This window comes from Apium graveolens, chromosome 2 (genome assembly GCF_009905375.1).
Source record: "Apium graveolens cultivar Ventura chromosome 2, ASM990537v1, whole genome shotgun sequence".
Lineage (NCBI taxonomy): Eukaryota > Viridiplantae > Streptophyta > Magnoliopsida > Apiales > Apiaceae > Apium > Apium graveolens.
In genome coordinates, this window is record NC_133648.1 from 149884103 (window position 1) to 149956191 (window position 72089).

The following is a 72089-nucleotide window of genomic DNA, read 5'->3' on the forward strand; positions in this document are numbered from 1 at the left end:
AATTTACAGAAATTGCAAGCAATCACTCGAAGGAAGCAAAGACTACACACACGGCTTAAAACTGAGCCCAACTCACATACATACACCCGCATGAAAGTATAAATACACACATGCAAATAATTTAAAGTATATATCTAGGATGAGCATGAAGTTTCATGAATGATTCTATAGAAATCAATGAGAGAAGGGGGTTATACCGAGAGAAAATAAGAGAGAGAGAGCTTCGAGAGTTTGAGAGAGAAAAGAGAGAGATGAGAGAAAGTGAGAGATGAGATAGAGTGAGACCGGGTGAGGAAAAAGAAAAAGGGGAGAGGAGGGAGGAGGGAGGAGGGAGGAGGGAGGAAAAAGAAGTATTAAATCTCATAATTTATAATTACACCACAAAAAAATCATACTTCATTCACTTAATTATGTCACGAAATTCCCAGTCCTTACAATTTACCCCCCTTAAAAGGATTCTGTCCCCAGAATCTAGTCTTAAGCAAATAGATGGGGATACTTTTCTTGCATTTCACTTTCTAATTCCCAAGTTGACTCTTCCACTAATGGATTTCTCTACAACACTCTAACTAGAGGTACAACTTTATTTCTAAGTGTCCTCTCTTTTCGATCTAAGATTCGAACTGGTTGTTCCACATAAGACAAATCTGATTGAATTTCCACTAGTTCCAATTCGATCACATGGCTTGCATTAGCATTATACTTATTTAGAAGAAATACGTGGAATACATTGTGAAGGTGTTGCATTTGTGGAGGTAGCGCCAATTCATAAGCCACATTTCCAACTTGTCGCAGTACTTCGAATGGTCCAATATACCAGGGACGTCGCACGGAAAACTATAACCGAAATCTATTTTATCCGGCATTAATTTGGAACCACGTGCATCTAAAGCACCCTTTACTAAGATCAATGTAGTTGTATGTAAACCTAGAGCAATAGCATGATGAACTAAAAAGTCTCCGGGGCCGATTGTTAAAAATAGTGAATTACTAGTCTCATTAACAGCATTTAACCAACCGGGCAACCATATGCTTCGACCCGCATTGAATGCCGGGCCATTTGTTGAAGATAAAAGTACATCAAAACTCAACTTCCCTTTCTTTCCAAATCTGGTTAAATGTTTCCAAGGAGATATTTTTAACAAGACTTTGTCTCCAGGCTCGAATTGCACATCTTTTCATTCCCGATTCGCGTACTTCGTTTGTCGATCTTGAGGAGCAATTAATCTTTTTCAAATTATTTCCACCTTTTCTTTCATCTGTTGAACTAGTTTTGGGCCAATTAAATTGCGCTCACCAACTTCATCCCAATATGTAGGGGATCTACATTTTCTTCCATACAATGCTTCATAAGGCGGCATGCCAATGCTCGCGTGATAACTGTTGTTGTAGGAAAACTCAATCAATGGAAAATGTTCGTCCCAATTTCCTTTGAAATCCATTACACAGGTTCGCAACATATCCTCGATCGTCTAAATTGTCCTTTCACTTTGTCCGTCAGTTTGCGGATGATATGTCGTACTCATTTTCAGGTTAGTTCCCAAATGATCATGAAATTATCGCCAAAATCTCGAGTTAAACCTCGAGTCTCTATCAGATACGATAGATGTTGGAACTCTGTGACGCGTCACAATCTCGTCCAAATATAATTTGATCAACTTTTCTAACGAAGATCTTTCGTTTATCGGCAAGAAATGTGCTGATTTCATCAATCGATCGATTACTACCCAAATCGCATCATGATTAGACTTGGTCTATCCTACCACAAAATCCATCGCGATATGTTCCCATTTCCATTCTAGTATATCCAGTGGTTGAAGCAATCCATTTGGTCTCTGATGTTCCGCTTTTACTCTTTAAAACGTATAACACTTACTTATCCATTCCGTGATTTCCTTTTTCATGTTTGGCCACCAATAACTCTCTTTTAAATCCTCGTACATTTTCGTACTTCCAGGGTGAATTGAAAATCTCGAGTTATGCGCTTCATACAAATCTCATGCTTTAGCTCCACAACGTTAGGTATCCAAATATGTGAGTTAACACGATATATTCCTCTTTCATCCTTTTGAGCTTTGATTTCCTCTCCTGACAACTTGTCTTTCTCGCGGTTAATCACCTGCTCTTAACAACATCAAATCTTTTCCAAAAATTTAGGTTAAAATGACATTGCATACATTGCTTCACCTCCAAATTCTGGAGTTTGCACCTCTATTTCCATCTTTTCAAAATCCTTGATCAATTCCTCTGACGAAGTTAACATATTCAATCTTTTTTTACGACTTAAAGCATCTGCTACCACATTCGCCTTTCCAGGATGATAATTTATTGTACAGCCATAATCTTTGATCAATTCTAACCATCTTCTTTGCCTCATATTCAATTCCTCTTAAGTGAAAATATACTTTAAACTCTTATAATCTATATAGATCTCGCACTTTTCCCCGTACAAATAATGCCTTCAAATTTTAAGGGCAAACACAATTGCTGCCAATTCCAAATCATGCGTGGGATACTTCTGTTCATGCGACTTTAGTTGCCTTGACGCATACGCTATTACCTTCCCGTGTTGCATTAATACACAACCAAGTCCTTTATATGAAGCATCGCTGAAGATCACAAATTCTCCTTTCTCATCTGGTAACACCAACACTGGGGCGGTTACCAACCTCTTCTTCAATTCTTGAAAACTTTCTTTACATTTATCCGTCCACACAAACTTCTCATTCTCTTGTCAACTTAGTCAATGGAACAACAATCTTAGAGAAATCTTGCATAAACCTTCTATAGTATCCGACTAATCCCGGAAAACTTCTGACTTTCGTAGGAGTCTTGGGTCTTTCCCAATTCGTCACAACTTCTATCTTGGCTGGATCTACTTTGATTCCTTCTTTATTGACTACATGTCCAAAAAATTGTACTTCCTTTAGCTAAAACTCACACTTTGAAAACTTGGCATATAACCTTTTTTTTCTCCATATTTCCAAGAAAATCCTCAAATGCTCCTTATGATCTTCTTCCGTCTTGGAATATATCAATATATCATCGATAAACACTATAACGAACTTATCCAAATATTGCTTGAACACTCTGTTCATAAGATCCATAAATGCAGCTGGCGCATTCGTCAAACCAAATGCCATTACCAAAAACTCGTAGTGTCCATATCTCGTTCAAAACGCCGTCTTGGGTATATCCTCCGCTTTAATCTTTAGCTGATGATACCCAGATCTTAAATCAATCTTAGAGAAACACGTAGCTCCTTTTAACTGATCAAACAAGTCATCGATTCACGGTAGAGGGTACTAATTCTTAATCGTTAACTTATTCAATTTACGATAATTAATGCACAACCTCATGCTTCCATCTTTCTTCTTTACAAATAACACTGGTGCACCCCACGGGGATACACTTGGGCGTATCACTCCTTTATCCAATAATTCTTGCAACTGTGCTCCTAATTCTTTCATCTCTACTGGCGCCATACGATAGGGAGCCTTCGATACTGGTTCTGTTCCAGGAGCCAAATCAATTGTAAACTCAATCTCTCTATCTGGAGGTAGTCCAAGTAATTCATCTGGAAACACATCGAGAAAATCTCTTACTACCGGAATATCTTCAATCCTTACAGATTCTCTCTCTATATCCTTGACATGAGCCAAATAAGCTTCGCATCCTTGACGTAACAAACTCCTCGTCTGAATAGCCGTTAAAAATTTCTTCTCTTGTCTTTTTCCCTTGAATACCACTTCGATACCATCATTGATCTTTAACTTCACCTTCTTGCTTTTACACTCTATTTGCACCTCATGGTTTGACAACCAATCCATTCCTAATATAACATCGAATTCTCCTAACTTAAAAGGGATTAAGTCAGCAGAAAAGTGACGACCTTCTATAACCACATCACAATCGGGACAGACCTTATTAACATTAACTTTCTCCTGATTTGCTACCTCTATAATCAAGTTGGGTTTAAGAAGGTACATAACACAATTTAGTTTATCAAGAATACTTTCAGAAGTAAAAGATCTAGTTGCTCCAGAATCCATTAATACTTTTACTTCTACTGAGTTAACAATGAGCATACCTGCCACCACATCCACATCTTGCACAACATCTTTCATTTACATATTGAAGGTTCTAGCTCTGGATTGAGCTGTTGGTGCTGGGAGAGGCGGTTGTCCAGCAAATATAAGAACATTGGCCTTTTGAACATGCTCCTTGCAGTTTCTGGCCATATAGCCCATCTTTCCACATTTGAAACAGGTTAAATCAGGCTTCTTTTCTCCATTTGGGCACTCTGATAAGTAATGCCCTTTCTGGTTACACTTAAAAAAGGTTACATCCAATTTGGTACACCTTCCTGGGTGCCTCTTCCCACAAACTTTGCACTCTCGAATCTGGGGTCTACTATCCTTTCCTGGTTGTCCTGCCTTCTGGAAACGTTTCTTCTGAGCTCCGTTACCGGGTTTAAACTTCTGAAACTTTTAAGTTTGACCTCCTCCGTCCACTATCATTGCCTTTTGCACTAGGGCGGCATAGTTCTTGATTTCCAACAACGCCACTTGACTTCAAATCCATGGCCTAAGTCCCTGCTGGAACCTTTTGGCCTTATTTGCCTCCGTATTCACATACTCCGGTACAAATCTAGACAACTCTAAAAATTTAACTTCATATTCTGCTACCGACATATCTTTTTGTCTAAGGTCCAAAAACTTCATCTCCAACTGATCTTGCATATAACTTGACAAATACTTCTCCAGAAACATTTTAGTATATTTCTCCCATGATAAATCATTTCCTTCAAGCAAAGCCTTCGAAAGGCCATAACCATCCACCATGCTCATACAACACATAAAAGCATGTTAAAACACATAATCTGATCTTAACATATCATATTATTCATGATCTAATCATAAAAAGAAAATATGACAAAAATCAGAAAAATCAGTATCAAATTAGAAAAACAAGAATCACTGTTTACGGGCAGTAAACGACGTCAAACGCCTTACAGATGAGTCGTTGATAGCATTTGCTATCAGTTTTATTCAGACGCTCGTTTACCTATGGAATAGGGTATTCATTTGCGTAAATCGGACACCAGACCCAGATTTCAGCAAATCTGCAGCAGCCAATTCAGAATCCGTATCTAATATGATTCTCATAATTAGAACAAACATAAATCATGTATATATCAATATATATACAGATTACATAATCATCTTATGATTATACAACTCACATGAATATCATATATTCAAAACCATACATATATAAGCATATTATATTAACATCAAATCATGGCGAATCACGTACATGCTCATATATCCAAAACAGTTAAACACATAAACGAATTAAAAACTTTTCGCAAGTAGCTCTGATGTCATTGAAGGGTTTTTAGCACATAAACGTAACGAAAACGTAAATTTAAATCTTAAAAAAAAAACGAAACCCTCCGCAGGATCCATGCGAAAAATAATATTTAATTCGTAGTTCAGTATGTTTACCTTAAGAAGCTTTACGTTAGGGGAAAGATGGAGGTCTTTAATAGCGATCCAAGAACGATGAACGGAAATCTCTAACAGCTGCTCCTCAAGTGTGAAGCACTCCACCGGTATCCACCAAGAGTACAATGTGATGGAGGAGGAAGAGGTTGAGAGAATTAGTTGTCTCCCTCTTGTTCTACTTTAGAATTAGGGTTAATTATTTTGGGTTGAGACAAATAGGGTTTATAATAGTATATTTATAGGCAAAATTTTCAGCTGAAAATTTTCCATAAAATATTATTACTATTAACCCTTTAATTGATTATTCTTATTAACCAATTAACTAATAATTAAAATACCTTTTAATCATTAATCCCTTTTCTAAACACTTCAGAAAAATAATTCTCTCACTTGATTTAATTTCCAAAATTAAATTCTTAATTAATAATATTAAGAATTAATTAAATCTCATTTAATCAATTATTAAATCTGCTATTTAATTATTTATTTCACAAATAAATAATTACCTAGCCATTATTAATTAATTCCTCCACCATTAAATCATTCTTTTTTATGGTGTGACCCTGTAGGTTCAATATTAAGCCGGTAGTAGAAATAAATAATAATAAAACTATTTTATCATTATTTATATAAATTCTCTAATTCATTAAATATGATTAATTAATAAATTAATCATATTTATTCTACATCGTGAGGGATACTTCTCAGCATATCGCGACTATCCGGATAATACGAATTCACTACTTAGAATACCAAGAACCTATTCAGTGAGTAGTTACCGTACAATCAATTCCTTCTACCCTGCAATGTCATGATTAAATACAAGGCATGGAACTTGTGTCAAGCCTATCTTATTTAATCACTTGCTTTCCCATTCACTATGCTTAGTTCTATTTAATGTAAATTAGAAACTCCTTTCTAATTTCATTCACTCTGGCCAGAGATTCCTGAACTAACATAAGTGGATCGGCATTGAACATTCTCTTCCTACACTGGAAGGGGTAGATCCATTATTGATCATACACTATCTTCGTGTACAAATTCCTATACCCAGTAGAGCCCTTATAATTGTCCCTTGAGACTAAGAACTAAACCAAAGCATAGTTCAGTGTACACAAGATGACTATGATGACCTCAAGTCTAAGGATACTTGTACAACTATCACTATGTGAACAACTGCTGACACGTGAGTGAACTCCATCAGTTGTTCAGCTGTATGAGTCATGTTCAGTGAACTTATTCTATAATAAGCACCTACATACTAGCTATAGTGTCACCACACAAATGTCTATGAGAACAGACATCCTTCATAATGAAGCAAGCATAGTATGTACCGATCTTTGCGGATTATTAATTACCAGTTAGTAATCCTACGACCATGAACTATTTAAGTTTAGAGTTATCATCTTTTAGGTCTCATTATTATGATCTCATCATAATCCATAAAAAGCTTTACTCTAAACTGTGGTATATCTTATTTAAACATTTAAATAGATAGAGCCCGCAATAAAAACAAAACAAGTCTTTTATTAATATCAATGAAATCAAAATAGATTACATAAAAGCTATTCCTAAATCCTCATACATGATTGGACTTAGGACATATCTCTTTCAATCTCCCACTTGTACTAAAGCCAATCACTCTGGTATCTAATACCCATCTTGTCTTTATGACGATCAAAGTGACTCTGAGAAAGTGGCTTTGTGAGTGGGTCTGCTACGTTGTTATGTGTGTCAATTCTCTCGACGTTGACATCTCCTCTATTTTCAACTCAGATTCACCACCAAAAACAAGAAAAATGTCCCGAGTCCTTCGCAAGTACTTAAGGATGTTTTTCACTGCTTTCTAGTGGTCTTCACCTGGATTGGACTGATATCTGCTCGTCACACTAATTGAATAAGCAACATCAGGCCTTGTACATAACATCGCGTACATGATAGATCATATTGCTGAAGCATAAGGAATCTTACTCATACGCTCTCTTTCCTCAGGTGTCTTAGGAGACATTTTTTCGGAAAGGGACACTCCATGGCTCATCGGTATGAGACCTCTTTTGGATTTTTCCATGCTAAACCTTTTAAGCACTTTCTGGATGTATGTACCCTGGGTAAGACCTATCATTCTTCTAGATCTATCTCTATAGATCTTCATACCGAGAATGTAGGATGCTTCTCCCAAGTCCTTCATGGTAAAGTTCTTTGATAGCCATACTTTGACTGATTATAGCATCGGTATATCATTTCCTATAAGAAGTATATAATCCACATATAATACAAGAAATGTTACCGTGCTCCCACTAACCTTCTTGTAGACACATGGTTCATCTATATTTTTGATGAAACCAAACTCTTTGATTGTCTCATCAAAACGGATGTTCCATCTAGGAGAAGCTTGCCTTAAACCATATATGGTTCGCAGTAGCTTATACACTAGGTGTTCATTTCCCTTGGAAAGAAAACCCTCTGGCTGTGTCATATACACTTCCTCCTCAAGTTCCCCATTGAGGAAGGCCGTTTTCATGTCCATTTGCCAGATCTCATAGTCGTAGTAAGCAGCAATCACAAGCAAAATCTGAATTAATTTTAACAGGGCTATAAGCGAAAAAGTTTCATCAAAGTCAATCCCTTGCCTCTGTCTAAATCCTTTGCCACGAGCCTGGCCTTATAGGTCTCCACCTGCCCATCTGCTCCAATCTTTCTTTTGTCTACCCACTTGCACCCAATAGGCTTAACACCTTCAGGCGCCTCAACCAGAGTCCATACTTGGTTGGTATACATAGATTCCATTTCGGATTTTATGGCACTATGCCATTTCTCTGAGTCAACACTACTCATAGCCTCATTATAGGTCACAGGGTTGTCGTCATCAATGATTGACAACTCATTGTCATTCTCAATGACAAGGACATAATACCTCTCAGGTTGGCGAGACACTCTCCCTGACCTACGAATGGGCTGTTCCACAGAAGGTTGTTCAGTCTGAACAGGTGTTTCCACTTGAGTTGTAGTAGTTTGTGCTTCTTGAACTTCATCAAGTTCAATTTTGCTCCCACAGTTTCTTTCAAGGATAAACTGCTTTTCCAAGAAGGTAGCATGTCTGGAGACAAACACCCGATGATCGGTGTAAAAGTAATACCCCAAAGTCTCTTTAGGATATCCCACAAAATTACATTTTACGGATCGAGATTCCTGCTTATGTGGGTCACCTTTCTTGACATAAGCTGGACATCCCCAAATCTTTAACGTGTTTAAGACTCGGTTTCCTTTCTTTCCATATCTCATATGGTGTTTGAGGAACAGATATGGAAGGCACTTTATTCAGTAAATATGCTGAGGTTTCCAATGCATAACCCCATAGGAACACTGGAAGATTCACATAGCTCATCATGGACCGAACCATGTCTAACAAAATTCGATTTCTCCTTTCAGATACCCCATTTAACTGTGGAGTATATGGAGGAGTCCACTGGGAGACTATACCATTTTCTTTCAGATAATCTAGAAACTCTCCATTCAAGTATTCACCACCTCGATCTGATCGAAGAGTTATAATACTATATTTGGTTTGTTTCTCCACTTCATACTTATATTCTTTGAACTTTTCAAAGGCTTCAGACTTGTGCTTCATCAAATACACATATCTGAATCTAGATCGATCATCTATGAAAGTAATGAAGTATGAAAATCCACCCATGGCTTGCGTAGACATTGGTCCACATACATCTGTAGGATATGATTCAAAATAGACAAGACTCACATGTAGGATATGATTCAAAATCAAAGGGTCAAGTAACCCTTCCTTATGCAATGTCCGCAGTCTATTTTCACTAATATGACCAAGTCTGCAGTGCCACAAGAAAGGGTGATTTTCATTATCCCTTTTTCTTTTATTAGTTTGTTCAATCTGAAGTAAATTATGCTCTACGTCACATACATACAGACCATTATTTAAAGTACCACGTCCATAAAGAACATTATCTCTAAGAATAGAACATTCATTATTCTTAATAATAAATGAAAAACCATCCAAATCCAACATAGGAATAGAAACAATATTCCTCACAATAGAGGGAACATAATAACAATTATTCAAAATAATAGTCTTGCCTGTAGGCATATATAAACTAAATGATCCTACAGATATGGCGGCAACCCTTGCTCCATTACCCATACGTAGAATCACCTGATCTTCTTCAAGAGTCCTACTTCCCTTTAGTCCCTGCAACGAATTGCAAATATGAGAACCACAGGCGGTATCTAATATGTTAGGTCACACTTTCACTGTAGAGGGGGTGAATACAGTGTTTATTACAATCAAATCAAACTTCAAGAACTTATGTAACAGAAAACAAACTTTATTTAAACAATAAACTCTGTTACAATCTGGAACTGTTATCTCTCAGTGATGAACAAAATATCACGAGAGCTGCTAGGGTTATAATAAATAATATTCTCGATAATGATAACACTTATAGTGTAAACCCTATGTCTGTGTTTATATACTACACAGTTACAAGATAATCGCTAATTGATATGGAATATAATTCTGCTTCCTAAAATATATCAATCAGATATCTTCTATTCCAAGTATTCCATTCTTCACGGAATTCCTTCTTCATGCATATCTCATCTTATGTTTATCTTGATCTTCTTAACTTTAATCAGCTACTGTCCTTATCTGATCGTCCTTCAGCACTTAAGTTCTGATATCTATCTCCTGATAACATAAGTACTGATATCCCTTAAGTTCTGACTTCCAGTATAAGTACTGATCAGTTAAGTACTGATTTGTTCTGTTCAAATAAGATCTGAAATCTAAACATAAAACATATTAGCCATGACATTATCAAATATATCTAACAATCTCCCCCAACTTGTAAATTAACAAAATATACAAGTTTAACAGATATTTGATGATGTCAAAAACATTAAGTACAAATGCATGAGAAATAGACAAGATAACTACAACTTACAGTCCTTAAAGTTTTTACCAATTCAACTTCTGATAACAACTTCAATCTGTATAAATATCAGAATTTAAGCAGTTGTAGATCTTCGACTTGGCTTCATCATTTTCTGATCTCTCTGATGTCAGGAGTTGTTCTGAGATAATTCTTCAACAAACATTTCTCAGCATATCTGAGTTCATCAATCATTCTCCGTTTGACATCTTTAAGCTCTACAGTATCTTCATCAGTTTGAAATATTGCAGCTCTGAGATCATTAATCTTTGCTTTTCTCAACTCCCGATCTAGTCTTATGACATAAGCTTTGTTAGACTCTAGATTGAATTCAAGCCCCTTAATACCAAGATATGTTCTGATCTGTGCAGTATCAGGCTTCATATCAACAATATCACCATTGTGATTTCTGTACTTTGGAACATATCTGCTGTCAGACTTAACAGAATAAAGTCTTTTCTGTCTCTGAATCTGTTCCTTTAAGTAGTTTGCAGCAGTCTCTGTTATTCTGTCATCCACTTGAAGTAAGAATAATACATGCTCCAATTCTTCAAAATACTTCAATGGAATGGCATTTTGTCTTATATGATAAACCCTACCATCTGTCATGAAATACAACATGATGTATTCTTTCAAGAAGGTATGGTAAACCATCTGTACAGATTCTAGTTGATTCAATCTCTCAGGAGTTGCTCCAATACCTGGTTCACTCAAGGAAGTTGGATCATCGGTAGTGTTGTGTACTCTTCTTTCATCAGCACTTCCCAATCCAGTTTTATCTCTAGCTTCCTTTCCAGTAACTACTCTTGCTTCAAAACCACTTGAAGTAGTCTTCAAAGATTGAGTCTGTTTTGCTTTAGTGAATCCTGGTAGGAGTGTTTTAGATTTATTTTCTGATATCAAGTTAACTTGAGCACTGTCAGAGGTTACTTGCTTCTTCTGAATATCAGAACTTACAATTTCTTGACTCTGAACAACTTGAGCCATGTCAGAGGTTGTTTTAAGAACTTTTCTTGAAGTCAGAGCAAGATTATCTTTTCCATCAGTAATTTCTTCTTCATCAGGAGGTACATAAGGCTTGATAGGTTCACCAACCTTTTCTTTACCCTTGGATCTTGGATCTATCTGTGGTTGTGATCTAGCCAAAGTTTCTTCAGTATGTATCCTTTCTTTGATCACAATGCCTTTAGGTTTTGGAAGTAACTTTTTACCAGAAGCTTCAGAATTAGATGTGACTTTCTCTGATTTAAGTCTGGCTTCTTCTTCCTTTAAACTTTCCAAGTCCATCCCTGGATTTTCTTGAAGAAATAACTGTCTTGACATTTCCTCATCAAGATCTAGAAGTTCATCAGAACTTATCCTTTTACCAGCAGCAGAACTTATTCTTTTCCCAGTATCAGAACTTGTTCTGTGACTAGCTTGTCTTGATGTAAACCTTCTACCTTGACTATGACCACCACCCATTCCAGAGTTTCCTTGGTCATCTTTTCCATCATCCTTTCCTTGCAGTGACTTGTTGGTTTTGCATTTGGACTTAATTACCTTCTCCCCCTTTTTGGCATCAGCAGGTAATAAAAGAGAGATAAGTAGTTCCACTGAGGTCTGGATTTCAGTAAGTTGCGATTGCTGAGAAGCTTGATTTGTCAGAATTTGATCAATCTGAGCTTGTTGCTTCTCTTGAGTTTTCTCAATATAAGCAACCCTGTCAATGGTAGGTTGGAAGAACTTTTTCTTATCAAGTTTCCAAACTTGTTCCTGTTTAATAAAGTTCTCCTGAATCTTGTGTAGCTCTGCATGAGTGTTGGAATGAAGACCTTGTAGATGTTTAGTACTCAATGCAGTGACTCTAAGCTGGATTTTAAAATCATCAGAATGTAACATTTCATCAGCTTTAGTCAAGTGCTCAGCAAGATGTAAAGCATTTGGAACACATGAAACTGAGTTCCATTCCTTAGTCCACTCCTGACCTGCAGGAGTTTCACTCCAAGGTACTGGTGCATCCCTGATAACAGACTCCTTTAGCAGTTCAGACTTAGGAAGAGTCAGTGGAGGAGTATGTCCTGAAGGACCTGCTTCATCAGCATCTACAGTTGTAGCAGCTTCACCAGTATCTCCAACATTTGCAGCATCAGAACTTAAAGAATCAGTATCTTCTGATAAGACAACTGTATGAGTAGCAATGGAGGCTTCAACATCCTCTAATTGCTGATCTGATACTAAGTTCTGATCAACAGCCATATCCTGATGCTCACCTAAAATCTGATCATCATCTTGATGCAGAGAAGGTGTTAGTGATAACTCAGGAGTTTGAACAGCATCAGTAACAGGTGTTGTGGAAGGATTATTTGCTGTTGGAGCTTCTAAGAAAAGTATTTCAGGCACAACCAAGTTCTGAATATCAATTTCAGCACTTGTGCCTGGATCAACAAGAGATATAGAAGGTGAATTAGCCTTGTCAGATACAGGTTCCTGAGATGGAGTTGATGGAGAAGAAGTGACTGGAGCAAATTCCTTGTCTTGTGAGATCAGAGATTCCTGATCCCCTTCCTTAGCTGCTTCCTCCTCATCATCTGAAACTGGCCTCTGTGCCCTCTGTTTCTTGTACTTCCTTGTTGATTTGGATTCCTTGGGAGTTGCAGGAACCGTCATACGTCTAAGCCTCTTGAGAAGCCTAGAACCCCCAATTGCAGAATCCTTCTGAGAAGTTGCCTTCTCAGCTTCATCTATCATAGGTTCTGAAGAGGGAATCTGATCCTCAGAATCTGATTCATCTCTCAAAGTAATCATCCTCTTCTTCTGAGATGTTTGAGGAACAGTCTTTGTTCTCTTTGGCTTAGAGGATGTAGGCTTCACAGTAGGTGCTGAAGAAGAAGATTGAGCAGTCTGTGAAGTGGAGAGATAGGATTTGAGATAAGTTCTGAGGGTAGGTTGAGTAGAATGAGAGGTAGGGACTGAGGTTGATGGATTTTGGTTATGGTGAGTTGGTTGTACATTTGAGTAAACAGATTTGTAAGTAGCAGGATCAGCATTTACCAGAATCTGTTTCACAGACTGAGGAATCTGTAATTGTCTCACCATTGATTTCTTTGTGTCAGCATTTATCAGGTCGTTAAAGTACCTTTTTGCAACCTTAAAAGGTGGGGTTTGAGTGCTGACTAACTGGGGTTCAGCAGTACAATACGTATAAATAAGTTGACAGAATCTAGCAAAATAAACAACATCTCGATCCTCTGTCATCCTATCCCCAATAAAACCAATTATTCCAGTTGCAAAATCAAAATGAGTTTGATGGATAATAGCATACCCGATGTGCTGACTCAGAATTGGGATGGCATCAAAATTTGAACACTTGTTGCCAAAAGCCTTGGTGATGCAATCGAAGAAGAAACTCCATTCTCTTCTGATATTAGCCCGTTTCAACTGTCCAAGTTTCGTCAGACTCTTTTCATATCCCAAATCAGTCATTAACCCCCGAAGGTCTGATTCCTCTGGTATAGAGAAGGTACAATCTTCTGGAAGATGTAATGCTCTTCGTACTGTACCAGGAGTGACTACATAGGAAGAATCACCCACTTGGAAGATAATACTGGGAGTTCCTCGTTTACCACCATCATCATAAACTCCAGTCCTCCAGAACCGCAGAACTTGTTGACTTGAAAATAATTCAGGCTGAGTTAAGGCGTACCCAACCTCACTATGTGCAAGAAGATCTTGCACAAAATGCAATTCAGATGGAGCTTCAGCATGATCAAGAATTGCAGCATAGTTGTTTGGAACAAACTTTGCTCCATCAATGATTAAATCCTTTGGTGCCATGTGAAAAAATATTGAAATTCAAGTATGCCTGTTAGGTGTGTGAGATAATGTCTGTATGAAAAACCAACGTGAGAAAGAATGAGAAAGAGAGTAAAAGTAAGAAGAGAGATAAAGTATAAAGAAAGTAAAAGATTAACGAAATCTTCTCTCTGTTGTTCTTATACTCAAAGAAAAATGTTACCGTTGGACACCTGTCAGACATGCAGTAATAACGGATAGTTACTGGGCTCGAGAAAACAGGAATGATTACTTATCCAGTTGCCTTGATTCAAGGAAAAACCATTTCAGTTATCAAGAGACACAGGTTTAATTCAAAATTGAAACCGTTAGCACTGATTGAATTGTTTTTCACTGCAACATTAATATTCTGAAAATGAATCATGTTAAAAATGACCGAGATAATTTCGATGAATAAGTGCTGACAAAGAATCAGAACTTAAATAAAGACAAAATTTAAATGGTCATCAGAATATCAAGCAGGATTTAACAACACAGATAAAATAACTCAGAGACAAAATCTTGAAGTAAAAACAGTTTTCATTAATATATCAAGTCAATACATATATGAAATAGAAATTACATCAATACAAGATTTTCCCTAAGCTTCTAATCCTAACGTCAACAGCTTTAGTCCTAGCTAAGAAGCCTGACAAAGCTGAGGATGAAGAAGAACAGGAAGAAGACGAGATTAAGTCATCCTCCTCTTCCTATCTTCGACAAACAAGATAGCGAGTCGAATGATTCGCTCTTGCTGACGGATACGACGAAGGTGAAGGTCTCTTCGAACGGCCACCAGATCACGTTTGATAACCTCTGGAAATTGAATCCAGAGATTGTGAGGGATGTTGGTGATAGGGTAGGGAGTTGAAATTCCATTCAAAAAGACATGCACAGTCTCATCACCGTAATTGTAGAACCAGCCAAATTCAGCCATTTGTGATAGTAAATGAAAAACAAGACTGAATTTGTGATACAAGTGTGATGAGAAGACTAATGTGAAGTGGTTGCATATATAGGCATGAGAATGCCAAGAGACACAAAGATATTGAATGCAGACAGGTAGAATTAAATCTACCTCGTCTCCCTAGACTTTGAAAAAGAATAACAGTCATTGGAAAAGGAATGTGCACATGTAACAAGAGTGAACTGTTCAAGGACGAGTGCCATTATGTTTTAACCATAGACTATTAATCTTCCACTTCAACATTTCGAAATTAATCTGAGACTGTTACCAAATTTTACTCACAGATAAGTCAAGTAAAGGGTTAGACTGAAAGATCAGAACTTAGACCTATACCAGAACTTAACAGTCATCAGAACATAATGTCTTAACTCGAACAAGGAATATCTATCTTAGTAAATACTCATACAAGTTCTTAGTTATGAACGTCAGAACTTAATCATCAGAACGTGTAACTAGAACTTGTCCTCAGAATTTGTGCAAAAGTGACACAATGACTGTTGATCTAAAATAACATAGACCACCACAGAAATTTCATCATTCATATGGAGTGATGTGTGTGTGCATTAAGCTAAATAACAGACAAAGAGTAAAGTCTGATCTACTTCAGTACATCTTAGAAATAAGTCATAATTAAAATTTTGCTAAAGAGCTGCCATTATCCTGAAACCTACTGATAAATGAGTTCATGCATGAGTTCACCTCTACTGTTTTTGTGCTAATTTTATGCATCTTTTGAAATTCTATTTTACAGAGGCTTCTCAGTGTAAGTGAGTCACGACTGTTTATCAGAATTTATGCTATTATCAGAGTATTTCTCCAGTAATCATAGAGTGTGAAAAGTCACCAAGAAAATATTTTGCTTTTCTAATGCATATTTACTTAATACCAGCAATGCACTTGGGTCGTCCCTTTCACATTTTTACTCTAGATATCAAAGGAGTACCTGATATTATTCTTTGATTATTGTTCTTCTTCTTTTGATAAGTGAGGTTTATCAGCACTTAGTACATTCAGCAGTTTTACTAGAATCAGAACTTAAACAGATGAGTAGCATTATTCTAATTTGTGACTTAGTAATAAGATATACAAAGTAAACTTAACTAAGCTCAGTTATCAGAATTTGCTTGTGTCATAAGATTTCCACAGAAATAATTACTTCTTTCATGGGATCATTTGTTTATTGAAGACTAGTAGGTCAGTATCTAGCACAGTTATCCTCATAGGATTGAATAGTTACTGAAACAGACATATCACTTATCAGAGTTTAGAAACATATATCAGACAACAGTCAGTACTTAAAGACATTTATCAATTAATGCACAGAATATACAAAGAGATTAATTCTGTAAATACTGATCATAAAGTCTGATAACATAGAACAAGTTTAAGCAGATTTAGAGAAAGAACCTGAAATCATTCCAAGTTCATTTACCAATTTTGAAAAGGTAGCTTCACACAGTGGTTTTGTGAAGATATCTGCTACTTGTTGATCTGTGGGAACAAAATGCAATTCCACTGTACCTTCATCCACATGTTCCCTGATGAAATGGTACCTGATGCTGATGTGCTTTGTCATAGAGTGTTGAACTGGATTACCTGTCATAGCAATAGCACTTTGATTATCACAGTAAATAGGGATTTTGAAATACGTTAACCTATAATCTAGTAACTGATTCTTCATCCAGAGAATCTGTGCACAGCAGCTTCCTGCAGCAATATACTCTGCTTCTGCAGTTGATGTGGAAATTGACTTTTGTTTCTTGCTATACCAAGAAACCAACCTGCCTCCAAGAAATTGGCAGCTACCACTTGTGCTTTTCCTGTCAATTTTGCAACCTGCAAAATCTGCATCTGAGTAACCTATTAATTTAAAATCTGATTCTCTAGGATACCATAATCCTAGATCAGCTGTTCCTTTAAGATACTTAAAGATTCTTTTTACAGCTGTTAAGTGAGGTTCTCTTGGATCTGCTTGAAATCTTGCACAAAGACAGGTAGCAAACATGATATCTGGTCTACTAGCAGTTAGATAGAGAAGTGAGCCAATCATACCTCTGTAATCAGTAATATCTACTGAATTACCAGTATCCTTATCCAGTTTTGTTGCAGTGGCCATGGGAGTGAATGCACTTGAACAGTCTTGCATTCCAAATTTTTTCAGCAAGTTTCTGGTGTACTTAGATTGACAAATAAAAGTTCCTTCTTCACTCTGCTTGACTTGAAGGCCCAGAAAATAACTAAGTTCTCCCATCATACTCATCTGATATCTTGACTGCATTAGGTTGGTAAACTTTTTGCAAAGTTTGTCATTTGGAGACCCAAAAATAATATCATCAACATAAATCTGGATCAAAAGTAAGTCCTTGCCATGGTTGAGATAGAACAATGTTTTGTCAATAGTTCCTCTGTTGAATCCACTTTCCAGAAGAAACTGAGCTAAAGTCTCATACCATGCTCTAGGAGCTTGCTTAAGTCCATAAAGTGCTTTATCAAGCATGTAGACATAATCTGGATGTTTGGAATCTACAAAGCCTGGAGGTTGTTCAACATATACTTCCTCTTCCAATTCTCCATTGAGAAAAGCACTTTTCACATCCATTTGAAAGACAGTAAACTTTTTGTGAGCAGCATAAGCCATGAATATCCTTATGGCTTCTAACCTAGCAACTGGAGCAAATGTTTCATCATAGTCAATTCCCTCCTGTTGAGAATATCCTTTTGCAACCAGCCTTGCCTTGTTCCTTACAATTATGCCATCACTGTCAGTTTTGTTTCTGAATACCCACTTTGTACCAACAACCGATCTATTCTTGGGTCTTGGCACTAAGGTCCAGACTTTGTTTCTTTCAAATTCATTCAACTCTTCCTGCATTGCTTGCACCCAATCAGCATCTTGAAGAGCTTCTTCCACTTTCTTTGGCTCAGACTGAGAGAGAAAAGAATTGTAAAGACATTCATTCGAAGTACCTGTTCTAGTTCTGACACCTGCCTCAGGATTTCCAATTATTAAATCATGTGTATGTGATTTTGTCCACTTCCTTGCAGATGGAAGATTTTCTCTAGAACTGGATGCTCCCCCATGATTCATGCTGTCTTCGGTTTCATTTTCTGATGCTCCCCCTGAAACTATGCTCTCTGAGTTGGATCCTTCAGTATTTAGATTTTCAGCACTGTCAGTACTTGGCTTATCAGAACTTGACGAATCAGAATTTGAAGAGCCAGATGTATGTTCTGATGCTTCTTGAGATGTGATAATATCTTGAGTATGCTCCCCCTGCATTGGTGCATCTTCCTTTGACGTAGTCACCACAGTTTCAATAACATCAGAGTTTAATCCATCAGAATTTACAGTATCAGGACTTAGACTGTCAGGACTTGAGGTATCAGAATATGAATCTTCATTTTCAAATCTCAGCTTATCATGATCAATGCAATCTTCAAGTCCAGTGATCTTCTTGTCATCAAAAGAGACATTGATAGATTCCATGACCACTTTTGTTCTTAAATTATAGACTCTGAAGGCTTTTGTAGAAAGTGGATATCCTACAAAGATTCCCTCATCAGCTTTTAGATCAAACTTGGATAGCTGTTCAGGATGAGTCTTGAGAACAAAACACTTACATCCAAATACATGAAAGTATTTGAGATTTGGCTTCTTGTTCTTCACCATCTCATATGGTGTTTTTCCATGCTTGTTAATGAGTGTTGCATTTTGAGTAAAACAAGCAGTCTGCACAGCTTCAGCCCAGAAATAGGTTGGAAGCTTTGCTTCTTCAAGCATTGTTCGTGCAGCTTCAATTAGAGTTCTATTCTTCCTTTCAACAACTCCATTTTGCTGTGGAGTTCCAGGAGCAGAAAATTCCTGCTTTATTCCATGATTTTTGCAGAACTCTTCCATTATCAAATTCTTGAATTCAGTGCCATTAATACTCCTCAAAATTTTCACAGAATCTTTGATCAATTTATCCAGATGTTTGACATGATCAATCAGGATAGATGCAGTTTCACTTTTTGTGTGCAAGAAATACACCCATGTGTATCTGGTGAACTCATCTACTATGACCAACGCATATTTCTTCTTTGCAATAGACATGACATTCACTGGACCAAATAGATCAACATGAAGTAGATAATAAGGCTCAAGAATTGATGATTCAGTCTTGCTCTTGAACGAAGATTTTCTTTGTTTAGCCTTCTGACATGAGTCACAAAGACCATCAGGAACAAACACTGATTTTGGCAGTCCTCTCACAAGATCTTTCTTGATCAGTTCATTTATCTTATTGAAGTTTAAATGAGAGAGTTTCTTGTGCCAATTCCAGCTTTCTTCAGTTGAGGCTCTACTCACTAAACAGATTGCAGAACCATCAGAACTTGTTGAAAGCTTAGCTTCATAAATGTTACCACGCCTGAATCCCTTCAGAACAATTTTTCCTTTAGATTTACTAACTATTTCACAATGTTCTGCAAAGAAATCAACATGATAACCTCTGTCACAGATTTGACTTATACTCAGTAAGTTGTGTTTAAGTCCTGAGACCAGAGCTACATCTTTAATAATGACATTCCCAAGATTGATATTGCCATATCCCAAAGTTTTTCCAATGTTGCCATCTCCATAAGAAACACTTGGGCCAGCTTTCTCCACAAAGTCTGATAGCAGGGCCTTATTTCCAGTCATATGTCCTGAACATCCACTGTCCAGAACTAAAATATTTTTCCTGTTGCCCTGCAATCAAAAAGACCACTAATTATTAGTTTTAAGGACCCAGACTTGCTTGGATCCTTTGGCCTTTTTAGGTTTGTTAACATTTGCAGCGGATTTAACATCAGATTTTATGTTAACAGTTTTCTTATCAGAACTTATACTAGAAGGAACAACAGAAACTTTCTTTAAAGAAGGTTTTATTTGATAATAATCATAGTACAAACTATGATATTCCTTACAAGTATAAATGGAATGCCATAAACTACCACAATGAAAACAAGGATTTTGTGGTTTGTATCTAACAGACTGACTCTTAACTCCTGACTTTGTAGATAAGGAGTTAATATTCTTATTCTTCCTGCAAAAAGAAGCCAGATGGTTAGAACTTCCACAGTTATGACATGCTTTCCTAGGAGCATCAGGAACAGATTTATAGTTATTGCTTTTATTCACACCTTCCTTTCCATTCCTGTTTTTCCTAGGTGATTTTACCTTGTTTGCATTCTTAACATCTTTCAGCTTATGCTTAAGCTGCTTCTTTGTCATTAAGCCTATGTTAACTTCAGCTGTCTTTTCCTGTTTTAGTTTGTCAGAAGCTAATTCCTTTTTAACTTCTGATTTCTCATTTTCGGATTTTTCAGTTACAAACTTAACAGGTTTTAACTTCGGCTTTTGCTTATCAACAGGCTTAATTTCTACAGTTCCTTTTTTATTTTCTCCATAGCCTAAGCCCTCTTTCCAGTTTCCACTGCTTAGCAAATTTTGAGTTGTTTTGCCAGAGTTAGTCCAAGTTCTGATAATCTCTCTCTCCTTTTCTAACTCAGTTTTTAGAGATTCATTCATTTTTAGCACTTCATCCCTAACATAAAAAGCATCATCTCTATCCTGCTGAGTTTGATGAAACATGACTAACTCTTTTTCTAAGAAATCATTTCTTTTCCTAAAAGCAAGATTTTCAGAAGTTAATCTTTCACATGTTAAAGTTTGATCTCTATAACTAACAAACATGGTTTTAAGATATCTTCTCAACTCATTAATATCATCAGTATGAAAAGCATAAGTAGTCTGAGGTACCTTTGTTTCAGCAGCTTCAGAACTGCTCTCAGAACTTGATTTATCAGCATTTGCCATCAATGCATAGTTCTCCTCACTTTCAGAGTCTGAGGTGTCTGTCCAGCTTTTCTGCTTTGTGACAAGAGCTTTGCCTTTGTCATTCTTGGTCTTCTTGCAATCAGGAGATATGTGGCCTTTCTCACCACAATTATAACATTTAACATTAGCGTAATCTCCTCTGTCAGACTTTCCTCCTCTTCCTTCAGATCTTCTGAAATTCTTCTTATCAGAACTTATGCCTTTCCTGGAAAACTTCTTTCCCTTCCTGAACTTCCTGTATGCAATCTTTGTGATTCCTTTCACCATAAGAGCACACAGCTTCATCATCTCCTCATCAGCATCAGTTTCAGGCAAGCTTTCAGAATCTGAGTCATCATCACTCTCAGAACTTGATGACTCAGTATCAGATTTTATGATAAGAGCTTTACCCTTATCTTTCTTTGAGGAAGGTGGTTTGGGGGATTCCTCTTCAACCTTGAGAGCAACTGTCCTTGACCTTCCTCCTTTCCTCTTGCTTCTTTGTTCCATCTCAAGTTCATGAGTCTTGAGCATTCCATAGATTTCATCAAGAGTTGTTTCATCAAGATTGTAGTTGTCTCTTATTGTTGTTGCCTTCAAATCCCAACATTCAGGAAGAGCTAACAGGAATTTGAGGTTTGTATCTTCAAGATCATACTTCTTATTTACTAATGACAAGTCATTCAAGAGTTTGACAAATCTATCATATACATCAGTCAATGACTCATTAGTCCTAGAGTCAAAGTGTTCATACTCTTGAGTGAGTATTGTCTTCCTGTTCTTCTTAACTGTTTCAGTTCCTTGACACCTTGTCTCCAGTGCATCCCATATCTCCTTAGCAGTCTTGCAGTTGATTACCCTGTTTGACATTACATTATCAATGGCACTATGCAATAAGTGACGTACCTTGGCATCCTTAGCAATAGATGCTATATCTTCAGCAGTGTAATCATTCTTTTCCTTTGGTACGGTCATTGCTGTTTCACCTGCAACTACAACAACGAGCTTGGTAGGTTTGTGAGGCCCTTCCTTGATTCTATCAAGGTATTCTGGATCTGTTGCTTCCAGAAACATGGTCATCCTTACCTTCCATATGGGATATTCAGATGGTCTCAATATGGGAACTCTGATAGTCTCATATCGACTCTGAGTTGATGTCTTTGATGATTCCTCAGTTTTGGTAGGCTTAGTTGGAGTTTCTGTGTCAGACATGATTGTGTTTGGATCTTTAACTGTATGTGTGTTAACAGATAGCTCTGATACCACTTGTTAGGTCACACTTTCACTGTAGAGGGGGTGAATACAGTGTTTATTACAATCAAATCAAACTTCAAGAACTTATGTAACAGAAAACAAACTTTATTTAAACAATAAACTCTGTTACAATCTGGAACTGTTATCTCTCAGTGATGAACAAAATATCACGAGAGCTGCTAGGGTTATAATAAATAATATTCTCGATAATGATAACACTTATAGTGTAAACCCTATGTCTGTGTTTATATACTACACAGTTACAAGATAATCGCTAATTGATATGGAATATAATTCTGCTTCCTAAAATATATCAATCAGATATCTTCTATTCCAAGTATTCCATTCTTCACGGAATTCCTTCTTCATGCATATCTCTTCTTATGTTTATATTGATCTTCTTAACTTTAATCAGCTACTGTCCTTATCTGATCGTCCTTCAGCACTTAAGTTCTGATATCTATCTCCTGATAACATAAGTACTGATATCCCTTAAGTTCTGACTTCCAGTATAAGTACTGATCAGTTAAGTACTGATTTGTTCTGTTCAAATAAGATCTGAAATCTAAACATAAAACATATTAGCCATGACATTATCAAATATATCTAACATAATACTCAAGTAGAAATTTGACTTAGTGACATATTAACTTTCATCATGAACATACCTGAATCAGAAGCGGTAGTCTCACTACCCTTCTTCTTCTTCAATTCTGCAAGGTAAACCTTGCAGTTCCTCTTCCAGTGCCCCACCTTGTTACAGTGAAAATAAACAGCTAAATTAGGACCAGTCAACTGGTGAGCATCTAGTATGCTCCGGAGTGATAGTGCAGAAGACATGACGAATATAGTAAATCTGTAAATGATAAAACATAACAACACTTAGCAAATATTCAATTTCATTTCAAAACACTATATGAATCGGGTCTTTATTCATAAGTGTCTCCCACTAGTTTATCTAATTTTTTTAACCCCCTAAGTGAAAATTAAGCATTCATAATGCTAGTGGGAATAGGGATCCTACATTCCATCACACAACCTCGGCTGTAGCACGAAACATCATGTGATGTTCAATAGGCAGACAACTCTTGTCAATTACATCTTATGTTATTCCCTAATAAAACTTTAGCCTCTTGAATAATTGAGTCACGGCTGTAGCACGACAAACTCAATATTCTAAGTCAAGTCTAATCCAACATTTCGTATAATTGAATCAGTCTCCAACGGCCCACGGCTGTAGCACGTAACGACCTTTAGATTCTAATTCAATGTACACATCTCTATGTAATAGACAAGTATTTCTTATTTTGAAATCAAAGCCCTCGGCTGTAGCACGAAACGATAATGATTTAAAAATACGAACCACTTTCTACCATGTTGGAAGGCTATGACCGACACAAGCCCGTTGTGTCATTGGCCAATTACTACTTGATATTATTTAATTTTAGAGGGATTATATTACGTTACAATTATAACCATATTATAAAGAGATTCTTCCTTTTAAATTAAATATTTCAAATCAATAATCGATAATCAGATGATTCCCAGATCGGGTGGAGCATTGTCAAGAGGCGTCACTTAATAACCCTTTCTTACAGATTGAAATCTGTTGTTGACAGAATCATCCTTTCTCTCAATATTGAAAATTCATATTCAATTATGTGTTTCATAAACATAAGAATCTCATGATTGTATTCATAATATTTATTGTTAAGGCAAGAAACGATTCATATTCTAGATTTTCTAGAGCGCGCCTTATATTGATTTAAGTTCACCTAAATCTATCATCGCATGGTAAACATAGGCATATATCTCATATATAAAATTAAATAAACAAGTAAATATAAAGTACAATAAAGTAAATGTTATTGGTCATGGTCCCATCCTATGTGATCTTTATCAAGATCATGATAAAGATCAAGGTCAATCTAATATGGTGATGGAAATAAATATAACTACTTATTACATAAGTCTTCTTCTTTATTTAGACTTCTTGTATGCCTCGTCTTCTTCTTTGTATCACCTCTATTGGATAGCCTTCTTGAGTTTTCAATTACATTACATGATTGAAAGTAAAACTAATATAATGAACTTACAAGAATAACTCGAGTTACATTCGAGATTTATGATTACAAAGATTGATGACATGCAAGTCGTATTTAAAACCAAAACCAAAACCATTAAACTAAGGTCGAAAGGCCATAACCATCCACCATGCTCATACAACACATAAAAGCATTTTAAAACAAATAATCTGATCTTAACATAACATATTATCCATGATCTAATCATAAAAAGAAAATATGACAAAAATCAGAAAAATCAGAATCAAATCAGAAAAACAAGAATCACTGTTTACGGGTAGTAAACGACGTCAAATGCCTTACAGATGAGTCGTTGATAGCTTTTGCTATCAGTTTTGTTCAGACGCTCGTTTACCTATGGAATAGGGTATTCGTTTGCGTAAATCGGACACCAGACCCAGATTTCAGCAAATCTGCAGCAGCCAATTCAGAATCCGTATCTAATATGATTCTCATAATTAGAACAAACATAAATCATGTATATATCAGTATATATACAGATTACATAATCATCTATGATTATACAACTCACATGAATATCATATATTCAAAACCATACATATATAAGCATATTATATTAACATCAAATCATGGCGAATCACGTACATGCTCATATATCGAAAACAGTTAAACACATAAATGAATTAAAAACTTTTCGCAAGTAGCTCTGATGCCATTGAAGGGTTTTTAGCACATAAAAGCAACGAAAATGTAAATTTAAATCTTAAAAAAACCGAAACCCTCCGCAGGATCCACGCGAAAAATAATATTTAATTCGTAGTTCAGTATGTTTACCTTAAGAAGCTTTACGTTAATGGAAAGATGGATGTCTTTAATAGCGATCCAAGAATGATGAACGGAAATCCCTAACAGCTGCTCCTCAAGTGTGAAGCACTTCACCGGTATCCCCCAAGAGTACAATGTGATGGAGGAGGAAGAGGTTGAGAGAATTAGTTGCCTCCCTCTTGTTCTACTTTAGAATTAGGGTTAATTATTTTGGGTTGAGGCAAAATAAAATATTATTATTACCAAGCCTTTAATTGATTATTCTTATTAACCAATTAACTAATAATTAAAACACCTTTTAATCGTTAATCCCTTTTCTAAACACTTTAGAAAAATAATTCTCTCACTTGATTTAATTTCCAAAATTAAAGTCTTAATTAATAATATTAAGAATTAATTAAATCTCATTTAATCAATTATTAAATATGCTAATTAATTATTTTTTTCACAAATAAATAATTACCTAGCCATTATTAATTAATTCCTCCACCATTAAATCATTCTCTTTTATGGTGTGACCCGGTAGGTTCAATATTAAGCCGGTAGTAGAAATAAATAATAATAAAACTATTTTATCATTATTTATATAAATTCTCTAATTCATTAAATATGATTAATTAATAAATTAATCATATTTATTCTACATCGTGAGGGATACTTCTCAGCATATCGCGATTATCCGGATAATACGAATTCACTGCTTAGAATACCAAGAACCTATTCAGTGAGTAGTTACCGTACAATCAATTCCTTCTACCCTGCAATGTCACGATTAAATACAAGGCATGGAACTTGTGTCAAGCCTATCTTATTTAATCACTTGCTTTCCCATTCACTATGCTTAGTTCTATTTATTGTAAATTAGAAACTTCTTTTTAATATCATTCACTCTGGCCAGAGATTCCTGAACTAACATAAGTGGATCAGCATTGAACATTCTCTTCCTACACTGGAAGGGGTAGATCCTTTATTGATCATACACTATCTTCGTGTATAAATTGCTATACCCAGTAGAGCCCTTATAATTGTCCCTTGAGACTAAGAACTAAACCAAAGCATAGTTCAGTGTACACAAGATGACTATGATGACCTCAAGTCTAAGGATACTTGTACAACTATCACTATGTGAACAACTGTTGACACGTGAGTGAACTCCATTAGTTGTTCAGCTATGTGAGTCATGTTCAGTGAACTTATTCTATAATAAGCACCTACATACTAGCTATAGTGTCACCACACAAATGTCTATGAGAACAGACATCCTTCATAATGAAGCAAGCATAGTATGTACCGATCTTTGCGGATTATTAATTACCAGTTAGTAATCCTACGACCATGAACTATTTAAGTTTAGAGTTATCATCTTTTAGGTCTCATTATTATGATCTCATCATAATCCATAAAAAGCTTTACTCTAAACTATGGTATATCTTATTTAAACACTTAAATAGATAAAGCCCGCAATAAAACCAAAACAAGTCTTTTATTAATATCAATGAAATCAAAACAGATTACATAAAAGTTATTTCTAAATCATCATACATGATTGGACTTAGGACACATCTCTTTCACCCCTAACTTCTAACAACTACTACTACAAAGTTCTAAGATACAATACAACATAACAAATAAAAAAGGGATTCCGGCATCTGACCAAGTATTCAAAGCCTACCGGCGCTGAAAAACAACAACTACGGGCTCCACCAAAAGTCCTGCCTGACCAACACTAAGATCTAATCATCCAGAATCTCTCTCAACACGACTAGCATCCAACGACTGATCTTATGTAGCCTCCGGGCCTCAGCATCAGCATCACTAGTGGATGGTCCCTCATCCAATCTCCTCCGGGCAACCTGCTCCACCATCTAAATCCGGACTCTCCACTCATCATCCATAACTGAAGCGCTCTGTCTAGACTCTCGAGCTAGCCTATCCACCAAAGCTCATAACTCAGGAATACGGGAGTATAAAAAGTCTCGATCCTGGGCTAACTTGCCACCAACACTGACAGGCATAATCTTAGGCATCTCAGACTCTGACTCAGGGGCTGGGGTCTCTGACTCTGGCCTCAAGGGTGGTATCTGCATAAGAATCTCACTATTCTCAAATGGATCCTCCTCTAGATCTGAAATAACATACACAGACTCCTCTGAAGAGGGTGGAATAGGGTCCACTGGGGTACCGGTCAAACTAATCTCTGAATTGGAATCACTACCACTACTGGGATCCCGAGAGAAAACACAAAACAGCAACCAGGAAACAACATTAGGGTTAAATAAAACTTCCAACTAACTCACACCCTAACTCTAGTCACCACTTTAGCTTATATACACTTTCCTTAGACTATACCTAATAGTCTAACTCAACTCTATATAAGTCGAACACTCTCGTGATATAGATATATTCCCAAAATACCTTTTTTTCTAACTTTTCTCAAGGACTATATCCTGTAGCTCTGATACCAACTTGTGACGCCCTCAATCTCAGGGTTAGGAAATGAGGACCCACACACCTTTAATCTAAGAATAAATAAATATAAACCCCGATTAACTACTATCAGGATCAAATATGATAAAGTTTGAGACAAGATTACAACTACCAACCATAATATAAAAATTACAACCCAAAATAAAACCAAATTTACATAATCGATTCCATCATAGAACCGACAGATAACCCATTGTATCTTTATAACTTCCTGGCTAAGCGCTTGCTCACACATAACCTGTACTAGCTGCTCTGGCATCTGAAAGCCCTCAACACGGTAGGGACCACTAGGTACGCTCTTATGAGCAGTGCGCCTAAGCCTGGCCATCCTCTTGCTTAACTATCATGGTTAGATCAAATAAAAACAAATGAGTATAAAACTCAGCAAGTAACTGTATAACAGTTCTACGATATGAAATCCACAATATACCATTACTGTTTTTAGGGCATTCTACTTTAACATCTCTAGGTGGTAGATTTTTGTCTTCTGGGCTATAAAAGGGTTATGAAGAAAAAGCTTTGGGCTTTCAGGAAACAAGGCCCAAGATAGGGTTGAAAGCCGACATTCATCACAAATCATTAACATGATCTCAAATGATCTTTCAAATGGAAAGCGAGAATCTTTTCATCATTGGGAATCAATTATACGATTGATAATATTATCAGAATCAAAATCAGGGTTCACAAGCTGTAAGCTAATCAATGTCACAATCAACTCTTTTCAAAACAATATAAGCGATTTCATTTTCAAAGAATCAATTACTGAATAAGGAATTCAATTCCTCTTTAAATAATTATGGAACCCTTGATTGGACTACTTTAACTTTCAATTTATAATAATATGGTTGATTATCCCGTACCGACCTCCATCTGGTCTTTAAGGTACCTATGGCATAGTTTCAGCCTCAAATCGGACTAGCCCCGCTAGCCTCTTATATGACCGGAATAGTCCCACTAGTCTCTTATGTCTCAATCCAATCCATCAGGAATTCATTTAGAAAACCTTGTGTTAGAGAAGAAAGGTTTACTAAATTCATTTTATCATTACCGAGAATATGAAATCATTCAGAATCTTGCAAGTCGAAACTCATCCTTAGGTTCAGTTTCAAGAATTCAAAGAAAGTGAATAAACCAAAGATAAGCAAAGATCAATGCTAAGGTTCTTGATCACATGATAACAAGATATCCAAGTTAGAGAATCAAAACCGTTTGAAGGATCATTAAGGGATAAGGTAACAAAGGAATGAAGGATCATTACACAAGGGGGTTCACAAAGGTTCTTATAGGGTTTACAAAAGTTCAAGGTACTAACAAGTGATCAGGATAAGAAAAGGTTACTAAAAGGTATGAACAATAATCTTATCATTAAAAGGTTCACAAGGACAATGACAGAGTATCTCAAGAAACAATAATAAGTGTACAAACACTACAAAAGTTCAATACTCTATCATGGCATGAAAAATATCCTTTCTATATCAATTTGCACAAGTAAGTAGAGTTACTTTCCAGAATTCACTTTCATGTTTCACAAAGGTTGAACTACTACCACCTAGTACACTTTTCCCTTTCCTAGCCTGAATGCCCTCACGCTCCGAATCTATAATCCAAAAATCAAAACCTTAACTAGATTCCCACTCGACGTTCCCAGAACGCTTAATAATTCCCTTAATCGCAATACCCTAAGAGTATATATATAATCAATTAATCACACAACACGTTATACCAAAGCCCGTATACTTTAACCAAATAGACTTCGAATCACGCATTACGCTATAAATACGACATCTATACTTGAGTTATCATATCAATTATATAACCTCATAACAAGACAACTCAATCCTTCCTTTTTTAACACTTAATTCGAACAAAAACAAACAAATAAATCACATATCTCCTAGAATTTCATATGCAATCACTTAGCAAGGTAATGAAACCAAATCAATCACTTTTATTCCTATATTCCATTCGGCTATAACCACAAAACACAATCAAGTGTACTCAATTTTAATCACACATAATCAAACACAAATAAACCTCTTTTGGTAACATGCAAATTACAAGAGTCAATTACGCAATCAAGCTTCATCCTTTTTAATCCTAAAATCAAATCATAATCACATTAAAAATCAAAAATCAACACTTTCTTTCAATTATCAAAAATTCGAACATAAGCACCATCCAACATTGTCATGCAACCAAGTTCTCCTTTCAATTATCACTAGCAACTAATACAATTAGCATATAAACTCACAAAATCAACTTAATTCTCTTTTTAACCATAAGACCCATTCGGGTTTTTCAAGAAAACACACATGCAAAGATCAATTTTGCCATGCAAAGTTTTAAATCACAATTTCAACTTGTTTTAAACCTTAACTTAGACATTCAACTCATTTTCTTTACAAATCAAACTAAACTTATTCGATTATACTCAAATCTTATATGCAATTATCAATTCATCTCTTTAAACCAATATCCATTCTGATTTTCCACTATTATCCTAAAACAATAATCCACAATCACTCTAATCAACAAAAATTAACTCAATAACTTCCGAAATTAAAAACCCATTCAGTTTTTAAGAAATCACCACATGCAAACACCGAAAATAAGTTTTATGAATACTAGAGCTCAATTATAACATTATCACTCACCACCGGTTCACCGGAGTTCATCACTGGTGGCGGTGGCTTCATGGTGGTGCCCTCATTCGAGGGTGTCCAACCACAAAACCCTCGATTTTCTTTCAAAAACACAGCAACACACGCATGCAAGGATTAATCTTCACAAAAATTTACAGAAATTACAAGCAATCACTCGAAGGAAGCAAAAACTACATACACGGCTCAAAACCGAGCCCAACTCACATACATACACCCGCATGCAAGTACAAATACACACATGCAAATGATTTAAAGTATATATCTAGGATGAGCATGAAGTTTCATGAATGATTCTATAGATATCAATGAGAGAAGGGGGTTATACTGACAGAAAAGAAGAGAGAGAGAGAGAGAGAGAGAGAGAGAGAGAGAGAGAGAGAGAGAGAGAGAGAGAGAGAGAGAGAGAGAGAGAGAGAGAGAGAGAGAGAGAGAGAGAGAGAGAGAGAGAGAGAGAGTTTGAGAGAGAAAAAAGAGAGATGAGAGAAAGTGAGAGATGAGAGAGAGTGAGACCGGGTGAGGAAAAAGAAAAAGGGGAGAGGAGGGAGGGAGGTTATATATAGTGAATAGCCAAGGGTATAAAAGTTTTTTACCCACTAGCTTCTAGAATTTTCCTTTATACTACTTTTCTTTAATTCTGAATCTTAAAACCAATTTGATTAATGAACAACCCTCTCGAAAAAGATGGGAATGCAAAGAATAATAATTTTAAAACGTAGATCTCAAAATTAAATTTTCAGCCATATTTTTAAAATAATTTGTGAGTGAAAGGTGATTTAATACGAATTTTATAAGATTATGCTGAAAATAGCATTTTAATTCCATAAAATCATTTTAAAATGCAACGATCACGAAATAAATCCATCTATCATTTTTAGAAAGTCTCTAGGACTATTTTGAAGATAACAAAACAAATTTCACGCCTTGACCTTACTCGAATAATTTTATAAAAATGTAATAAGGTTCAATAAACCTTATTTTAAATTAAATAAATCCCCTTAAATCCTTTTAAACATCAAAAGGTCACGTAATCATGCAAACAGACAAGCAAGCACATATATTCACATATCACAACTCATATATGATCATAAAATTTTCCTTATTATTATTCCTCTTTTTGCGTAACGGATTGCGTTCTGCTTGACGGCCCAACACTAAGCATTTCAATTACGCTTCACAATTATCTTTACCAACCGACACGTCACTAGAACATAATACTCACTTAAACATTCCATTTCGCATAACAACACATAGTTCACATTTAAACACTTTAATCCCTTTTTTGGACGGGTTCCGTTCTACCTAACGGCCCGACAATACAGCTTAACCCCTAAGCTGACTCATCAAACTGGAACGCATCATCTTACGCTCTCAGTTAGTAATATACAATAAGGACAATTAACAAAATCATTTAATCCCTTTATTAAATCTCATAATTTATAATTACACCACAAAAAAAATCATACTTTATTCACTTAATTTGTCGCGAAATTCCCAGTCGTTACAGATAGTGTCTTCTAAGTTTTGCAGTGAGGTGAAGTAAACTGAGTTGATTCTTGTTAGTCCCTAACAATGCAACAAGAATTACAGAAGGGGGGTTGAATAGAGTTCTTGAAATTTTTTCAGAATTATAAAATGATCTAACTCAAAATATATATGTGAGTGTTTTGATTTGCAAAGTGCGGAATGATAAATTAAAATGAATCAAAACACAAAGTAATAAAAACACAAGTCTTTAAAACTTTCTGGTAGATTTGAATGTGTCCACCATATATATATATATATATATATATATATATATATATATCGAGAGAACCCTGTGAAGCTTGAATAGCTCACAGCTGCTTACAAATAAGAATAACTAAACTTACAGAGAAATGCTAAAGGATATAACTTACAATTGTTTCTCTGAGAAAATGTTTGATTAGTCTTGTTGTAGTTCTACTTGCTACTCTTAAGTTATATATCACCAAGATTACACAGTAATAAGACAAGATAGTAAAACAAAACCTATCAAGTCTAATACTATGCTGCTTCATTACTTTATTCCAGCATCTTTGAATAACTTCATAATAGCATGGAAATGGCAATGCTTCTTTGTTCTCAAAAACCCAGTTGAATAGGCTGCCACATTCCTTTTGAAAACACTCGACGCATGTGACTGTGTTGTCACTGTCAACAGATGTTTGAATTGATCATCCGTCGGGTACATGCTTGTTATCCGTCGAGTAGCCTTGTTGATCATCCTTCGGGTAGCTTTGTTAATCATCCGTCGGGTAGCCATTTAACACCTGACTCTATTTCATTTATATAGAATTATAAGACATCATCTATTTATATTTAATCAACTTATTCTGCACATCTACTAGCAGTCTACATGATTCATAAGCTACTACAGAATCTATACAAAGGTGTTTGCAGAAATGTGCTACATGACTTATTGTTACATAAGTTACTCACTCGATGGATATCAAATCATCATCCGTCGGGACTATATTGAGTCATCCGTCGGGACTATATTCCTTATCCTTCGAGTGCTATATAATTCACTAAGTTGAATCTACTAAGGTGTTTTGTTAATGAAATCATCAAGTTCACAACATATTCCCAACAATCTCCCCCAATTTATGTCTACTAGAATTTGTAGCCATAAATTAAGAGAAACTTGATGATCACAAAACACTCTAAAAATACAGATTTAAAAAGTAGTAGATAAAACTAAACAGTGTTGCTAATAAAAAAATTTACAAAGATTTGCTCACAGTCATTTTCAAGGTGCTCCTCTAGCCTGAGCAGATTGATCTATTTCCTTGATGATCTGGATCTCTTTCCAAGCTTTTTGTTGTTTTCTTCTATCTGATTTTGGGGCTGTCTGTAGAATTCCAGTTCATCAAATTCTGAGAGATTTAGCATTCCTTGCATTTCCAAAAGAGTCTAATTGCTAGAGATGCTCAACTGGTCTTCTAATCTGAAGAATCTTCTAACTCCTTTATCATCCATGAATTCCATCAGCCAGTAGGGCCTTAGATGCACTCTACTCCCTGTGTAAGGAATAATTAAGGTCTTTGGGTGTGCATCTTTGGCTCTAATACTCCTCAATTCTTCAATCTTCTTTAGAACTAGTCTTCTAGCTGTCACATTGAATCCAAAGTTCTTCTTGAAAGTTGAATAAACTTTTGTCAGCACAGATTGGCTTTCTTGAAGGATCCTATGAAGTGGCCATTGTATCTCTTTTCCTCCCTTGTACTTGAATACTAACCTTTCAGGTAGATTCCTGTAAGCATCAATCCCTTTAACTTCTTCCAGTTCATCTAGATAGAGGTTTAGATATGAGAATTCCTTGATGTCACAGATGTACATGATGTCTCCCTTGTTGACTTTGGTTTGAGCTTTGGTTAGGGACTTAGATCTGAGAGTTGACGGCTTCACTTTCTTGACTGCTCTGGTCTTTGTCTTCTTTGGCTTCATGAAGTGAGGTAAATTGAGTTCAGGTATTGGTAGACTATCCCAGTCTATTGGCTCATCCTTTGGAATGATAGGTTCACCATGAAAATTCTTGGATGGATCTATCTTAAATTCTCCATGTGCCACAGAGGGCATGGATGTTTGAGTTGTTGTAGATGTAGACTTTTTGGGAAACTGATCTTCCAAATCCTTTTCATCAAAGTTCACTTTCCTCTTTGCATGAAGTTTGTATCTAAACCTTTTTCTCTGCTGTGATTCTTCTTGCATTTTCAGCTCCTTAGATTCAGTGGTTTCAGATGATTGTTCAGGAATTTGTTGTGTAGGTTTCACAGCTTGTAAGTTGGCCAAGATAGCAGCTTGCTCCTTCTTTTGTTTGACCTTTTTAGCATCTAGAGCAGCTTGCTTCTTTTCTTGCTTCAATCTTGCCTTTTCTTCTCTTTTTGCTTCAGCAAATTGAGGGTGTCCAGCCACCACACAAATTTCTTTTCCATTCCTGAAAACCTTAGTAATTCTTCTTTTCAATGCTGAATCAACTGGATCCTTGTAGAATACAATAGATCTTGACAACAGTTTCTTCTCATCAGGCTTTGGTGTCTTATACACTGTGTCCAAAGGATTCTTTAGAGAAGATTTTGAATAGTTCACCTTTGGCTTCAATATTAGTTCAGCCTTTGGAGATTTGATGCAGGATGGCTGGCCTCTTTCCAGATTATTCATGCACATATCATTCATAGAGATTTTCCTGGCTTGAGAGTGATGAATGACTGATTTTTCTGGCTTCTTTGTTAGACCAAACCTCTTTTGTATATCCTCATCAATCTTCTCCCAGTTGAATGGACTCAACTGCTTCTTTTCAGCTGCTCTCAGTGTGGCTGCTGCTTCATTAATCAGATCAATGCTGTCTTTAGTTGGTGGCTTAGTGAAAGCAATTATAGGCACAATTACTTTGCTAACTTGAATATGAAGCTATTTCTCCCCCTCACTTATGCCTTTCTCCCCCTTTTTGTTATCATCAAGTTGTGTGGGAGGGAGTTGAGCAGCCACCAACTGTTGGAGTAGTGCAGTCTGAGTTTCTTGATTGTTAAGTATCTTAGCCATTGATTTCTCTACAACAGATAATCTTGAGTCCATGGCCTCAACTTTCCTATTGAGATCAGCCTCCTTCCTTAGTTTTTGAACTATTTCAATCATGGTGGTAGCAGGAAGTCTAGCATCCAACCTTTCTATGACATCCTGCTTTACTTCAGAAATTTCTTGCTTGATTGCATCCACACTCTGACTGTGTTGGAGGGCTTGAATTTTATGCAGCTGGAGTGCTTCAAGATGTGCTATGAGTAGTTTCTTTGTGCTGGCATTGGAAGATGTCTGAATGGCTATTTGGGTGTCATAAATTAGCTTGAATAGTGTTGATTGGAAATGTGAGTAGGAACATTCTTTTGTTAGCATCCAGGCAGGAATATCTGCATCTCCCCCTATGCTCATGCTATCTTCCTCATCATCCCCACCAGCATCACCAAAAGAAGTTTCATCCAGTCCAAAATCACTGCCAATGTTGGAAGGCATAGCAGTGATTGCATCATTTGCTCTTTGTAAAGATTGTGTAGTATGCACCAAGTTCAGCAATCTTTCAGCCTCCTCATTGCCCTGTACAACTAGAGTTTGGTAAGCTGTCACAGGGTGAGTAAATATCTCAGCATCCAGGGAAATAGAATCTATAACAGCTTGATATTTTTATAGAAATAGCCTTTCCCTTTCTGCATCATTGACATTCATTGACTCACTTGCAATGGTTTCCATCCTTATCACTCCTGTACCTGCATTTCTCTCATGATCTCTCTTTTGTTGTATCAAGGTCTCACCTTGGCTCCCCACCCTCACACCCTCACCTTCACCATCTAAGGTGGGACTCCTCACACTCACTTTTGCCAGTCCTGAAGAAATGGACTGCATAGGTTCACTCTTTTCCTCTCCTTTTTCCTGGGAGCAACCCAGACTCTCACTCATTTCACTCCATTCCCTCTGTCCTAGGAGTGATTGCACTACTACTAAGTCTTCTGCACTTGTAATAATTGATGAAATTTGAAGTTGTGCAAAGACACTCGACGAATAAGGAATATCCGTCGGGTTAGCAGTTTGACTATCCGACGGATAACTGCTGTTAAGCTTATCCGTCGGGATACAATCACTACTCAACGGATGAACAATATCCATCGAGAGAGTATAAATAAATGAGTTTGGAGTGGAGACTATTGTGGACTCTGTGCAGATTGATGAAAATTTTGGCACAAATGTCTCAACAGTCTCAGAAAGAAATGGCAAGTAAGCCAATAAATCATCTAGAAGATGATGCTCACTTGCTTGGATTTTTGGCTTCTCCATGAGAGTTAAAGATGGAGAATTTGGAAGTGATGTGTTTATCATGTCAATATCCAAAGAGTGTGTGGGAGAATTTGGTGTTTCATGTGCTTCTATTGTTAGAGATTTTGGCTGTGATTCCAAATTTATTGGAGCCACATCAACCTGACTTTGAGAAGGTGCAGTGACTGTGTCTTTAGCACCAGTTTGCACAGTGTGTGAACCCTGTTCATCCCCAAGTTTCTTTGATTTCTTCTTTCTAGTGTAAGTTTGGGGTGAGCTTGTGTCCATTACCCTTTTGGCCTGTGCTCTTGGCTGAGAGTTTATTTCAATGGTAACATCCTTTTGGGAGGATGAAACCAGTAATGAGCTAATGTCCTTATTAAGCACTGCAGTTTGTTGGGAAACTGCAGTGTGGCTAGGCTGGAAAACACTCACCTCTCCAACCTTATCCTTAGGGTTACTTTGATGTTCACCCTGTCCCTCACCTTTCTTACCCACCTTCACACTCCCCTCTTTTGGTTTGGTGAATTTTACAACTGGCATCTTTTGAGAGACACCAGAGGGGGCCTTCTTTGTCTTTGTTTTTGAAATTTTGGATTTGGTAGCTTGGGTCGGCAACTGTTGGGTCAATGACACAGTTTCTATAGCTACACTAAAATGCAAAGAAGTTTTTGAGGCTGGAAGAGTAGAGATAGTTGAAATTATCTCACTTACCTGAGGTGCCTCCATAACTGGAAAATAGAAGAGTGGCACCTCTTTGTGGTGGTTTGCTCTGTTTAAATTTGCAATGATTATTCTCTCTTGAACCCAACAATCTAATTTGTTGGTTGGGTTCTCAAGCACAATATCCTCAGAGAGGTGGTTAACAACCATCATTAAAAATCTAGCATAATAAACATTTTTACCCCTTTTATTTAGCTCCCCTAACTTAAACCCCAACTCAAATATGACAAGATCACTAAAGTTGAAAAATTTATCAGTTACTAGCATGTAAAGCATGTTGAGCATAGAGATATTAACTGAATCAAAATTGCTGATTTTACCAGAAAATACTTTAGTAACTACATCACACAGATAACTCCATTCCTTTCTAAGACCCAACTTCCTAATTTCACTTAATTTAGAAGTAGAGAGTGCAAAGCCCATGGAATTAAGTATCTTAACAATGTCAGTGTCTGTGTGTGAGGAAGTTACAGTATTATCATGAATTTTGAAACATGCTTTAACAATATCACTATTAACACCAAATTCCTTACCTTTAATAGTGAAAGTGATAGTCTTATCAGTTGAGTTGTACACTACAGTCGTCCACATTTCTTCAACAACCTCACAGTAAATGGTGGGTGATTTCAGCATGGCATAGTTGAGTTTGCAGTTCTTCACAAATTCCATCATTTTGTGGTAGTCGCCAGACTGCTGAATCCTCTTGTTCATTACAGCCGTGAAATTGTTCTTCTCATAGATAAAGCCAGTTTGAGACATGATTTTGATGACTAGTGCCATTGTTAGAGAGTAAAAACTTGCAGAGAGAGAGAGAGTAAGTGCTTTTGAGAAAGAGAGAAGTTAGAGCAGATGATTTGAGAATGATAAAAGAAAAGCAATGAAAATAAATTATGCTTTTATACTATCTCAAAAATAACTGGCAAAAATAATAAAGTAAAATAAAGTAACCAATAAGAATTGCCCAAAATAGTCGTTTAAAAATAAACTGTAAAAAATCCATCAATTATTCGTCGTGTTATGCTTATAAACTGTAAGTATACTCGATGGATAATGTTTAGAAAATTAACAGCTAGGACTTAGACAATTCGACGGATGAGGATAAACAGTTATCCGTCGAGTTATAAAATATTCCAGAAAAATAATTGATTTTATTAACAAGCAGTATTTCGATGGATGATCAAACTCGATGGATAATGATCATCCGTCGGGATGTAAATTTTGACTTACCCAAAATTTCATCCAACACTGAAAAATCAATTAAATTTCTCGCTACATTACAAATTGAAAATTATCTGAAAAGATTCAAGAGTAATTAAGCATACCTAACTCACTTACCAACCTTGAAAAGGTGGATTCATCCAGTGGCTTGGTAAATATATCTGCAAGCTGTTTTTCACTTGGAACAAAATATAATTCCACAGTACCATTCATTACATGTTACCTTATGAAGTGGTACTTGATGTCTATGTGCTTTGTTCTTGAATGTTGTACTGGATTTTCAGTGATGGCAATTGCACTTGTGTTATCACAGAAAATAGGAATTCTTTCCACTTGCAGACCATAGTCTAGCAATTGGTTTTTCATCCACAAAATCTGTACACAGTAACTGCCAGCAGCAATATATTCAGCTTCTGTTGTAGAAGTAGAAACTGAATTTTGCTTTTTACTGAACCAGGACACAAGCTTGTTTCCTAGAAATTGACAGGTTCCTATTGTACTTTTTCTATCAATTCTACAACCTGCATAATCTGAATCTGAATAACCAGTTAGATCAAAACCAGAATCTCTAGGGTACCAAATGCCAAGTTTTGGTGTTCCCTTGAGATATCTGTAAATTCTCTTAATAGCTACTAAGTGAGATTCTCTAGGATCAGCCTGAAATCTAGCACCGAGACATGTAGCAAACATTATATCTGGCATACTAGCTGTTAAGTATAAAAGTGAGCTAACCATGCCTCTATAACTTGAAATATCCACAGACTTTTCAGTAGTGTTTAATTCAAGTTTAGTTGCAGTGGCCATTGGAGTTTTTGCAGATGTGCAATCCATTAGTTCAAACTTCTTTAAAAGATCATAAATGTATTTAGTTTGACTAATGAATATTCCATCACTAACTTGCTTAACTTGCAAACCAAGAAAGTAAGTTAGTTCTCCCATCATGCTTATTTCATATTTACTTTGCATCAATTTGGCAAACGTTTTGCAAATTTTTCATCTGTAGAGCCAAAAATAATGCCATCTACATAAATTTGAACAAGTATGCTAGAGACATTAACATTTTTAAAGAATAAAATTTTTTCTACAGTACCTCTAGTGAAGTGATTCTCTAAAAGAAACTTTGACAAAGTGTCATACCAGGCTCTAGGTGCTTGCTTCAGTCCATAAAGTGCTTTCAAAAGATAGTAGACATATTCTAAAAAATTTGGATCTTCAAAACCAGGAGGCTGACTGATATAGACTTCCTCCTCCAAATCTCCATTCAGAAAGGCACTTTTGACATCCATTTGATAGACCTTGAAATTGGCATGGGCTGCATAGGCTAAGAAGATTCTGATGGCTTCAAGTCTTGCAACAGGAGCAAATGTTTCATCAAAATCTATTCCTTCTTGTTGACAATAGCCCTTAACAACCAATCTAGCTTTGTTCCTGACTACTATGCTATTTTCATCCGTCTTGTTTTTGAATACCCATTTGGTGTCTATTGGATTCTTTCCTTTAGGCTTGGGTACCACCTTCCATACTTTATTCCTTTCAAATTGGTTTAGCTCCTCCTGCATAGCTAAAATCCAATCAGGATCCAACAAAGCTTCTTCTACCTTCTTTGGTTCTTCCTTAGATAGGAAACTGCTATATAGACATTCTTCTTGAGTTGCTTTCCTTGTTTGAACTCTAGAAGATACATCACCAATAATGAGCTCAAAGGGGTGATCCTTTGTCCATTTCCTTTGTTGAGGTAGATTAGCTCTGGATGAAGAGGCCTCATGGTTGTCTTGATGTGTGATTGAGTTTTGATTATTAGAAACTCCCCCCCCCCCCGAGTTTATGGATCTTTGATTTGAGAAAGGAGAACTTTCTATAAGTGATCTATTCTGACTTTCAGCTTCTTTTGATGACCCGACAGATGGTGAATTTTGAGTACCGACGGATGAAGCTGGTTGTCTCCCGACGGATAAAGCAGATTGTCTCCCAACGAATAAAGCATTTTGCAACTCGATAGATGTTGAATTTTATGCTTCATTGGTAGTAGATTTTTCTGCATTATCCTTTGATACTGTTTCTTGATCACTTTCATCATCACTGTCATCACTAACCATCTCCACATTGTCAAATTTGAGGCTCTCATGGTAATCTCCATCTTGTAGTCCTTCAATCTTTTTATCATCAAACACAACATGTATTGATTCCACAACAATGTCCGTTCTCAGATTGTAGACTCTGTATGCTTTACCAACAGCATATCCAACAAAAATTCCTTAATCTACTTTAGCATCAAACTTCCCATTCTGATCAGTTTGATTTCTAAAGATATAGCATTTGCAGCCAAAGACATGAAGAAAGTTTAGAGTTGGCTTCTTGTTCTTGAACAATTGGTAGGGAGTCATGCATTTTGCTTGATTAACCAAAGAAATATTTTGAGTGTAGCATGTAGTATTTACAGCTTCAGCCCAGAAATATGTTGGTAACTTAGATTCTTCAAGCATTGTCTTTGCAGCTTCAATAAGTGATATGTTCTTTCTTTCTAGCACTCCATTTTGTTGTGGAGTTCTTGCTGCTGAAAACTCATACAAAATCCCATTTTCTTCACAAAATGCTCTCATGACAGAATTCTTGAACTCAGTTATATTGTCACTCCTGATTCTTCTAACTTTGAAATCAGGATGATTGTTGACTTGCCTTATGTGATTGATGATGATTTCACTAGCCTCGTCTTTAGACTTAAGGAAATATGTCCAAGAGAACTTTGAGAAATCATCTATAATTACTAGGCAAAATCTTTTTCTAGAGATGGATAACACATTGACTGGTCCAACAAAATCCATGTGCAGTAGTTGTAAAGGTTCTTCAATTGTTAAATCAAGCTTCTTTCTGAATGATGCTTTGATTTATTTACCCTTTTGGCAAGCATCACACAGTTCATTTTTATAAAACTCCACTTGAGGAATACCTCTAACCAGTTCTTTCTTTACAGTCTCATTCATGGTCTTGAAGTTTAGATGGGATAGCTTCTTGTGCCATAGCCAACTTTCATCTTGACTTGCTTTACTGAGAAGACAAGTAACAGATTCTGCATTTGATGAGTTGAAGTCAGCTAGGTACACATTTCCTTTTCTCACTCCAGTGAAAACCACTTTGTTGCTCCTCTTGTTTGTCACGACACAGGCTTCCGAGTTGAAGGTCACTGAATTGCCTTTATCATAAAGCTGGCTGATACTCAACAAATTGTGCTTGAGACCATCCACTAAGGCAACCTCCTCAATGATAACATTGTCTTTTGAAATCAAGTCATATCCTATAATGTAACCCTTGTTGTCATCTCCAAAAGTAATACTTGGGTCAGCTCTCTCCTTGAACTCTATGAGCAGGGTAGAATCACCAGTCATGTGTCTCGAACAACCACTATCCAAGTACCACAGATTCTTTCTGTTTCCCTGCACACATTAAAATCAAATCAAGTTGATTTTGGTACCCAAGTTTCCTTGGGTCCTGCCTTGTTAGCTTTCTTCTTCTGTTTCTTAGGTTTGATCTCATTTGACTTGGGGATATAAGATTCATCCTTAGTCATCTGAGTTGGACCTTTGAAACCATTCATTAAAACATAATTATCATGCACATTGTGATTAACAGGAAATGGCATGCTATTAGAAAACATGTTATTCCAGTAGGGCATGCTAAATGGCATTTGAGGCATACTAAATGCAGCATAATAGGGATTAGGTGCAAATGGCATATTAGCAAATTGTTCATTCATATTATGTGTAGACATAACATTCATAGGCATATAAGGCATGGCATTCATGTTGGGAAAATGGGAGGGTACATACATAGGAGTAGGCATGGCAAGTTTGTAATTAACAGACAAATGATTAGCACTACCACACTTAATACAGATTTTTCTAGGAGCATATTTGTCAGGTGTGTATTTGTTATATTTGTTAATCCCTACTTTACCATTTCTATTGTTTTTCTTTTTAGCCTTTGTTTTAACCTCAATCTTTTCTAGTTTGTCATTCAACTGCTTGATGGACAGAGGACCAACATTCACTTTCTTCTCCTTCTTCACTTGACTAGTTTCTCTTGAAATGAAGTTTCTGGAAACTGATCCATATTTTTCATTTAACTTAGCAAGTTTTGCTTTACTCACAGGTTTGCTTACAGCCGACGGATGAGGATTTATGTCACTCGACGGATAATCCTTTTGGTTATCCGACGGATGGCTCTCATCATCCGTCGAGTCCACATCTGTTAGCAATCCTTCAACCAAATTGGATTCCAGCTTCTCCTTATTCTTCTTCCAGGCTGCATCACAAAAGGACTCAATACCTTGAACTTTGTGATTTGAGCATGAACATCTCTAGATGTTTTCCATGCCTTAATCACCTCTTGTTCTCGTTCAACCTGCTTCTTCAAAATCTCTTCTTTCTTCAAGGACTCAATTAATTCATCCTTAGCAATCTTACACTCAATTCTCAGTTTTTCAAATTTAATAAACTGAGACTCTAGCACATTATTTCTCTCACTTAAAAACAAATTGTTTTATTTGATTTTAGCATTTTCCTTAGTGAGGGACTTAAGTGTAATACGCAAATGATATAATTCTGTAGACATGTCATTTATTGCATCATTACACTCAGCTTTAGATAAATGTGCAAGGTTAGTGGTGATTACCTGATTACTTGAAGAACTTATCTATGTTTCATCAGACTTGGCCATTAGGGCTAGATTGACATAGCTGACATTCTCATCCTCGTCCAGACCATCTGCTGCTCAGTCATTTTCTTGTGTAATGAAAGCCCTTTCCTTTTGTTTGAGCAACTCAAAATATTTCTGTTTATAATCCACAGGCTCAAACTTCTTCTTACTGGAATCTGACTTTCTACACTCACTGGTAAAGTGCCCTGCCAAGCCACATTTGAAACATTTGAATTTTGATTTATCCACCATGTTTCTATTTGGCTTAGCTGCTTCAAAGTTCTTCTTGAACTTGAGCTTGGCAAATCTTCTGGAAAGAAATGCTAGATGTTCATCAAGTCATCCATATCATCCTGGCTCAAAGAATCTTCATTTTCTGCTACCAGCCCCTTGTCCTTGTTTTCACAGACCTTTGAAGTAGACTCAACAGCTTCTATCTTCATCTCCTTCTCTTTCTCTAACTCAGCAACCAGTGCAATGGACCCTCCTTTATTTCTCCCTTTCTCCATTCTTTCATCTTGCTCTATTTCAAGCTCATAAGTCTTTAGAATGCCATACAGTCTCTCTAGTGTAAACTCCTTGTATTCTTGTAAATTTCTCAAGGACACTGTCATTGATTTCCATTGTTTTGGAAGGGATCTCAGAAATTTGAGGTTAGAATACTTGGTTTGGTAGACTCTTCCATGCAGCTTCAGAGCATTTAGTAGCTTTTGAAATCTACTAAAGATATCAGTGAAAGTTTCACCTTCTTCAAAGTGGAAATTCTCATATTGTTGAATTAGTAATTGCATCTTGTTTCCTATAACTTGTTCAGTGCCATCACAAATTATTTGAATGGTATCCCAAACCTCTTTGGCTGTCTTGCAATTGATGATGTTGTCAAACATGTCACCATCAACTCCATTGAACAGAATATTCATGGCCTTCTTGTCTTTCCTGACTTGTTCAATATCAAGATCTAACCATTCATGCCTTGGCTTGGGAACTGATGGCTCATTTCCAGTTGCAGCTCTCATTGGTACATGAGGACCTCTCTCTATGCAATCCACATAGGCCTCATCTTGAGAAAGTAAATGAAGATGCATCTTTACCTTCCAGTGATGGTAATTATCTTTGTCCAGAAAAGGAATCTTGACTCCAACATCCTTCTTGTTCATCTTGTTGTTTGTTGTGATCTTTAAACTCTTTGTTCTTCAAGAGCTTGCTCTGATACCAATTGTTACTCCCTAACAATGCATCAAGAATTACAGAATGGGGGTTGAATGGAATTCTTGAAACTTTTTCTGAATTATAAAATGTTTTAACTCAAAATATATATGTGAGTGTTTTGATTTGCAAAGTGCGGAATGATAAATTAAAATGAATCAAAACACAAAGTAATAAAAACACAAGTCTTTAAAACTTTTTGGTGGATTTGAATGTATCCACCAGATATATATATATATATATATATATATATATATATATATATATATATATCGAGAGAACTATGTGAAGCTTGAATAGCTCACAGCTGCTTACAAATAAGAACAACTAAACTTACAGAGAAATGCTAAAGGATACAGCTTACAATTGTTTCTCTGAGAAAATGTATTTCTTAGTCTTGTTGTAGTTCTACTTGCTACTCTTGGTTTATATATCACCAAGATTACACAGTAATAAGACAAGATAATAAAACAAAACCTATCAAGTCTAATACTATGCTACTTCATTACTCTATTCCAGCATCTTTGAATATATTCATAATAGCATGGAAATGACAATGCTTCTTTGTTCTCAAAAACTCATTTGAATAGGCTGTCACATTCCTTTTGCAAACACTCGACGCATGTGACTGTGTTGTCACTGTCAACAGATGTTTGAATTGATCATCCGTCGGGTACATGCTTGTTATCCGTCGGGTAGCCTTGTTGATCATCCGTCGGGTAGCTTTGTTAATCATCCGTCGGGTAGCCATTTAACACTTGACTCTATTTCATTTATGCAGAATTACAAGACATCATCTATTTACATTTAATCAACCTATTATGCACATCTACTAGCAGTCTACATGATTCATAAGCTACTACAGAATCTATACAAAGGTGTTTGCAGAAATGTGCTACATGACTTATTGTTACATAAGCTACTCACACGATGGATATCAAATCATAATCCGTCGGGACTATATTGAGTCATCCGTCGGGACTATATTCCTTATCCGTCGAGTGCTACATAATTCACTAAGTTTTTTTTTTTGCTAAATCATAATTCACTAAGTTGAATCTACTAAGGTATTTTGTTAATGAAATCATCAAGTTCACAACATATTCCCAACAATTCTCATTATAAGACCGAAGTCCTAGACGTACTAACGGGGAGTTAGTAGTCTTCGAACCATGAAGAAGATGAAAGATCCATGACCAAGTACTAAGATCCAAGACCGACAAAAGCTAAGAAGGACAAAGACTACACCAAGGGTTCTACATTAACTTTGAAGAAATAACAGGGAGTTATTGTATGAGATAGGTTGTGTATGTTTCCACATTTAATTCTTAATATTCTTTTAAGAAATTTGTAAGTCACCTCAGCCTAGTTAGTTATTATACTAGACCAAAACTCTTTTTATTAAGGTATTGTTTTCATAACTAGTGCCTTCTAAATTTTGCAGTGAGGTGAAGTAAACAGAGTTGATTCTCGTTCTAAGACTCATATCTAATACGTACTAACGGAGAGTTAATAGTCTTCACACAATGAAGAAGATGAAAGATCTAGGGCCAAGTACTAAAATCTAAGACCGATAAAAGTTAAGAAGGACAAAGACTACACCAAGGGTTCTACATCAACTCTGAAGAAATAACGGGGATTTATTGTCTGATATAGGTTGTGTATGTTTACACATTTATTTGAGGTGGTAATGCGGAGAAACGCACCAAGATAAATATTTGTGGGGTTATAAAGGCTTCTCCGTCTACAAAAAGAACAGGGTTATTTTAAGGAAAAACTCGAGTCCGGGAGAGGAGCTCGGGGACAGGATGTAGTGGTGAGCGAATCTATTAGAGGTTGCGTCATTGCGAACGAGGATAAAATCTCACGTGTGGAATTTTCTTTCCTTATATTTAATTTCCGCATCAATAATATGCATAACTACTCGGTAAAATATTTAAAACAAGATAAATATTTTTAAAATGTCATAAAAATTTTAAATTGGCCATTAAGCTAACCCCCCTTCTAGCTTAAAGTAGCCCTTTTATGGGACCTAACAACCCAAACCCAGCCACAAACAAATCAAACATTCACCAACTAACATAAATATATAACAACATCAACATCAATCAACAAAAACAGAATATATGATACCGACATGAACATTCATGAACAAAGGAGAAACTAAGAGCATGAAATCAAGTTCAATTTGAAACAAAATAACAGAGAAGGGGGAGATGAACTCACGATTATGACGAAAACAAGCAAGAAGCAAGACCTCGATCCTATGGCGATGGGGTAATAAGAAGGTCTCGGTACTTTTTGGGGATTCTGTCTTTAAAAGATGTTTTTTTTTAATATAGTAAAAGTGGAGAATGAACAGAAGAGGGGCTTTTATAGCCCACGACAAAGAGGAACCGTCAAGAATGCGTGGCAAACACATATTGATCGTGAAACTATTGTTAAAGCTAACAAAAAATATATACAGTTGTGATAATAAATAACCATTATTCCAGCGTATCGTTTGAGGAAAAAATAAACCCCCAACAATTCAAATTCAGGGGGAAATCTGAAAAATCGTTTCAAATTCCAGATTTTACCATAACCCCAGCTAATCCGGACCCAATCTACACAACAATCATGACTCCATCCTAGTGAGGATCCAATTGAGTACATAAAGCAATAGGGACTCACTTACAAGTCCGGATTTGTTTTTTACCTCTCAACCCAGACTGGGGGGCAAAGAACAATAAGTTTTTCTCTACAAAACAATCATGATTCATTTTTCTAATTCGGGTCTATCCTTTCACTCTCAACTCGGACTGCTGGGCAGGAACGCAGCAAAATTTTCTTCGAGGAAAAATGAATCAACATCCTAGTCGGGCTGGACCTCTCTATACCCAACCTGGACTGGGGGCAAGAGAGAAGCAGATTTTTTCTTCAAGGAAACAATAAATAAAACATCCTAGTTCGGCTTGAACCTTTTAATACGAACATGGACTGGGAGACAAGAAAAAAGTAAATTTTCTCTACAAACCAACAATGATTCACTGTTCCCCATCCAAAAAATATGTATAATGGAATGAGAGGCAAATGAAAGGGTATAAAATCCCTCTCGAACCGGGGTTTGGGTTACTTAATCTAGGTTCGACCCAACCCAGGTGGCCCAGGACCAAAGCAACCCTACAGCTCCTAACCCAGAAGGCCCAAATAGCGCATAATACATGAAGTATAAACCACCACTGAGGATCTTATGTGATAATGACAGTCGGAGATGGATAAGGATCTCCACACTCACTCTTGTACCATCCTAACCTGGACACATGTAAAGCATCCATAGGTCCCCGGTACCCCTCCGCTCCAAGGGATGAGCGACCCTGATTGAAAGGTATCAACCCCTAAATCCTATCCTGGGATAGTAGCCCAAGAAAAACAGGCACGCCTACAACCTCCTTACATTTCTAACTTCATCATTTAAAAGCGAATTATTACTCTCGCGTCGGAGGCATCGCGGGGCTCAAATCTCCCATCGATGTTATTTTACCAACACCCAGCGTCCGGACATGACATCGGAAGAGCCACATCGTGAATTGAAATTATCATTGTGCATGTAAGTTTATATACCCCTCCCCCGCGATATTTGTCTACAGGTCTCGGTTGAGGCAATTAAATAGGCTAATGAGCTGATAGGGGACACCATCTATCCTGGCAAAAAGATTGTTAGAAGCCGCAAATGCAACTGGTCGTGCTGATTTTTTTATTGGCATATTTAATTAACCTGGGATTTAAGAATCATTGCACAGTTGTAACCGTGTTATATGTAGGTATGCTTGTAAACAAACCAGTATGTGTCATGCTCATGAATTTCTTTATAGCTTTTGAAACTCGGTTGCCAGTTAATACAAGCAGAATGACGAGGTTGTGTTAGTAGCAGTGAATTTGTTTGGTTTTCTGTAAGGATTATTGAGATGCCCGTACATTCTATGTAAAAAAATCCACCTCAGTCAAAGGCTTAAAGCCCCTCCTTGCTGTGAGATATTTAGTCATTAGGTTCAACTAAGTGTGGTATTGACTTGTGATACTTAAAGTTTTTTTATGCGATGATGCTTCTCGTTTTTTCTAGTCATGGCGCACTTATGTCCTAAGCTTTACTCGTTATGAGATTTGATCTGAAATGCCTGATTAATCTTACAATTTCAGTAATGCTGATTGCTAAGTGTGTACCCAGTCATGCATATCGTTTCTGAATTTGACGGCGGAGGAGCAAATGCCAAATGGTCATTAAGAGCAATAGGTGATGATGAAGCTCTGAAAAATGAAAATGCAGTATTTCAGGAGCCAGTAAAGGATATTTAAATTTTAATTGCTTCAAGTTTCTTTCCATAATGTGGTTCTCTTTAATTTGTAGGGCCTTTTAACAGGTCTTGGTTTGGACTGAAGTTGGCTATGCATGTTTGAGGGCCTCTTGTTCTTCCGTCACAATTGCCAAGGACTTCATTTCTTTTGCAAGATATAACACTAATCTTATAGTACTAAGCAATATCGACGTCGCGATGATTCAAATGTTAGAGATGAACGAATGGGATCCCATCGTGCTTGTTTTTACGAACACGGTAATGTGGTTCTTGCTTAAGATTTTTACATGTTAAAGAGAAATGGTTAAAGCTTTAAGAGCATACCCCTTCAATATTCAACCTTGTAGTAACTGTAAATCCTGTAATGACAAGGTCACGAGGGGAGGGGGATCCGAGATCGCAAGCAAAGAGAGGCACATCTGTATTAACACAAACTCTGCCAGCAATCGTGTAATTTACTGTGCAGCTTCGTGCTTTTGGGCTTTCATTATATGTGCAACTTTATATTTCGTTTTCAACATGTAAAAAAACGGACAAGTCCTGTTTAAGAGCTTCTGCCTACAAAATTAAAAAGAGGCCACATACCCCTTCAACATTCAACCTTTTAGTGACTACAAACACTGTAATTGCAAGAGATCACAAGGACAGCTAGATTAAGATCGCAAGCAGTGGCAGATCCATATTACAGCATGCTTTCGGGCATCAAGCTTATGCAACTTTGTACAGCTTTGTTTTTTCCCACCAACATTCTAGTCTGGTGATTTATACAAAAGACTAATATGAGAGCCATATAAAATAATTGTTCAATCAGTTATCTTTTTGACAGAATTTGATAGCCCGAAGATTTCATAGATAGACAATACACGACTGCAACAAACTTCAAATATTAAACTTAAATGTTCACAATTTATACTCCAAAAAGCCTCAAGGTTGGTACATACTGAAGCTAATCCAGTACCCGTCTAATTTCCAATATTCTGGGACTTATTAAGGATCACACCCTCGTATTTGACTTGAAACCATTTCATTGCGTCCTCCTTTGTAACTCTGTGCTGAATTCCAACACGAGATTTGCACCTGCGACGACGTCCAACACGGTAACCGGGGCGCTCAAGCACAACATAGAAATCCATGCCATAAATTCCTGTTGAAGGATCATACCTGGAAAGAATATAAAACAAGTAAATAGAAGTGGGAGCAAATTATAAGAGTGATCATGTTAGGCTGGCATAAGTTTAATGGTGAGAACTTGATCAACTGCCGCTTACATATAATCTAAAAATACCCCCAAATCTAATCATATATCAATGGTGAAAAAGAAGTCAGCGTACAATTATTTAAACGTTGAAACCACGGCCTTCCCATGCAACCACTTAAAGGATTAAAAAACACTCGGTCCTCTTAAGAAACGTTAAGTAAATGAAACCTCTGAACTGTCAAGGAATTTTCAAATTGTCCTGATCTAATATTAAGCCTATTGTTCAATGATCACATTCCCATGTTTCCAAACTAAAATTCGAAGATACTAAATCAAAAATAATCCTTCCAATAGAAAATTTCTGTAAAACAAAAGGGCGTCCAGAAAGACCCAATATAATAGGATAAAGATAATTAAACTAACAATTAAAAAAGGTATACATGTTAGACACATATTCATTAGCTCCACGAAATATAGTGCCAAGTTAAAAGAGTGTTATGTTCTGCTAAAGAAACCAGACAAAGGCAGAATGAATTCTTGAGCATATCAAGGCTAACCCAGACTAAAAAGTATAGTTACATAAATGATTGTGTACACACTTTTTGAAAAAAACAGTTCTCAAATATATATACTCATAAGCTTCAACATCTACTTCCTAACAAATTCGGCACTGGAAGCTTGCTTGACTGCATACCTTAGACTAGTTTCGTTGGACAGAAGAGTAGCATAACAATTAAAAAAGAACTTTAGAAGAAAGAGGGATGATCTAGTCATCAAACTTGGGTCTTTCACCAACAAAGATTTAAACCTTAAGTACAAAACAATCCAAACGAACCATGATAAAGGCATTTAGAGAATTCTTATATGTTTATTTCTTACCAGTACCAAAATATTAATCATATAATATCAAACAATGTGAGTACTTTCTTGTTATTGTATAAATAGACAGATTTTCGATTTTATACAACAAAGAGTAGCATATATTTAACATATGGCAAGAACTTGATACAGAAACAATAGAACCGCTTACTTAATTCCAAGATCGATGTGTTCCTGGATACCAAAGCCAAAACAACCAGTATCACTAAAATTCTTCCTCAACAATTCATACTCCTTAACCTTAAGCCCACTCTCAAGTAGCTGCATGGCCTTGTCACCCCTCACAGTGACATAACACGCAATCTTCTCATTACGTCTGATTCCAAAAGACCTCACAGTGTACCTTGCTGCACAGTACACAACACATGTTTTCAACTGTTCCAAAGTAAAAAAAAAACCTCAATATACAAAAAATCACTGAGCTCAGATGAATCCAGAGATTTCTAATCTTTCATACATAAAACAACTCAACTGATTTCATTTTTGATTTCATTTTTAGTGTAGGCTAAAATGCTAAAGTGAAATGAACAAAAAGAACTAATCTTATGCTTGATATCAATGCAGTTGCTTATTAATAACTATACAACTATAAAAATAAAATAAAATAAAAAATAAAAAGAGTAAAAATAAAAAACCTTTAGAGAAAACAGGGGTTTGGCCACTGAGTTGTTCCAAGACCTGTAAAATAGAGCAACCCAAATATGAATAACAGTAAAGTACACAAATCTCTATCTCTCTCTCTCTCTCTCTCTCTCTCTCTCTCTCTATCTCTATCTCTCTCTCTCTCTATCTCTATCTCTCTCTCTCTCCCTCTGTTAATACACAAATAAATAAAGAGAAGGGGTACCTTAGAGGCCCTGGTGAGTCGATCACCACTCTCTCCGACAGAGATATTGAGAACAAGCTTTTGTACCTTAATCTCTCTCATGGGATTGGCTAATTTCCTGTCCGAAGCCTGCATTTTTTTATAAATTCAATCAAATTAAATATACCAGTATGTATCATATAAACAATAGAGAGATTTAGAATTAATATGATGGATGGGATGTATATACCATTTTGATGTTAGTCGCTGTGGGAAAGAAGAAGCTGAGGAAGAAAAAGATCTTAAAAAACCTAATTTATAATCACTAGGGTTTAGCAACTCTCCTCACTCAATTGGGCCGTCTGTCTGGCCCATGTTTATTCGTTCAAAAAACGAACCTGAGTCATGATTTCACTAAGCTAAACTAGTTTGGTTTATTAAATGAGCCAAGCCAACTTGGCTCGCAAATTCAACATTAAAATAAATTAGGAAAAATTAACAAACATAAAATTTTAATTTTAAACATTTGTAAATTTTAAATGAGTCCGGATTAGAGCCGGGTCGAGTTCTCGAATTTCGAGCCGAGTTCTGATCGCTTTCAGTATATAATTGACTCAGCTCGTTTAATTAAACGAGTTCGAACTTGTGCTAGAGCTCGAACTCGTATTTTCAAACTTGTGTTTGAACTCTGCTCGTATATGAGTTTGAGTTCAAATATAAATTCGAATTCGTTTAGTTAAACATAGTGTAATCTATTAAATTTCGCCTGTCACCGGGGCATATGAATGCGAGTCAATGGCCCTTGATCTAAATATCTCAAATGCACATGTGAGATTCACACACTAGAAAGGTATTGGCGTAGCAATTATTGTCAAATCATATTAAGGCTAATAAAAATAATTGAGTTTTAATCCTAAGCTCGGGCCTTAGAGTCTTATACTCTGATGTATGGATGAGGTTCTGATTCTGGACCTATGGATTTCTCTTAGGTTCATTATCAATGATAAAAGTCTTCAGAGAATTAAGTAGAAATCTCTAATCCATAATGACATATCTTTGATCAACTTTTTAGAATAAATATGGAAATGATTTTGACTTCCGGTTAGAATTGTAACTTATAAATGTGGACTTTGATTTAATCTACCGAGTTTAAGAGATTTACTTCTTCATAGAATTTGAGCAACATTTCTAAATCTCTTGATTGATAGTTTTCATCCTTGAATGTGGAAGACAACTTTCTATAAAGAGAATTTTCTTTACAAGTACACTTGGATGTTTGGAGTTTTGAGTGAGTGACACGTTATGATATTGAGTGCAGAGTGGAGTGAAACACATTGTGAAAACACTAAATAGAATTCACGCATTTGCAGTGCGAGAAAAATGGTTACTTAATATAGTTTCTTCACTTTGGTTGATAATCTTGATCCTTCTACATTCACTTTGGAAGGATTAGCTAAATGTTCTAATACACTCTGAAGGCTTTCTCAACTAAGGGGGAGAAATTATAATGAAGAAGTCATAAAAATGATCTTTCTTTTACTAAGGGGTAAAGTTCTTATCTAAAAGGGAGTTCTTCACCTTAGGGTGAGAGATTATTGGTTCCAAAATATTTTCTTTGTGCTCTATGGGAAGATCTGAACATTGAAGACGAATTTTGGAACTTTGTAATACATATTTATCTGCAACTTTACATAAGGGAGAAAAGAACCGGATCTCTTTTGGAAATAAAAATTTATTGAAGGTGCAGAAGGTATAAAATAGTATTATTTATAAGTCCAGAGCTGAATGTCGGAAATCTGATTGAAATTCTATTTTTGGAGACATAGTTAGTTGAGTTATCCTCCAAAATGTTGTTTATCCACTGTTATTTGACCGTCAGGTATAACTGTCAAATAGGGGGATATTCTTGAGCAAAATTGAAACTGAATGTATTATCTCAAAAATGTTATTTTGGATAATTCAACATAGAATAAGGACTTTGTAATAATCCTATGTTCCACTAGAATCAGTTCAGAATGAAGATTTGACATATACATAATGATCTTGGTAGTTGTAGTGAAGAAGTTGCAACAGAATTCTGTATGAAGTTATTAATATGCTCAGGCAATAGGGTAAAAAGGTTAAAGTCATTTGAAGCAGTTATTATGATCAGTGTGAAGACCTAAAAGATTACAAGTAAAGCTGATGTTACATGGTAGAAAACTTAAAATACTGGTTTATAATATAAAGGTGTGAGAGCGAAACTAGTCATTTGTGAAGCAGCCCATTTGCACTAGACATTAGTGATCCGTGAATGGAAATTAAGTATTATCATTAGAAGAAATTTTAAGCGGGATTCATAATCAAGAATAATGTTAGAGGTTTAAATATGAAGATAAAAAGATTAGAAGACCTGAAAGGACTACAACTCAGGAGATTACAGGAAAATGTTTAAGGCTTAGAAAATCATACAAGTACCCAATACAATGCTACTTGGTCGAGCCCTAATCTATACAAGGAAGAAATGGTCGAGCTCTAAAGTAAATGGCTTAGAAGATCTAAGTAAAAGAATTTATATTTCGGGACTATGTCAAATTCAACTTGCTTGTGTTGTATTCAACATACCTTATGTCGAGTCCTAGACTATGTGTTAAGTATGAATTGCAACACATGGGGGTGAATGTGTTTTCTTGATTTTCTTGATTATCAGATAAGGTTTTTGGCTTTTTGGAACTTAACAACTAGATTTGAATCTGTAGTGATAAAGAATGAATGTAAATCAAAACTCACTTGATTTATATTAAATCAAATTTGTTATGCTACAAATCTGTGTTCTTGAAAATAAGAACTCAACTACTTCTCTTGAGAGAATACAAGATTTCTAGATCTTTTTTGTTTTTCTAAATAAAGGACCCGTGACATGTTTTATAGAACAACAAGCACAACTTAAAAAGATTACACTAAAATGGACTAACACATATTCTAAAGGCTATTTATCTATTTCCACTTTAAGTGGAACAAATCTTCATACAATTTAACAGGTATGTGACCCTCCTTTCTCCAGTTCATCTTGGCCCTTGATCTTGCATTCTTCAAGCTGCATTTGTAGACTTTTCAATTCAATGATAAAATTGTTTGTTGACTAATAATCTTGGATCTTCAAGTTGTCTGTATTTTGACTTGTCAATATCTTATGTTCTCTAGAAGTAGATTATGACTTGTTGATATCTCCAGTTCTCTACATTGACTTTTTGACTTATCGATATCTTTATTTCTCTACGAGCAGATTGACTTGTCGATATCTCTTTGGACTTCTCTGCAAGTCATTTTTGACTTCTCGACATAAATATATATACTTCTTGATCTGTGACTTATGGATATGTGACTTAGAATATTTTTCCACGAACAACATTATTCAATTCGAAGCTTCTACACTTCTCTCTGAGGCATGATCATGGTTGATCTTCTCTCAAAGTTTATTCCTTAGCTTGATGGTTGTTCATAGAAAAATCCTCCGGTTTAATCTCCTTAACACTTTTACAGGCTCAAGAAATATAAACACAAAATATAATAAGATTATCATACAACTGATTCTTAAGGGTTCCCGAGTGACTTAGTCTTGTTATGTACATGCATTGTTACATATTGAATTCTCAATGATCAGAAGAAGCTCAGGATCTGGCTGTTCGGGTGTCATCAGTATCTGATGTGTCGTCAGGATTTAACACATCATCGGCATTTGGATGACATCAGTATTTGAAGATAGTCAGCTTAGAAGATTTGTTCTTCTCCTTATATTGTGGAGCAGATATCTTTTACGTCTGAGTTATAGGACTTTATCTATTCAGTTGAAGATATGTATCAGTTTCAGTTAGCTTTTGATCATGCATATCTTAGATTGATTTGTTGTAGCTGTGTAGTATATAAACACAGTTTAGGTCATCACCTAGGGTAACGATCTCGAGTATCATTCGACCTAGCAGCTCTCAAGAACATCAGTATTTCTTGAGAGAGTTTTGTAACAGTTTTTATCAGATATATAAAAAGCTGTTATATTTTATTACTTATTCAAAACATTTATATAATTGTATCCAACCCCCCTTAAACGATTGTATCTTCACTGGGCAACAATTAATATCAGAGCTCACTGATAAACTTACAATCAGAAATGATCTAAACATGTCTCTGAACAAGTATGAAAGTATTAAAATTCCCATTCTGAAAAAGACTGAATATACTACATGGAAGGTAAAGATGCTCATGCACCTCGAAGCTATAGATCTAGATTATCTCGATGTGATTAATGATGGACCATATATGCCAACAAAACTGGTACCTGCAACTCCTACTGTTGCTGAAGCTAAAGGAGAAGAGTGAATGGACACCAGAAGAGAAAGTAGCTATGTTGAAAGATGCAAAGGTGAGAAACATTTTGCATGATAGTCTTGATTCTGTGATGTCAAACAGGGTGATAGCCTACAAGACTGCCAAAGAGATTTGGGATGCTCTTGAAACTCAATGTCAAGGAACCATGGCCATCAATAAGAACAGAAGGGCTTTTCTGATTCAAGAATATGAACACTTTGAGGCTAAGCCTGATGAAAGTCTCACTGACATTTATGACAGATTTCTGACCTTGCTCAACAATCTGTCTTTGGTGGGAAAGGTGTATAATCGAGAGGATTCAAACACCAAGTTTTTGAGAGCCTTAAGTGAAGAATGGGAGACTCAGACTTCAATCATACGACATCAGTATAATTTCGAAATAATTACTCTGGATGAAGTCTATGGCATGCTGAGAACTCATGATTTGGAAGTCCAACAAAGGAAAGAGAGGAAAAGCAGCAAAGGGAAATCTGTTGCTTTGAAAGTAAATGATAAAGCTTCAAAAGAAAAGTCTGTTGGAGTTATAAGAAAGAAGAAAAATTTGTCAGAATCAGATACTGATGACTCATCATCAAATTCTGATGATGATACTGATTCTGAAGTTGATGAGAACATGACAGATTCTGATGTCATGCAAATGGCCGCATTGCTAGTTAAGGGCTTCAGGAGGATGCAATTCAGGAAGTCTAAGAAGAACAGAAGCTTCAGGAAGAAGTTTACTGGAAGTGAAAGGAAGTCAACTGGGAGAAAAGATGGAAAGGACTCTAAAGCTGGAAAGGTAGACATGACAAAGATCAAGTGCTACAACTGTGATGAACCTGGTCACTTTGCCACAGAGTGCAAGAAATCAAAGCATGATAAAGGGAAGAACAAAGCCCTGATCACATCAAGCAAGAATTGGATGGACTCCTCTGATTCTGAAAATGAAGACACATGCTATGCACTAATGGCTAGTCTTGATGATCCTGCCTCCTCTAAGTCTAAGGTACCAACTTCCTTCTTCTCTTTTGATACTGAAGATATTTCTGAATTGAAATCTATTCTTAAATCTCTGCATGGTAATTTTAAGAATAAGACTCTAGAAAATAATAGACTTATAACTAAAATTGAGATCCTGAAATCTCGGAATGAACAGTTAGAATCTGACTTAATAAATCAGATAGATTTGAAGAAAGAATGTGAGAGAGCTAAACTGTTAGGGCGAAAACACGCGATATAACACACGCAAGTATACGCATTCGCAAGTAATATAGAATACTTTCTAGTTCATTCCCACAGAGACTCGGACTAATTATGTTCAATTAAACTCACTCACCAATGTATGTTTACTTCTCAATGTTAAGACAAAAACACTTAGAATTATATTAACTAATTGTTAACTATAATTAACTACTAAAATTAACCACTTAATTAACACTTCGGATTAACAATAATAAAACACTCATGAGATCACAACTTCATTACTACTTCCTTCAATAGTCATTGTTATTACCCTTAGTATGCAATAGTGATGATATTAATCGAATAACACGAAACTGATAAAAGCCAACTTTCATTGTACTAATACCATTCTACCAAACATCCACAATTAAGATAGAAGTTGAATAGGCATCAATTATGTTGAGTCCCTATATGTCTACATAAATTGACAACATAATGATTTAAGTATAAGTTATTCCTTTTGATTACACAGGGCGAATAAAACGGTTAGAGTTACCCACTAATCATGCAACATCATACATGAACCTATGCTAGCATGGCAAGTTCTAAATCTCGAGATCCATCGTCGCTTCACAAGAGATTAACTCCCTATCTTATATGTTCGCGACGCACATAAGACGAATACGCACAACCAATACTAGATATCATACAATCATCACACACTAAGGTATTAAACAACTAACTAAAGACTTCCATAGTAAATCCGTTACAACCCCATGATCACGATTAGCCCATGTTAGCACTTATCATCATCATGGGTTCATATGAAAACATGATAAATAAACACAAGATAATAATAACTAAACTTATTATATTAAACCAGAGTACGTCACAAGAGTAAATAGGTTCAAAGCAAAGAAAACTAGCATCCAACGTTACAACGAAATAAAGAATCACAAGAAAATATGCTTCCTCTTCGTTGCGGTGTGCTAAAATGGTCTTCTTCCTTATCTCCTTCGCTCCTCGATTAATACAACGATTCAACACACGTGAAACGTCTCTGAATCTACTTATATAGAAGTCCCATAAAACTCAGATTACACAAAAGTTGGAAGCCAAACAGAAGTAGAAGTCTAATATAAATATTTTAATTTCCCGACCCTGCGCGGCCGCTCAGCATAGCTGAGCGTGCGCTCAGCTTCCTGCGCGGCCGCTTAGCATAGATGAGCGGGCGCTCAGACCCCTACTGGAAAATGTCTGATTTTTGCTCCGTTTCTTCACTGTAATCTGCTCCTTTCTTCCCTCTCGCGATGCTAGACACATGCCAAGGCTTATTATTGATGATTACTCCCCCGAAATGCAACTATTACCCTGAAACGCACAAACACTAGAAAAACGCATCAAATACACAAAATACTTGATTTCAAGACACCAATTTAAGCCATTTTAAGACATTCTAAGTGGTATAAAATGCCACTTATCACACCCCCAAACTTAAATCGATGCTTGTCCTCAAGCATCACAGACTCAAAAACAAATAAAAACATGCATGAATGCAATCTATATGAAATGCAGCGATCCCCCTTACTACGAACAAACCAACCAACTTACAACATCTCAACAAATGCAATTAGGCGACTAAAGATCAATCAAACCATGCCAACTAACATACAGCCAGAAACGTGGTGTGTTCAGATGCTTAACAGATATGCTCCGGAACTAAATCAATTATTATGACTCAACTATCATCAAGGCAATCACATGATTATACAAAGAATAAAAATTCTAGGCACAAAGTGACTTATAACACTATAAGAATTCTGGAGCTTATCATGGAATCATGCTTTTTATTCCTAACAGTAATGCTTATTTGACCGTGCAATGAGTGATGTCCACAAAAGACTTATACAATGGTATCCATGTAGCGAGCGTTAGGTTAGCAGATCCCAGACTCTAAAAGCCTTAGGTCACTAGGCACAAAGTCCCCTACGAACTTAATAACTCGAATACCAAAGAGCCCACTCGTGATCAATTATGCATAAACACATACTCTTTTTTTTTCTTTTTTTTTTTCTTTTTTTTTTCAAAATTTTAGAGCAAGTGCGTTTCGCTCCATCTTGCTCAACCCTAGACTACTCACATAAACATACGAGCCGGCTACTAGCCAATTGACGCCTAGCCACAATTAGCAACAAATTCCATTTTTCTACTCCATTTTTTTCTTTTTCATGCCTTTATCACTAAGAACCTATTATAAAATTCTATGCATAATAAATAGATTAACCTCGAAAATAATCAGATCATAACAACAATCTAGTCCTAAAGCATTCTCTAAGACTTATTGAAAATACAAGTGTTTCTAGCATGCATATCAACCTACATGACTCAATCATCATTTTAATGTTATCACTACACTCGCATCAACATCACAAATCAGTCGGTAAATCATCGCAAAAGGGATCATGGTATATGCATGAGCTACATGATATGATAAACAAATAAAGCTATATAAAAAAACTACATGGCAAAAATTATGCAACTATATGAACTAACTATCATGAATATGCAGCTATATGACAAACACACAAGATATTCCTTAACTACCACCCCCAAACTTAAAATCTTCACTGTCCCCAGTGAAGGTAGTAGAAAGGAACACAGGGTATACCTACTCAGAGTCATCATCATCATCACCCTCAGTGGGTGGTGTATCAGGAGGTGGATATGCAGAGTCCTCACCAAAAACTGGCCACTGAATGTCAGCTCCAAGGCCTTGAAAAGCAGTCCCTAGCGCAAGGGTGAGCTCCTGAGCAAACCTGCTCTGCGTCTCATACATAGCATCCATCCTCCGTGATAGCCTCCTATATTGGGCATCAGCCATCCCAACACCCTCCTGAGCTGTCGAAGAACCAGCCTCATCACGCCTAGGCCTCGCCATAGTAGCACATCGTGCTGGATGCCCTCCTGGAAGATGATAACCCAGCCCATGCTCCTCGGGCTCACCACCGGTCCACTCCTGCATCGCATTCAGAGTCCCGGAATCAATAGGAGCGGCTGGCAACTGCAACTGCTCATGAGACGGCCAGTTCACTCCCACCGCTCGGCAAAGCTTAGTAACAGTGGATGCATACGGGATGTTCATGTGCTTAGCTCCCCTTAAAAACTTCAGAATTCCTTGGTAGATGAACTCACCAAGGTCCACATAGTATTCCTCATTCAAAATTCCCCACAACAATTGTGTTCTTTCAACTGTGACCTCATGTGCATGCGAAGGAGGCAGAATATTAGCACAAATAAACGCATTCCATGCACGGGCATACCTGTTCATCGCGATCGCCGGAAAATGACGATACTCATTAGTTCCTGTCTTGAAGGTCCAAACTGTGCCCGACCTACAGAGAGTAGCACAAATCAAATCCAAGTCAAAATCCTCAGCAGTTTTCTCATTCCAGTTCTCCTCCGTGGGCTTCCTCTCTCGCTGCCCAATCACACGGCGAATCGCCGCTGGGTGATAATCCACCGTCATCCCCCGGACCACAGAAAACCCATTCTTCTCGGCCTTCACGTTCGCATAGAACTCGCGAACCACGCTCATCGGCACTGCTTCAGGTGACTCACAAAAAGCTATCCACCCCTTCTCAGCAATCATAGGTAACAACTCACCATCCCTCCCCGATGGTAAAAATCCCCTCTCCTTCAACCGAGGCCTCGCAGCAGTACCCCTCGAAGAATCAGTCGTAGGCACAATATTGCTGCTATCAATAGTCCTTGCTCTCTTGGGTGCCATTGAATCTGAATAAAAGTGCTTAAGAATTGTGTTTTTGTGTTTGGGAGAGAGTTTGAGTGTAGAAGTTGTGTGGGAGATATATGGGATAAGGGTATGTATATGTAGGGAATGGATTAGGGTAGAATTTGATTAGGAGTGGGTTTATGGGTAAAAATCATGGTATAATGGGGAATAGGTCGTGGGTTTTTTGGGCTAAAATTTGTGTTTTATTTTTCTGATTTTTTTGTATTTTTATTGACTTAAAAAAAAATTCTGTCAACCGACCCTTGAGCGGTCGCTCAACAGAGCTGAGCGGGCGCTCAGGGGGTCACTGGAATTTTTTTTTCAGCCCGGTTTTTCTGATTTTTTTGTAGTTTTGGATAACTTCTAAGGGTTCCTATAACAACAAATCATGGGCTGCCTCCCACGCAGCGCTTCTTTTTCGTCATTAGCTTGGCGTTGCGTACCTTCCTCAAGTTGACAGTAAAACGGCACTAACCACTTCTCGGTTTGCCGTGTCCCCATAGTAGTGCTTCAAACGCTGACCATTAACCTTGAATGCTTGATCCGAATTATTTTCAAAAATCTCCACCGCTCCGTGTGGAAACACAGTTTTGACAATAAAAGGTCCAGACCACCTTGATTTCAACTTCCCAGGAAAAAGTCGGAGACGAGAGTTGAATAAGAGAACTTGTTGCCCCAGCACGAATAACTTAGGATGCAGTTTCCTATCGTGCCACATCTTCACCTTTTCCTTGTACATTTTGTTGTTTTCGTACGTTTGGAGTCGAAATTCATCAAGTTCATTAAGCTGAAGCATTCGCTTCTTTCCAGCTGCATCTAGATCCAGGTTCAACTTTTTCAATGCCCAATAGGCCTTATGCTCAAGCTCCGCGGGTAAATGACATCCCTTACCATACACAAGTTGAAATGGGGACATACCAAGTGGAGTTTTGTATGCTGTTTTGTAAGCCCAAACAGCTTCTTTGAGCTTTAAAGACCAATCCTTCCTTGACGGACAAACAACCTTCCCTAGAATGCGCTTGATCTCTCTGTTAGACACTTCCACTTGACCATTTGTTTGCGGATGATAGGCAGTTTCAACTCGATGATTCACATTATAACGCTGCATCATAGAAGTGAACTTACGGTTGTAAAAATGCGACCCTTCATCACTTATGATTACCCGAGGTGTTCCGAACCTTGTGAAAATCTGCTTATGAAGAAAATTCAACACTGCCTTTGCATTATTTGTCGGTAGAGCTTTGACTTCTACCCATTTTGAGACATAATCGACTACCAGCAAGATGTACTGATTGTTGCCGGACGAGACAAAAGGACCCATGAAATCGATTCCCCAAACATCAAAGACCTCGACTTCAAGCATCACATTTAACGGCATCTCATCCTTTCTCGTCAAATTTCCCACTCTTTGGCAACGATCACACCTTAAAACAAACTGATGCGCATCCTTAAACAAGGTAGGCCAGAAAAAACCTGCTTGCAGAATACGAGCTGCAGTCTTCTCACCCCCATAGTGTCCACCATAAACTGTGGAGTGGCAGTCTCGTAATATCCCCTCCGTCTCACAGAACGGGATACATCTCCTGATGATCTGGTCAGCTCCCTGTCTAAACAAGTATGGTTCATCCCACATATACCACTTCACCTCATGCAAAAACTTCTTCTTTTGAGCTGAGGTCAAATTAGGAGGCAAAATATTGCTGACAAGATAGTTTACAATATCTGCAAACCATGGTTCTTCCTCCTGAACTGCGAACAACTGCTCATCCAGAAAAGACTCGTTGATCAATGTCTTATCCTGTGAAGTAGACTCGGGATTCTCCAATCTAGAGAGGTGGTCAGCTACTGGATTTTCAGTACCTTTCTGATCCTTGATCTCTAACTCAAATTCCTGTAGTAAGAGCACCCAACGAATGAGTCTCGGTTTCGAATCCTTCTTGGAAACCAATTAGCGAATGGCCGCATGATCAGTGAATACCGTCACTTTTGTCCCAAGCAGATAAGTTTGAAATTTCTCAAAACCAAAGACTATAGCTAAGAGCTCCTTCTCAGTAGTGGTGTAGTTCATTTGGGCCCCATTTAAGGTCTTGCTAGCATAGTAGACCACATGAAAGAGATTATTCTTGCGCTGCCAAGAACTGCACCTACCGCATAATCACTCGCATCACACATCATCTCAAAAGGCTCTGTCCAATCCGGTGCTGTAATAACTGGTGCAGTGATTAAACTCTTCTTAAGAGTCTTGAATGCCGTCAAACATTCATCATCAAATATGAAAGGCACATCTTTCTCAAGCAAGTTGCACAATGGCTTAGATATCTTCGAAAAATCCTTGATGAACCGCCGATAAAAACCCGCATGACCAAGAAAACTACGGATTCCTTTCACAAAAATAGGTGGTGGAAGATTTTCAATGACTCCCACCTTGGCTTTATCCACCTCAAGACCCTTGCTAGAGACCTTATGCCCAAGAATTATGCCTTCACGCACCATAAAATGACATTTTTCCCAATTGAGCATCAAATTAGTTTCGACACATCTTTTGAGCACGACACGAAGATTATTCAAACATTCATCATACGAATGTCCAAAGACGGAGAAGTCGTCCATGAACACCTCAACATTATTTCCAATCATGTCAGAGAATATAGCCATCATACATCTCTGGAAAGTGGCCGGTGCGCTACATAACCCAAACGAAACTCTGCGAAAAGCAAACGTGCCAAATGGACAAGTGAAGGTAGTCTTTTCTTGATCCTCTGGTGCAATATAAATATGATTATACCCGGAGTAACCATCCAGAAGCCAATAATACTCATGACCAGCCAACCTGTCAAACATCTGATCAATAAATGGAAGAGGGAAGTGATCCTTCCTCGTGGCCTTGTTCAACTTTCGGTAGTCCATGCATACTTTCCATCTTGTAACTGTTCGAGTGGGGATGAGCTCATTCTTCTCATTTACTACCACAGTGATACCTCCTTTCTTAGGCACACATTGTACGGGGCTCACTCAAGAACTGTCAGAAATAGGATAAATGATGCCTGCATCCAGCCATTTCAGAATTTCTTTCTTCACCACCTCCTTCATGATAGGATTAAGTCTGCACTGTTGCTCAACAGTTGGCTTACTACCCTCCTCTAGCAGAATCTTATGCATGCAATATGAAGGGATGATCCCTTGGTGTCTGTTATGGTCCATCCAATAGCTGATTTGAATTCTCTCAAAATCCTTAAGAGCTTGTCCTCCTCACTACCTGAAAGGTCAGATGCAATAATAACAGGTAAAGTAGATGCATCACCTAAAAAAGCATACCTCAAGTGTTGAGGTAATGGCTTAAGCTCTAAGGTAGGTGCTTTCTCAATTGATGGTTTGAGCTTTCCTTCAGCATTCTTGAGGTCAGAAGTACCAAGAGATTCAAACGGCATGTCCAGCTTTCGCCTCCGGGGAGAAACGTTAAGATATTGTAATTGCTCATTGCCATCTTCATCATCACTATCAAAATCCCCCACTAAGGCCTTTTCTAATGCATCAGACATTAGTATATGATCAAGTTCTGAAGTAACCGCAGAATCAATCACATCCACTTTTAAGCACTCCTCATCTTCTGTAGGAAATTTCATTGATTTGAATACATTGAAGGTCACATCCTGATCCTGCACCCGCATAGTAAGTTCTCCTTTCTGCACATCTATCAAGGTACGACCAGTAACCAAGAAAGGTCTTCCCAAGATTATGGGAATCTTCTTATCTTCCTCGAAATCCAGAATAACAAAGTCTGTAGGAAAGAAGAGCTTATCCACCTTGACTAGCACATCCTCCACTATGCCCCTTGCGTAAGTAATAGAACGATCAGCCAATTATAGAGACATGTAGATGGGTTTTGGATCAGGCAAATCCAATTTTTTAAAGATCGACAACGGCATCAGATTGATGCTTGCTCCCAAGTTACAAAGGCACTTGTCAAACGACAACTTGCCAATGGTGCAAGGAATGGTGAAGCTACCTGGATCTTTAAGCTTTGGAGGTAACTTTTGCTGCAGCACAGCGCTGCATTCTTCCGTTAGAGCAATGGTCTCAAGGTCATCCAGTTTTACCTTCCTTGAAAGAATACTCTTCATAAACTTCGCATAACTAGCCATTTGCTCCAAAGCCTCAGCGAAAGGTATATTGATGTGAAGTTTCTTGAACACCTCTAGAAACTTACCGAACTACTTATCCAGCTTTTGTTGTTACAATCTCTTAGGGAAAGGTGGTGGAGGATAGAGCTGTTTCTCCCCTATATTACCCTCAGGCAGAGTGTGTTCAACAGTAGTCTTCCTTGATTCCGCCGCTTTCTCCTTTTGCTTAGCTTCTTCATCTCCAACTTCAGCTTCTCCTTCTTTTGCCTTTTCAGCATCAGCAACTTTCCCAGACCTTAAGGTAATAGCCTTGACTTGCACTTTAGATTCCTTCCTACCTGGTACTTCCGTGTCACTGGGAAGTGTTCCAGGTTGACGATTGAGCACTGCATTAGCTATTTGACCGATTTGATTTTCCAAGGTCTTGATAGAAACCGCCTGACTCTTGCACAACAACTTAAGTTCCTCAAAATCAGCACTAGTGGGTGCAGCTGCACTTCCCTGTTGAGGATATATTGCCTTTGAGCATACTGCTGTGGTTGCTGGAATCCAGGTGGATTGAACTGTTTACTCACACCTTGCTGATATGGTGGCTGAATAGCATTCTGATTATTACCTCAGCTGAAATTTGGATGATTTCTGTTGTTAGGATGATAAGTAGCTGGCACAGGCTGCTGTTGTCGCTGATAATTATTCACATACTGAACAGATTCATTAACAAGAGAACACTGATCCGTAGCATGAAAACCTGCACAAAGCTCACAGACCATAGCTATTTGATTGACTCCATAGGTAGCTAGAGAATCAACCTTCATAGACAGCGCTTGGAGCTGCGCTGCAATAGCGGTGGCTGCATTGAATTCCAGAATACCTGCTACCTTCCCAGGCATCATCCTCTGAGTTGGGTTTTGATGCTCATTTGCATCCATAGTCTCAATAAGATTATAAGCCTCAGTATAGCTTTTGGCCCACAAGGCACCTCCAGCTGCTGCATCGAGCATGGGCCGAGATTGGGCCCCCAAACCGTTATAGAAACCAGTGATCACCATCCAATCGGGCATTTCATGATGTGGACACTTTCTCAGCATTTCCTTATAGCGTTCCCAAGCTTCGCACATAGATTATGTAGGTTGCTGCGCGAACTGAGTAAAAGCACTCCTCATAGCAACAGTCTTTGCCATTGGATAAAACTTCACCAGAAACTTTTGCGCAAGATCTTGCCAAGTAGTGATGGACCCAGCTGGTTCAGAATGTAACCAGTCCTTAGTTTTATCCCTTAGTGAGAATGAGAAAAACCTCAGCTTGATAGCCTCATTAGTCACTCCATTATATTTGAAAGTACTGCAGATCTCGACAAAATTGCTTATGTGCATGTTGGGGTCTTCAGTCGCAACCCCTCCAAAAGAAACAGAATTCTGCACCATCTGAATAGTGCCCGGCTTGATTTCAAAGGTGTTAGCTTGAATCGCCGGATGAAGAATGCTTGACTGAATGTCATCAATTTTAGGCCGAGAAAAGTCCATAAGAGTTGGATCGTCCGGAACAATCACCCATGATTACTGGTTCTTTCTGCTCACTTCCTGAATCCGAATCTTCAAAATCTATCTTCTTCGGAATATCAAGAATTTCGTCTGTCTCCTCAGCTGTATCTAAAGTCCTCTTGCGAGTATGAGAACGAGTTTGCATAAACGCTCACTAAAGTACCTGCAACACAACCAGAAACATTAAGTAACAAATACGTCTTAATCACTGAGTCCTAACAACCAATGATGGTAAGTACATAAACTCAACAAATACGCCGAGTCCCCGGCAGCGGCGCCAAAAACTTGTTAGGGTGAAAACACGCGCTATAACACACGCAAGTATACGCGTTCGAAAGTAATATAGAATACTTTCTAGTTCGTTCCCACAGAGACTCAGACTAATTATGTTCAATTAAACTCACTCACCAATGTATGTTTACTTCTCAATGTTAAGACAAAAACACTTAGAATTAATATTAACTAATTGTTAACTACAATTAACTACTAAAATTAACCACTTAATTAACACTTCGGATTAACAATAATAAAACACTCATGAGATCACAACTTCATTACTACTTCCTTCAATAGTCATTGTTATTACCCTTAGTATGCAATAATGATGATATTAATCGAATAACACGAAACTGATAAAAACCAACTTTCATTGTACTAATACCATTCTACCAAACATCCACAATTAAGATAGAAGTTGAATAGGCATCAATTATGTTGAGTCCCTATATGTCTACATAAATTGACAACATAATGATTTAAGTACAAGTTATTCCTTTTGATTACACAGGGCGAATAAAACGGTTAGAGTTACCCACTAATCATGCAACATCATACATGAACCTATGCTAGCATGGCAAGTTCTAAATCTCGAGATCCACCGTCGCTTCACAAGAGATTAACTCCCTATCTTATATGTTCGCGACGCACATAAGACGAATACGCACAACCAATACTAGATATCATACAATCATCACACACTAAGGTATTAAACAACTAACTAAAGACTTCCATAGTAAATCCGTTACAACCCCATGATCACGATTAGCCCATGTTAGCACTTATCGTTATCATGGGTTCATATGAAAACATGATAAATAAACACAAGAGAATAATAACTAAACTAATTATATTAAACCAGAGTACGTCACAAGAGTAAATAGGTTCAAAGAAAAGAAAACTAGCATCCAACGTTACAACGAAATAAAGAATCACAAGAAAATATGCTTCCTCTTCATTGCGCTGTGCTAAAACGGTCTTCTTCCTTATCTCCTTCGCTCCTCGATTAATACAATGATTCAACACACGTGAAACGTCTCTGAATATACTTATATAGAAGTCCCATAAAACTCAGATTACACAGAAGTTGGAAGCCAAACAGAAGTAGAAGTCTAAAATAAATATTTTAATTTCCCGACCCTGCGCGGCCGCTCAGCATAGCTGAGCGGGCGCTCAGCTTCCTGCGCGGCCGCTCAGCATAGCTGAGCGGGCGCTCAGACCCCTACTGGAAAATGTTTGATTTTTGCTCCGTTTCTTTGCTGTAATCTGCTCCTTTCTTCCCTCTCGCGATGCTAGACACATGCCAAGACTTATTATTGATGATCACTCCCCTGAAATACAACTATTACCCTGAAACACACAAACACTAGAAAAATGCATCAAATACACAAAATACTTGATTTCAAGACACCAATTTAAGCCATTTTAAGACGTTCTAAGTGGTATAAAATGGCACTTATCATAAACATACAGTAAAAATTCTTGAGGCTAGATATAGTATGTTGGAAATATATTTAGAAAATGAAAGAAAAACCCTTAAAGCCTGGACTGATTCAGGCAAAAAGGTTCATGAGATAATCTCAAAGAAAAACTGGAAAGAATTCCTAGGCTATAAGGATAAAGTTAAGGATGTGGACACTGAAAATAAAATTTCCCTTAAAAATCCTGTTAAGTTTATTTCCTCAGAAGCTGATGAAAGTTCAACATCAGTATCACAAGAAAAACTGGTAAGTAATAAATCTCAAAGAAAGGAAAGCAAGGAAACCATTAAGTCTATTAAGAAAGAAAAGAACATAGGACTTTTGTTAGCAAGACAATTGAAAAAGAAAATATCTGAGGTTACTGACAAGCCTCGAATAAAAAGTCCTAAAAGAAACAGGAATGGTAAGCAAGGTATTTATAAGGATTCAAATTACAAGGTTGTTCCCAATGCTCCTAGAAAAACTTGTTTTAACTGTGGAAATACTAATCATCTTGCTATTGATTGCAGGAGGAGTAAGAAAATGAAAACTGATATTCCTGATTCTGATATTAGGGGTAGATCAATATTTTATAAACCACAAAATCCTTTTTTTATTGTAGTAGTAGTTGGCATTTGATTTATACTTGTAGTTCTTATCACAAGTTATATCACAATTATTATGAACCTTTGCCTAAGTTCAATAAAGTTGCTTGTGTGCTTAATTCTGTTGATTTTACTAAATCTGCTTATGACAAGACAAATCCTGACAAAGAAAAAACTGTCAAAAGTACTCCTGACACACAAAGGCTTAAGTTGTCCAAAAAGAGGTCCCAACAAGTGTGGGTCCTTAAAAATCCTTCTAATTAATTATTCTTCTGATTGCAGGGTAACAAGAAAAATACACTTATCTTGGATAGTGGATGTTCAGGACATATGACTTGAAATAAATCCCTTATGTCAGAATTTGAGAAGAAGGCTGGCCCAGATGTATCTTATGGAGATGGAAATGTAGGACACACTCTGGGATATGGCAACTTGATAATTGGAAATGTAGCAATAGAGAATGTAGTTATGGTGGATGGACTGAAGCATAATCTTCTGAGCATCAGTCAAATCACTGACAGAGGTTATCATGTGGTATTATATGACTCACACTGTGAAGTTGTTCATAACAAGTCAAAGAAAATCGTCTTGATAGGATACAAACATGGTAACATATATGAAGCAAGGCTACATGAAAGTCTTGAAAAGGAAGCTACTTGCTTTATCTCTAAGGCATCAGTAGATAAAAGCTGGAACTGGCATAAGAAGCTCTCACATCTCAACTTCAATTCAATCAATGAACTTGCCAAGAAGGAGCTTGTAAGAGGATTACCAAACATGCTATACTCAAGTGATGGTCTTTGTGATGCTTGCCAAAAGTCTAAACAAAGAAGAGTATCTTTTAAAAGCAAAATAGAATTCTCTATTTTTGAGCCATATCACATGCTACACCTGGACCTTTTTGGACCAGTGAACATAATATCCATCAACAAGAAAAGGTATACACTCGTAATTGTTGATGATTTCACTAGATATACTTGGGTTTATTTTCTATACAGGAAGGATGAAACTCCATAAATTCTTTTGGACCACATAAGGCAAATTGAAAATGGATCTACTCATAAAGTGAAAATCCTGAGAAGTGATAATGGCACTGAATTCAATAACTCAAAAATGGAGGAATTCTGCAAGTACAAAGGCATAGAACAACAATTCTCAGCTCCTGGTACACCTCAGCAAAATGGTGTTGTTGAGAGGAAGAACAAAACCTTGATTAAAGCTGGCAGAACTCTGCTAGAAGAAGCAAAACTACCCACTTACTTTTGGGCTGAAGCAGTAAACACAGCATGTTATACTAAGAATATCACTCTGATAAACAGACATGGTGTTACTCCTTATCAAATGGTAAAAGAGAAGAAGCCCAGTCTCAAACATCTTCATGTATTTGGATGTAAGTGCTTTGTTTTGAGAACTCATACTGATCAGCTTGGAAAGTTTGAATCAAAGGCTGATGAAGGAATCTTTGTTGGATACTCACCATCAAGAGCATACGGAGTTTTCAATCTGAAAGCAAGCACTGTAATTGTCTCCATCGATGTATCTTTTGATGATAAGAAGATTCCTGGCTTTGCAGAAAATACTCATGAAAGTCTAATATTTGCAAATGAAGGTGCATTGTTGGAATCTGGATCAAACTCTAATGAACTGACAAATCTTGATGATCCAAATCTTGACACTCCTTCAGATCCTGAAGATAATCATTATGCTAACGAACCTGCACATATTGAGATGGAGCAACTACAAGGGTCAGCTGATGGCACTAACACTGAAGAATCATCTCAAGGTTCTTCTCAATCTAATCTCTCAGAATCCAATGCTGATTCAACATCAGATGAACATGAGTCAAGTCCCAATATCTCATCAGGAGATAACACAACAGATTTAGGGGGAGCCTCAAATGCATTTGATGAGGCTACAATTCGGGGGAGCATCTAGCTCCAGAAGGAGACTTCCCAGTGCTAGAAAATGGACTAAAGATCATACTTCTGAGCTGATCATTGGAAATCCTGATGATGGTGTAAAGACAAGAAGTGCAACTAAGAATGAATGTTTATATCATAATCTACTTTCAAAAGAAGAACCAAAGAAAGTAGAAGATGAAGGGTTTTTAGCACATAAATGCAACGAAAACGTAAATTTAAATCTTAAATAAAAAAACCGAAATCCTCCGCAGGATCCATGCGAAAAATAATATTTAATTCCTAGTTCAGTATGTTTACCTTAAGAAGCTTTACGTTAATGGAAAGATGGAGGTCTTTAATAGCGATCCAAGAACGATGAACGGAGATCCCTAACAGCTGCTCCTCAAGTGTGAAGCACTCCACCGATATCCACCAAGAGTACAATGCGATGGAGGAGGAAGAGGTTGAGAGAATTAGTTGCCTCCCTCTTGTTCTACTTTAGAATTAGGGTTAATTATTTGGGTTGAGGCAAATAGAGTTTATAATAGTATATTTATAGGCAAAATTTTCAGCTGAAAATTTTCCATAAAATATTATTATTATTAACCCTTTAATTGATTATTCTTATTAACCAATTAACTAATAATTAAAATATCTTTTAATCATTAATCCCTTTTCTAAACACTTTAGAAAAATAATTCTCTCACTTGATTTAATTTCCAAAATTAAATTCTTAATTAATAGTATTAAGAATTAATTAAATCTCATTTAATCAATTATTAAATCTGCTAATTAATTATTTATTTTACAAATAAATAATTACCAGACATTATTAATTAATTCCTCCACCATTAAATCATTCTCTTTTATGGTGTGACCCTGTAGGTTCAATATTAAGCCGGTAGTAGAAATAAATAATAATAAAACTATTTTATCATTATTTATATAAATTCTCTAATTCATTAAATATGATTAATTAATAAATTAATCATATTTATTCTACATTGTGAGGGATACTTCTCAGCATATCGCGACTATCCGGATAATACGAATTCACTGCTTAGAATACCAAGAACCTATTCAGTGAGTAGTTACCGTACAATCAATTCCTTCTACCCTGCAATGTCACGATTATATACAAGGCATGGAACTTGAGTCAAGCCTATATTATTTTATCATATGCTTTCCCATTCACTATGCTTAGTTCTAATTAATGTAAATTAGAAACTCCTTTCTAATTTCATTCACTCTGTCCAGAGATTCCTGAACTAGCATAAGTGGATCAGCATTGAATATTCTCTTCCTTCACTGGAAGGGGTAGATCCTTTATTATCATACACTATCTTCGTGTACAAATTCCTATACCCAGTAGAGCCCTTATAATTGTCCCTGGAGACTAAGAACTAAACCAAAGCATAGTTCAGTGTACACAAGATGACTATGATGACCTCAAGTCTAAGGATACTTGTACAACTATCACTATGTGAACAACTGCTGACACGTGAGTGAACTCCATCAATTGTTCAGCTGTGTGAGTCATGTTCAGTGAACTTATCCCATAATAAGCACCTACATACTAGCTATAGTGTCACCACACAAATGTCTATGAGAACAGACATCCTTCATAATG

At 36.8% G+C, this 72089-nt stretch overlaps 1 protein-coding gene and 1 long non-coding RNA gene across 3 annotated transcripts; one reads left to right on the forward strand and one right to left on the reverse strand.

The window, feature by feature from the left end:
• The first annotated feature begins 47448 nt into the window (after window positions 1-47448).
• LOC141707920 (uncharacterized) lies at window positions 47449-49095 on the forward strand. Its single transcript, XR_012569221.1, has 3 exons — window positions 47449-47612; window positions 48203-48296; window positions 48411-49095. It is a non-coding gene; the product is annotated as an uncharacterized LOC141707920 (long non-coding RNA).
• A 53-nt stretch (window positions 49096-49148) lies between these two features.
• On the reverse strand, window positions 49149-51622 carry LOC141707918 (large ribosomal subunit protein uL5-like). 2 transcript variants are annotated; one of them, XM_074511364.1, is made up of 5 exons: window positions 51490-51622; window positions 51282-51389; window positions 51070-51112; window positions 50586-50781; window positions 49149-49518 (listed from the first exon to the last, which is right to left on the reverse strand). In XM_074511364.1, the coding sequence occupies exons 1-5, from the start codon at window positions 51490-51492 to the stop codon at window positions 49320-49322; spliced, it is 549 nt and encodes a 182-aa protein (XP_074367465.1). In that variant the 5' UTR covers window positions 51493-51622; the 3' UTR covers window positions 49149-49319. The 2 variants fall into 2 exon arrangements, with proteins under 2 accessions (XP_074367465.1, XP_074367464.1); XM_074511363.1 differs by lacking the exon at window positions 51490-51622 and having other exon boundaries at window positions 51282-51395.
• Between the last annotated feature and the right edge of the window lie 20467 nt (window positions 51623-72089).

Bases quoted from the DNA above. Each gene is read 5' to 3' on its own strand.
- LOC141707918 (XM_074511363.1), bottom strand. From the start codon at position 51,395: ATGCAGGCTTCGGACAGGAAATTAGCCAATCCCATGAGAGAGATTAAG. The intron at 50,782-51,069 runs GTTTTTTATTTT...TGTACTGTGCAG, and splicing joins AACCCCTGTTTTCTCTAAAG to CAAGGTACACTGTGAGGTCT. The intron at 49,519-50,585 runs GTAAGCGGTTCT...TATTCTTTCCAG, and splicing joins CACATCGATCTTGGAATTAA to GTATGATCCTTCAACAGGAA.